General features: G+C 43.5%; 2 protein-coding genes across 4 annotated transcripts; one reads left to right on the top strand and one right to left on the bottom strand.

The window, feature by feature from the left end:
- Positions 1-12,795: 12,795 nt before the first annotated feature.
- PBX2 (PBX homeobox 2) lies at positions 12,796-44,909 on the top strand. Of its 2 annotated transcripts, none has more exons than XM_044419388.1 (9): positions 12,796-13,242; positions 15,947-16,020; positions 35,613-35,857; positions 38,544-38,734; positions 40,260-40,395; positions 40,635-40,779; positions 41,241-41,329; positions 42,605-42,691; positions 44,490-44,909. In XM_044419388.1, exons 1-9 carry the CDS (start codon positions 13,037-13,039, stop codon positions 44,580-44,582), a joined length of 1,266 nt encoding a protein of 421 aa, XP_044275323.1. In that variant the 5' UTR covers positions 12,796-13,036; the 3' UTR covers positions 44,583-44,909. The 2 variants fall into 2 exon arrangements, with proteins under 2 accessions (XP_044275323.1, XP_044275322.1); XM_044419387.1 differs by having other exon boundaries at positions 15,935-16,020.
- Positions 44,910-54,452: 9,543 nt separating this feature from the next.
- On the bottom strand, positions 54,453-70,435 carry RNF5 (ring finger protein 5). 2 transcript variants are annotated; one of them, XM_044419398.1, is made up of 6 exons: positions 70,270-70,435; positions 69,441-69,459; positions 67,886-67,998; positions 58,849-58,903; positions 58,297-58,383; positions 54,453-55,903 (listed from the first exon to the last, which is right to left on the bottom strand). In XM_044419398.1, exons 1-6 carry the CDS (start codon positions 70,407-70,409, stop codon positions 55,781-55,783), a joined length of 537 nt encoding a protein of 178 aa, XP_044275333.1. In that variant the 5' UTR covers positions 70,410-70,435; the 3' UTR covers positions 54,453-55,780. The 2 variants fall into 2 exon arrangements, with proteins under 2 accessions (XP_044275333.1, XP_044275334.1); XM_044419399.1 differs by having other exon boundaries at positions 58,297-58,408; positions 70,270-70,432.
- Between the last annotated feature and the right edge of the window lie 993 nt (positions 70,436-71,428).

The following is a 71,428-nucleotide window of genomic DNA, read 5'->3' as shown; positions in this document are numbered from 1 at the left end:
TGTGAAAGCCAAAGTACTGGTCATTCTATTTATTAGTCCATTGAGTTATATCCTGCCTTTTGCTTCCTCTTGTGAGGTTCACAAAGCAGTTTATATAGTCTGCCACTACTCCATTTTTATCCTCACAACAACCACCCTGTGAGGTAGGTTAGACTGAGAGTCCATGACTGGTCCAAAGTCACCCAGTGAGCTTCATGGCTGAGTGGAGATTACAACCTGCACCTCACAGGTTCCCAGTCCAAAACTCTCACTACGACAACCCATGGGCTCTCTATCTCTCCATATCATCCTTCCTGTCCATTCCATAGGAATAACTGTTGCTTAGACCCCGCCTTTGCCATGTGTGTTGTTATTGCTGTTACAAGCTGTCAAATCGTCTCCAAATGATGGCAACCCCATGCATGAATGCCCTCCAAAGTGTCTTGTCCTAAACAACCCTGCCCATCAATTGTAAACTCAAGGGTGTGGCTTCCTTCATGGGATCAGTCCATCTCATATTTAGTCTTCCTCTTCTTCCTATGCCTTCAATTTTCCCTAGATGATTCTCTTCTCTAGTGAGTCTTGTTGTCCCTTAGTGTGTCCGAATACAACAGTTTCAGTTTTGTTGTTTTTGTTTCTAATCATTCTAACTTGATTTGATCTAGGACACAATTGTTCAACTTTCTGTAGTTCCAGTGCCATGTTTTAAATGCATCCATTTTCTTTCTATCAGTCTCTTTCACTATCCAGGTTTCACACCCACATACAGTGATTGGAAATAAAATAGTATGGATGATCTTGGCCTTGGTCTCCTGGGAAACAACCTTACACTTGAAGATCTTTTCTAGTTCCTTCATTGCTGCCCTTCCTAGTCAGAGTCTTCTTCTAATTTCTGTTTGTTAAAGATTTTACATGCCTTGGCTTAATCATCAATTTCAATTTCTTCATGGTTGACATTAAAGTTATATAATTTCTCCTGTACTCAAGATTTCTGCTTTTAATATTCAGCTGAAGTTCTGCTTTTTCCACTTCTACTTTCATCAGGAGTAGTTTCAATTATCTGCTACTTTCTGGCAGTAATATGGTATCATCTTCCTATCTTAAATTATTGCAGTAACTTCTATCAGTTGACACTCCCGCTTCCACTGATCCAAATCCAGCTTTCCTTATGGAATTTACCACTTGTTTGGGCTGCATTCCCAAGCAACCCAACTCCAAGAAGACCCAGTCCCAGTGCAACAGTAGCCTCTACTGGCTTTACACCATCTGTGAGCACTTCTTAATGGTTTCATGCCCTTCTGAACTCTTCTCTTCAAAATTCTTTTCAATTTTTCTTTATAATTTTCCCTTGTTGACTATCAGCCAGTTGTTAGTCTTAACTGGAGTTAACTTTTCTTTCTGTGTACAGATTGAATGGATAGAGAGATAAAATACACCTTTGTTTGACACCTTTGCCTATGGGAAACCATTCTGTTTCTCCATATTCCTTCCTAACAGTAGTTTCTTGTCCACAATCAAGTGCTGAGGCACACCCATTTCTTTCAGGACCATCCACTGCTTCTGGTGATCCACACAATCAAAGGCTTTGCTGCAGCCTTTAAAACTTAGGCTGATCTTCTGAAATTCTTTGCTGTTTTCCAGAAGCCCACATCTTATAAGATCTTGAATGCCTCTTCCTTTATGGAATCTAGCCTGAACATATAGGGTTAAATTTGTTGTTGCAACACCTCCACTATCAGTTCGCTTGCCTAGGAAATAAGTGCAACGGACCTACAGTCACATCTTTGCCTCTCCTTTCTTGGCTATTGGATGTTTCCAGTGTGTCGGCCATTATTTTGTTTTCCTACTCCAAGAGTCTATGTTCATATCCACACTGTTTATCTGCCAATGTCACACAAACACTGCTTGCTATTTCTGAATAATTAAATGCACAGCCTGTTAACATTAATTTTGGTTACCATAACCTAACAAAAACAAGCAGCTAAAGAGAAGATCAAAGACTACATTTATAGACTCATAGCACAATAGAGTTGGAAGGGGCCATGAAGGCCATTGGCTCCAACCCCCTGCTAGTACAGCCAGTTTCTTTCTGAATGTCTCTAGTGTGCAAGAGCCCACGACCTCTCCAGGCAACTGGTTCCACTGTTGTATTGCTCTGACAGTGTGAAAACTTTTCCAGATATCTAGCCTGAATGTGGGTTGTTGCAACTTGAGTTGGTTATTCCATGTCCTACACTCTGGTATCAGTGAGAAGAGATCTTGAGCTTCCTCCCTGTGACAGCCTTTCAGGTACTTATAGTGGGATATAATGTCCTCCCCCCTCAGTCTTCTCTTCTCAAGGCTGAACATGCCCAGTTCTTCCAGCCTCTCTTCAAAGGGCAGTTGTTTCCAAACCCTGGATCATTTTTGTTGCCCTCCTCTGGACCCTTTTTAATTTTCCTGCTTCTTTCTTAAATCTTAGTGTCCACAGAACTGATCACAGTATTCCAGATGAAGTCTGATTAATGAGGAGTATAGGGGAACTACAACGTCTTGAAAGTACTCATAATACTTCTATTAATGCATCCTGAAATAGCATTTGCCGTTTTGGCGGTTGCATCACATTGTCGTCTCATATTTAGCCTGCTGTCATATTTGGCTCACAGCATTAACATAGTGTCAGATTAGGTCATGATCTGAAGTCTCATGACTGGCAAACCTTGCTGCAGGTCTGGGTTTGGTTAACGTGTGGGTGGCTAATGGACTAGGAACCCTGTAGATGCTGCCTGGGGTTTCCCAGAAGGGGGAAATAGCACACATGGAGTAAGTCTCAAAGGAGCAGCATAAGATGATGCTGCCGTTCACTGGACACATGTGGGAGCTACAAGGGAATGTGCCAGAAAGGAGCCCTTCTCTTTTCAACAACACCGCATTCTGTTCCATTCTGTTCCACCCAACTCATTTCCACCACTCCTAAATGACAGTAGGAGTTTTCTGGCATGCTCCTTTGTTCCCTCCTGTTAGTATTTTTCCCCTATAGATCTTATGCATACTTCAGCCCAAGTACGTTCACCCAAGTCTGCTCAGCCCTACTGGAGTCTACATATGTCTACACATGGATCAAGTCTGAGTTTGTTGATTGTGTAGGTGTGTATAGGGTACTTGAGTCTGACCTTTTAATCTCCAGCTGTTACTGCAAACAGCTCTAGGTTCCAAATATGTCCTGGTCTGATAGCAGATGGAATTCATCCCTGCCCACCCCCAAATACGACATAGATACCTGACAGAAATCTCTAGGAGACACCAAAGCAGAGACATGAATTTATGTACCTAATCATTGAATATATTTATAGCCTGACCTTACAATATAAAAGCAATGTTCAGGGCAACATACACAAGGTTAAAATACATGATGATAAAGCTCCACAGAGCATATCAAATCAGAGACAGATCACAACACATGACACCGGGGTTGCGTGATAAAAGGCTCAGGCACAGAGGTATAGCGCCTCAGCCTGGGGCCTAATCCAGCTCTCTGAATTCCGCAGATGTCTTTTCCCAGCTACCTCCTTTCCCTGCAGTCACCCCGTTTGGTGGTTTCCTGACTTTTGTGCAGTGTCCCCAGTGCACTCCTCTTGAAAAGGTTGAAATGACTCTCCAAAGTCTACTTTGCATTAAGCAAAATATGCAAATATTTTGGCATCTGATTTCTTGTTTGCTCCACCCCCTTTACCATTGGCTCTGCCTACCAATGGAATGTGGTCTATGAGAGCATCTCCAAGGTGGAATCTAGTCTGTGCAATGAAAAAGGTTCTCCGTTCCTGTTTCATCTGATCAACCCTAATGCTCGTCTAAGAGAAACTTCTGATCCTGGCAGAAATATGGGGGCAGGGGGCAGGCTACATGTCCAAGTATGCAGAGGGCAGTCCTCTATTTGAAGGGCCATCCATCTCCAGTTTAAAGATCAAGAACCGTAAGACGGGAGGGAGTACAGCAAGGCCCTGGCTGACCACTGACTATTCACATAGGTCACCTGGTCACAGCCTTCTGCACTATAATGAGACATCCTGTATTTCTATTTAAATTATTGTAATTGAGTTTACTGTTTTAGTTATGCTTCAGTTAGAATATGGACATTGTATTCTAACATGTTTCTCTTTCTTCTACTGTTTAAATGAGGTGGATAGGGATGGTGCCAGGTACTGAAAAAATCCCGGGTTCCAACCAACAGGACAAAAAAAATGCTAATTTACATGTGCTCTAGAATGTGTGTGTGTGTGTGTGTGTGTTTATGTGTGTCTTTAAAGGATCTTGTCTCTTAAGAGTACCTCATATAGATAGATGAGAGAAGGGCATTTGATTTCAGGAAAAAAAACCTCAGAAAGATTCAGATAGTGTGAATCTTTAAGGAGAGACTGTGTGGTGTAGTGGTTAAGAGTGCAGGACTGGGAGTCAGGTGGTGTGGGTTCTAGTCCCTGCTTGGCCATGGAGCCAACTGGGTTACTTTAGGCCAGTCACAGATACACAGCCCAACCTACCTCACAGGGTTGTTGTTTTGGGGATACAGCCAAGAACAGCAGAATGATGTAAGCTGCTTTGAGTTTGTATGAGAAAAAAAGCAAGATATAAATCTAATAAATAAATATAAGCAGGGACAGGTGCACACACATGGATTCTAGAGCATGGGGGCAAAAACCCAGCTCATCCAGGGAGAGCAGAAGCTACAGAGACTATCAGGGCACCCTCGCCTCTATTTCAGCTGTGTCCATGCACAGCAGGGCGGTGGGGCAGATGGCCTCCCAGAGGTTTGGGGCTTCAAATGAATGATTTGAGGCTCCGTTCCTAGTGAGCTGACCACCCCTAGCTTTACTTCTGGATGTAGAGTGGCCACCCCAAGCTAAAAGCCAAATGAGCTTCCCTGTGAAGGGGTTCAGGCCCTTAGAAGTCTCAGCCAGTTATGCTTTGCCACTGAATGGGCACTGTGTAATTTTTCCATATACTAACAGCGACTGTGTTCACAGACCGCTGTTCATTATGAAGCCAGGATGCCAGCATTCATTTCCAAAATGAAGGTATTAGCAGGTTTGAGGGGAACCCAAAGCTTGGAGAAATATACTTTCTAAAGGAGGGGGAATAGAAAACTGGATTTTAGGTGTAATCCCTGTAAACTCCTAGGGATTACACCTTCAGTTCTGAACTGAAATGAAGCATTTCAAACTGTATTTTGGTTTTTTGTTGGTAGGTCTTCCACATATGAATACACATTCACACGTAGTCACTTACTGGATGCTTGGGAGAAGAATGCTCTAGGTTTGTATATTTCCTATACAAGGCTTTATATTTTCAAGGCTTTAAAATACATCATTTCTTTCTAGCAGTCAGGTCCTCCTGCTGCTATGATTTTACATTGTTTTGATAAAATGGATGACTCCCCATTTGATTGTTTTCGCTGAAATCTGTATGAGCTACATTGGGAAGCAGCTGCGTGAACAGTGGGACAGAAAGCCTCTATATAAATAAAAGGGTAGTTTACAATCTTAAATAAACTTCCATACCCAAATCAGTCACACCTTTACAAAGGGATAACATTGTAAAACAACACACAATGCAAAGAGGGGAGAGAATAGGAATAGAGCATTTTGAGGTGGCTCAGCTTTTGGTCAGTTATCTTCCTTCCTTTCTTCATTTCAAATGGAGATCCCACTTCCAACCGAAATACAGTCTCCCAAAATCGCCTTTAAGGTAAAGGTTTCCCCTTGACATTAAGCCCAGTCATGCCTGACTCTAGGGGGCGGTGCTCATCTCCATTTCCTAGCCGAGGGAGCCAGCGTTTGTCCGCAGACAGTCTCCGTGATCATGTGGCCGGCATGGCTAAACACCGAGGTGCACGGAACGCTGTTACCTGCCCACCGAAGGGGTACCTTTTTATCTACTTGCATTTGCATGCTTTCGAACTGCAAGGCTGGCAGGAGCTGGGATGGAGCAACGGGAACTCACCCCGTTGTGCAGATTTGAACCGGCCACCTTTCGATCAACCAACCCAGCAGCACAGCTGTTTAAACCACTGCGCCACCTGCAGTCCCTTACTAATACTAATAATATTATGTCAGGCAATTCATAAGAACTGGTGCCTGAGTTTGCTTTTTCCCTCCTTCCTTCCCCATCCTGATTTTCCCCTTCTGTCTCATTTTTTAGACTGGGCTTTTCTACATGAACCTTTACTGGATGCTTGCATTTCTTCACTCATGGAAATCTGAGGGCCCTTCACACCATCCTGTCATTCTCCCAGGGCCTCCCCATGTTCTTCAGCCATTTCTACAGCTCTTTTAGCTAGCACAGCATTTTCCTGGAAGGCACCATGATTCACTAGAGAAGCCTTCTCCAAAGTCTGAATCCCATCCTATCCCACAGTGCCTCCTTGTCTTGTGCAATGGAACATACAGGAATACAGAAGAAGAAAGGGAAACCCCTGGCAGTGGGGGGTACCTTCATGTAAGATATAAAGCTATTCTTTCTCCCACAAAGAAAATGGAAGAAGCAGCCTAAGCAAGGTACTGGGATAAATGCTTCATGTAGACAAGTCTGACAGCAGTATCTTCCTTCATCCTGGGAACACTGCACTTGCAGGCAGCAGAGTAATTTAGGAAGGCAGAACTGATGGGGGGGCTGCCAACACTCTTTCCTAACATCTGCCACACAAGGCAGTTGCCTAACTAAGCCTAATGTCAGGGCCGGTGCTGTGTTCAAGCAACACCTCTTTGGAAACACAGAAAAGAAGCAAGTCAGAAGGGGCCTCCTGGACCATCTAATGTGACCCCCAGCTCCAGCTCCAGCCAGCTCTGCTCATGTAATCCCCAACATGTGGTTGTCCAGACTTCTTACGGTCAATTGATCTATTGCCTGGGATCAAGACATTAAGCTATGGGACTGTATTACCTCAGGCTACAGTTGTGGGGTTACATGCTTAATATGCCTCAGCAAAAGGCAAAACAGGCCCAGCCTAGAAGAGGTATAGAAGAGCTGGAATTTAACCACATCCTGAGAATCCCCTCAGAGCCAGGTGCTTGTGCCTGGCTAGTTCTCTGTAGTGCCATGCAGGCTATTTTCTCCAGGCCTGCCCGCCTTCTCCGTGTCTTGCACCAAGAGCGTTCTCAACCAGGGCCCAGACCTGGGCGTCTGCTCTGCACTGTTCACCACAGCAAGACATGGGACCAGCAAGACTCTTGGGAGCATCGGCTGGAGGGGGCAGCAGGCCGTCTCGCTGGGTGCAAAGGTTAAAGTGGGCGTTTCACCCTGCTTCATGGGAGGGCTGGCCCTGGAGAGAAGGTCAGTGCATTAGTGCTCTGACAGATTTCTGTTCCGCATCTGGTATCTAGAGGAACCTGTAGTGCCACTGGATTTTCTGTGCAAAGGAAGGCAGCGCTCTGTCTCCTTCACAGACCCAGTTTTAGCACAGACTGGGCTCCTGCCACACGCACCCCTCATTTGCCCCCTCCCCTTGCCTGGCGGTGGGCGGGTGTCATCTCATCGCCAGCTCCCATGGAAACACATCGCCAGCATGTTTCCAGCTATCAGCCGTCCCTTAAGAAGCATTGCCTCAAGCCATCTGCACTCATAGCTTTACCTACTAAAATCTTAACAGTCAAGAAATACGGGGGTCAAAAGGGGTCTTATGTGGTCATCTTGACCAACCAGAGGAGTGCCCTACACATTAAAATGGAGTTACAAAGACTTCACTGCTGGGCTTCAAATGTTTTGGTGCTCAAAACAGAAAACCAGCGTTGGCTCTTGGTTCCCGAGGGCCCTTGGGAGAGACACCCTCAGCAGGCTGCTTCCCAATCACAGCCATCGTCTCCAGCTGTTCTTTTTCCTCTGCCTTGCCTCAAGGCTGTGGCTTCTTTATTTGCTCTTCCTTCTTTGCTACTTCTTCTGCCTTCAACTTTCCCAACCATGATTGCCTTCTGTGAAACACAGAAACAGAGCAAGTCAGAAGGGGCCTCCCGGGCCATCTAGTCTGACCCCCCCCCACACACTCTAGCCAGCTCCACTCACGACATGCCCACCATGGGCATGTCCAGCCTATCTTGAACACCCTCACCGATGGGGCCTCAACCACCTCCTGTGGAAGCCCATTCCATACTCTCGGGGTCCTGACTGTCAGGAAGTATGTCTTGTGAGTCTTGTCTTTTTATGATGTAACCAAAGTACAACAGCTTCAGTTTTGTCATTTTTGTTTCCAAGGAAAGTACTGGATTGATTTGAACTAGGGTCCACTTGTTCATCTTTTTGTCAGTCCATGGTATTTGCAAGTTCTCCTTCAGCACTATGTTTCGAACACATGGATGTTCTTCCTTTATATTGACCAGGAAAATAACAATGAGGATGATCCTGCCTTGGTCCTTAGTGAAACATCCTTACAATTGATGGTATTTTCTAGTTTCTTCATTGCTGCCCTTCCTAGTCTCAGGTTTCCTCTATTCTTGCCTCCTGTCTTGGCTTGATGATTGAGCCACGGTATGCAAAATCTTTCACAATTAGTTGTATAATTCTTCTGTACTCATGATTTCTGTTCTCTTAATGTTCAGCTGCACTCCTACTCTCGCACTTTCTCCTCTCACTTTCATCATATTGATTCATTGCTGTAATATGGCTATCATCTACCTACCTTAAGCTAGTGATGTGCCTTTTGCCTATTTTCACTCATCCTTCCTCTGATCCTAATCCGTATTATTAATTTATTTATTATTAATTAATCCGTATTTGTGTTGTAAGCCGCCCCGAGGCTTCGGCAAGGGGCGGCATAGAAATGTAATAATCATCATCATCATCATCTCCAGGTAGGGAGATAAAATATACCTTTAGTCTGAAACCTTTGCCTATAGGAAATCATTTTCCATATTCTGTCCTAACAGGATCTTCTTCTCAATGATATAGGACACGCATCAGGGCAATGTGGAGGGACCCCTGATTGCTTTCAGAACCATCCATCTCTTCTTGTAATCCACACAGTCAAAGGAGTCTATACAGCAGAAACGGATCTTCTCCTGAAATTCCTTGCTGCACTCAGGTAGCCAATGTATATTTGTAGTATGATTTCGAGCGCCTCTTTCTGTTTGGAACCCAGCTTGAACATCAGGCATTTCTGGCTCCTTATAGGGTAAAATTCTTCATTGCAACACCTTGAGCATCATTTTGCTTGCATGGGCAATTTGTGCCTGCTGCACTCCTCTAAAACTCATTTCTTGGGAACTGGAATTCATGTTGAAATTTTGCAGTCTGTGCGCCTTAGTTTTGTTTTCCATATTTATTGGCATAAACTGGCCAGCAGCTGGACTAGTTCAGTTTCTGCAGCTTGGAATAGTTCTGTTGGTATCCTAACTATTCTGGCTGCTTGATTTCTTCTAAGTGTTTTCAGAGCACCTTTCACTTCACTTTCTAATATTGTATATTCTTCCCCATAGCATTCCTCTTTGATAGAGTCTGTCATCCCTTTTTTCTTCTGTATAGTTTGTCCATATATTGTTTCCACCTTCTCTTTTATCCTAGCTAGATGTTTCCCTATAGGTCTTTTGGCATTCCTAATTAAGGTTTAAAATTTCCTTTCATTTTTCAGGACTTCTGAAAGAGGTCTCTTGTTTTTAAAGTACCATCCTTGTGCAGAGGCAGCTCCATATTCAATCTTGGCATCTCCAGTTAAAAGAATCAAGTAGTAAAGTACAGAGCAAGGCAATAAAAAGATTAGGGGACTGGCAGCTAGGACTGCTCAGCTTAGAAAAAAGGCAAGTAAGGGATAAAGAAGTTTAAAATAATGCATGGAGTGGAGGAAGTAGAGAGGGAGAGAATGTTCGTCTCCCATAACTCTCAAACACGGGGTCATCCCATGAAACCAACTGGTGGGAGGTTTAGGAAGGAATCATTTGTTCACACAGCGTATAGTTAAACTGTGGACTTTGCTGCCATGGGAAGAGGTGATGGCTTTAAAAGGGGATTGGACAGATTCATGGAGGAAGAGGCTATCAGTTGTTAATAACTTTGCTGGCCATGTGCTACCCCCTTCTCCAGAGGTGGCACGCCTGCATACACCGGTTGCTGAGGAGCTTAGGCAGGTAGAGGTTTTGCACTTATCCTGCCTGAGAGATCCTGTGGGAGCTAATCTGCCACCATGTGTACCAGGTGCTGGACTAAATGGACCTTGGGTCTGATCCAGCATAGCTGTTCTTGTATCCTAAATAGTAAGATCCCTGTCTGAGGACAGTTTATTTATTAAAAGCTTTTCTATCCCATCCCCTACAAATGTCTCAAGATAGAAAGCTCCAAATATGGTATGTATTATGCAGTCACCATATTTGTGGGATGTATTTGTTTCCTTTCTATATTGCCCAATAGCTGAAGCTCTCTTGGCAGTTTGCTGGGGTGTGTATGTTCAGCCAACACAAGAGGCTTCTAGACAGAAAGCTACAAACTGTAAGAACCTATGAAAAGCCAAGAGTTCTTTCCACACAGTGGCCACCAGCTGCCCATGGACGGAGCACAAGAGCACCCAACCATGTTCCCCAGCAACTCCATAGTATCCATAGGCATACTGGAAGTAGCGTATACACATCAGGCCTAGTTGCCACTGATAGTCTTACCCTCCATGAATTCGTCCAGACCTCTTTTAAAGCTGTCCAAATTAGTAGCCATCACCACAATTGTGGAAGTGAATTCCATAGTTTAGCTTTGTGAAGAAGCACTTCATTTTTCCTTGTCCTGAATCAATGAGCTGCATGGGATGACCTCTTTGGGTTTTAGTATTTTGAGAGAGGAAGAAAAATGTCTCCCTCTCCACTTTCTCCGTACTGTGCATTATTCAGTACATCTCCAGTATGTCTCCCCTTACTCACTTTTTTCCTGAACCACACAATTCCAGCTGCTAATAACTCTTCCTCATAGGGGAGCTACTTCAGCTCTTTGATCATTTTGCTTTTTAATGATTTTTCTAACTTCACAATATCTGTTTTTAGGGGCAGAGATCAAAACCGTCCATGGAATGAGCAGCTATTCCAGCTTTTCTTCCTTTAGGGTACAATCCTGCGCATGCTTAGACAGAACAAAGGCCTGACTGAGGCATACTGTGAGTTGTTGGCCGTTTTTCTGGCTAAACATGTATAGGATTAGTCTTGTAATCGAGCTAGTGTGGTGTACAGGCTGGAGTGGGACTCCGGAGATCTGGGTGCTAGTCCCCACTTGGCCATGGAGCCAGCTGGGTAGCCTTAGGCCAGTCACAGACTTTCAGCCCAACCTACCTCACAAGGTTGCTGTTGTAAGGATAAGATTAGGAGCAGGAAAAGGGGAATTATGCAAGCCACTCTGAGCTCATTGTATGAAAAAGCAGGCTATAAATTTAATAATAAATAAATACATTCTATTTCCCACTAGGCCACAAAGATTTTTGGCCCATCATGAATGTACCTCATAGGTTTTACTGTGAAAATAAAAAGTGATGGGTGATCATGAATGCCACCTTGAGGAGGAAAAAAGGCAGGATGTAAATTTAATAATTAAATACAGACAGAAGGGGATGCAAGGAAACAGAACCGGTGCAAGATGATGTAGAAATTGTTTCTATCCCACCCCCCATTCAATGTACAATAGAAACAAACACCTGCAGCCTTCCATTTGTAGACCTATGTGTGTTTCACACTGTTATTTATTTATTGTATTTACATCTTGCCTTTTTTATGCTTTTGTTTCTTTCTTTCCCCAAAATAAACCACTAAGCAGGGACACAGAGAAGAGCTAGTTCATAAAAGCCAGACAAGGCTTTTATGGTGTCACTATCCTCCTTCATTCATGGAATTTTATGGGGCCCCGTCATAATTTCCTGCAACTTCTAATTCTCTTGTTTTCCCACCATTACTTCTCTTTCCTCCCCCCCCCCCCCCACACACACACACAAACTGTGGCAAAAAGGATACAAGAGCAGTAATGTTGTTAAGCATTTAAAATATTTGGGGCCTAGATCTGTATAACTCAAATCTCCATATTCTAATTTACCTTTCTCTCTATCTCTATACACTCACACACACACACACACACACATATTTAGACATAATTAATAGGATGTATTTACATTTTGCCACAGGCCAAGCCAGCCAATTAATTTCTTATCCCATCCATCTCAAATAAAATAAAAGAAATTCTTCAGTTAATTTGCACTCCGACCCAAAATATCTAGAACCAATTGGAAAAGTTTTTAATTGCTAAGTGTAATTGCTAAGTAGGGGCGCATTTGTGTGTACGAGGGGTGGCTACGGGCAGGAAGGGGAGACTTAATCTTTCCTTTCCTAGCTGTAATCCCTCTTGAAAGTCCCGACTGCACGGCAATTAAGACGAGGAAAAAATACGGTTAGCACCAATGTATGCTCAGAGCGGTGGGGATTAGCTGCGAACGGCTTGGAAAATACGCCTGGGGCCAAGGCCCCACGGACCCCGGCTTAACAACACCGCCGCATAGCAAGTCCAGACTCGGCCGGGTGGAAACAGTCCCGCGGCGAGCGGGAGCGCGGCGCCGGCGGGCAGGTCCGGCCGGCGTGGGCCGCGGGCTGCGCTCTCGCCTCCCTGCCCACCCCTCCGGTTCCCTCCCATCCATTCTTTCTCTCCCCTCCAGCCAGGAAGCGGCGAGGCTGCTCCTTCGCTGTGCCGCGCTTTTCTTGCAACGCTCCAGCTGAGGGCAGCAAACAGATAGAGTTCGCAATCGCGGGCGTGCACGGAGGCTTCTGAAGGGGAGGCGTTAAAAAGAGAGAAGGTGGGGGAAGAAAAGCGGAGAAGGCGATCTCTTCCCCTCCTTTTTCCTTCTCTTCCCTCCCCCTTTCCAGCTCCTCCTCCTCCCTCCTCCTCCTCCTCCAGCCCTTGTGTGGGACTCCATTTTCCCAGCCCCAAAGTCTCCAAGGAAGGGACCGTGGGAGCGCGCATCCAAGATGGAATAGACCCGAGTTCTTTCTCCAAACGTCGCCCTTGCGCCGCCGCTTGCGAAACCAGGGACAGAGCGCCGGGCTTTTGTGCGGACGCGACTTCTTCGCCTCGGGGCTTGCCCAGAATGGATGAGCAAGGGAGGCTGATCCAAGCCAGGGGGGCTGTGGGGCTCCCGGGTCACCCGCCGGTGCAAGGAGTCCAGACGATGACCCCCCACTCGCTCCACGACCCTCCCTCGGATAACGGAGAGCCGCGGAAACAAGACATCGGCGACATCCTCCAGCAGATCATGACCATCACCGACCAAAGCTTGGACGAAGCGCAGGCAAAGTTGGTTACCTTTCTCCATTCTCGGGCGGCCTGGGCTTTGTGGCGGAGGGTGGAAAGTTGGGTCGGGGGTCTCCTTTGTGCGGCCCACTAGCAGTTGCATGCAAACTGTCGCGAAAACATTGGTTAGTTGCTGGCACTGCAGGGCAGAGGCCTGGGGGTGCGTTCACAGGAGGTCCTCCCGCCCCCAAAAGTCTGGTTTGGCAGTGCGGAGATACTGGGGGTGCCCGTTTGCCAGGTTGGAGTTTGCGGTGGAGACTTTGGAAATTTCAGGGTGAGGATGGAGTTGCTGATGAAAGGCAAAGCTCCAGGGCCCGAGGAGGTCCTTTTATGGCAACCTTCCCCAAGCCGGCGCGCCTCCAGGCGTGTTGGACTGCAGCTCCCATCATCCAACAGCCAGGATAGCTGGTGGGTGATGGGGGCTGTAGTCCAACTCGTTGCGGGGGGCGCGCCGGTTTGGAGAACGACTTTTATGGGCTATCTTAGGGTTCTAGCTTTTGGGGATGAGCTGTTTGCGGGTCGAGATGCCAAATGTGGGTGGAAACTGAAAATTGAATGTTGGAGGGGGTAAGAGGGGGTGCAATCGCCGTGGATAATTTTTTTGGGAAGGCAAAGCAAAGTGGGTTTGGGCTAAGAATGGGAACACTTGTGGCATAACTTCAGTGGCCTCTCAAAGAGATGGAGGCCTGGGGGGTATGGAGCAGGCTTGATTTTATTTCTCGGGTGGATTGTTTAGGAAATGCAGGGCAAGTCACAGTTTGCGGAATGAAAGTGTTGATCAGGTTGGATGCTGCTTCCTCTAGGATTTAGTTCAAAAAGAGGAACTTGGGCAGTTGTGGAAAAAGTGGAGGTATGAATTTGCTTTGTGGCTTATATTCTGGTGTTGGACATAATATATGTACAGAATTAATACAATGATAATCTGATCTGGGAATGAAGATGGGAACTAAAGGGGTGATCAGTATGGAATTAGAATGCATTGGGGAATTGTAATATAGGTTTGGAACAGTATCTACTCTCGCTTTGAATAGACCCATTTAAATCAGTAGAAGTTAGTTTTGATTAACTTAGGGCCTTTTGATTTCACTGAATTTATTTTTAGCAGGACTAAGTAGGAATCCAATCCACAGGGATCAGAGTATCTAAGTTTATTCTGGGTTACCTACCAAATTACTCATTCCTGAGTTCCTCAAGTTTTGCTCAAGCCACTAGACCTCACTTATTTTTCAGTTAATTTAGGAGTCTAACTACCAGGATTATCTCTTTAAGCCACCACATTGCCTTTTGTTCCAGAGGTTTTCCGAAATGCCTAATGATGTGAATTATAGGGTCTCTGTTATGCATTAATATAGGCAATTATTTTTGATGATTTGTCTTTATGTATTAGAAAGAAAGCAAATAGGATGTAACATTATCAATTTGGAGTTAATTCTGATGGGCCTGGTTTTAAGACTCTGTCTGACTTGTGAATATTTGTATGGAGATGGTGATGTTCTAAAGTAAGATTTATTTATTGGTGATCTTTATATTAGAAGGGAAATTTGTGGGATTGTCTTTGTTTTGAGATATGACTGGCAGAGAGTGGTTTCAGATATTGTTTTGAGGCTGTGTTCTGTGTGAAGGAATTGTGGTTTGCATCAAAACGTCTGTTTCAATTCCTAGAAAGTGTTTTCAACTTGGGAGCTTGTCACCATGAGAGAGAATGCAAGAGCTGTGTCTAACTTTTGTGAAGTGGCAGTTTAGAAGGGGAGTAGGGTAGATTTGAAAAGGCAGATTCCTCAAAAGTGTCTCTTTCAGAGACCCGTGTGACTATGTGTTTATAAAAACCAACAGAAAGTGAATGGTAGGTTGGACACCAGGTGGGTACAGAAAAGATGTGTGTCAGATATCTCCGTGGGGTGGACTGTAAACAGAATGGGTCTGTGGGGTGCAAAAGTTGTGTTTTGAGAGGGAGAATTGGGTATGGAAGCTCCATCGTGTAACTGAGTAAAATTTGGGTAATCTCTTCGGGAACCAGAGATTAACTATTTGTGGATGATTTCATTTGAAGATCTGTGTTTGCATGCATCAATTGTTGTCTAGCATTTAGATACTATTCTGTTTCTAGATAGTTTTAATTTGAAAACCTGAACCTTAGTGGTTTGTGAATTGTTTAGAAACATTGTGTAACCAAAATGGAGACTCACATTTTAATAGGTGCATTTATCTACAGAAAGGAAGTGTGCATATTTTAAAAATTGTTTATACTGCATATACTACACAAGGCAAAAGCTGACAATAAAAATATAAAACCAACAAAAATGTTATCTTGGTTGATTTTATTGGTTTATGCTGTTTATTTTAATAAAGTGTAAATGAGGGTTATTCCTTTAAAAAAAACCTACCTTTTGTGTGCCTTCCTTAACTTAAACAAAGTTTGTCTATTTTACAGTACCTGCAGCATCTCCTGATATTTTGATAAACCATTAAACAATTGAAGAACATGTATTTTTTATTGTTGTGACTGTCCCAATGCTGGGATATTACTGGGAATTGCTCAGGGTGGGGTGAGAACTCCATTATATTTGCAAATAAGCAGAGGCTGACTTATTTACAAAGCTGAGGCCTGTAAGCTATTGTGGAACCTGAGATTGTATATATACACCCCCAAACCTCTCTTGTAAGACATTGGCTTTATTTGTTTTCTCTTCCACTGTTTAAACTGCAGGAAACACGCACTGAATTGTCACCGCATGAAGCCGGCCCTGTTCACTGTCCTCTGTGAAATCAAAGAAAAAACAGGTATTGTTTGGGTCAGGGTCTATAAGGGTGGTCTGTTTTTGGTTTTGGTTTTTAATTGAAATATATAGATGAATTTTAATCTGTCAGAGAAGTATTTTGATGTGGAAAGAATAGAAAAGGAGCAACGAAGGCTTCAGGAGAGTTTGGTAGGGCAGAGAGAAAGAACGGGTGTTTTCCCTCAAGAGGTTTTGCCAGAGGCCTGTCGTCTCCGCGCCATCTTGACGCGTCTGGAATTTCTTTTGCTGCCTGCCTGGTTTGCTTTGTAGCCACTTTGCCCCCTTCACCCTCCTCCTCCTCCTCTGTTCCTTACACGGCTGCATTTTCTTCTCTTTGTGTATGTGTGTCTGTGGATAATTTTGCTTGGGGGAGACCAAAAGATGTCTCGGGTAGCACCTGGGCCTTTTGTTCGCACAAGAATAATACACACATGCACCCTCCACTTCCCCTCATGGTTTTGAAATTTTCATTGTTGCCTCTTTTTCCGCCACTTTGTACTTCCAGAATTCCCCTTCGCTTTGGGATGTTTCCCCGGCTGGCTGGCTTAAGTTTCAGGCCTCTCGGCGGGGTGTCCTATGTTCAAGATTATGTGCAAAGTGTGTGTAGCAACTGGTATTTCTTTAGCTCCATCAGTTTGCACCCTGCCTAGATTAAAAAGTGAAACGGCAGCAACCAAGCCATGGGGCCTTAAAAGGATTAGCGTAAAGGAGAGTGAGCGTGTGTCCGGCTTGTCATTAAAAGTTCATCTTGCCTGAGCTGCCAGATTTGGGCCACACATTGCTGAAGTGGTGTGCAGCTGTTTTTAAGGCTGCTATCCTGTACGCATTAAAATGGTTTAAATCCCATTTAGTTAGTGGGAGCGAGGCAGGCTTGCCGTGGACAGCTTGGAGCCAGAATATATAAGATGCCTTCTGGAAATACAGTATCTGGCATGCATGGATGTTGTTGCTTAAATGCGTTAGATAAATGACAAGACTCAAAATGGGTTGCACTCCAACTTAAATTGAGGCACTGCTTTCTTCTTTTAAAAGTTACTGCTTTTTAGTTTGTTTGTTTTTTTCAAAGCAGGTAAAAAGCAGGGAGAAGAGAGCGACAGATACAGACATGGTATAACATTAACAGTGAGGCTTAGTTTGCAGTATAACATTAAAGATGGTCTTGGGTCTGAAAATTCAAACTGTTGGTGTGAATTGTCTGTGTGAATGAGCACCCCTCTTATATGTGTTAATATAATCTGTTTTGCTAATTCATCACCAGTGAATATTTGCTAGAAAAAGTAATTTTGTTTAATGCTGAATATTTATTTATTTAGAATACTCTTATACTGCTAAATATATTAAAATTCCACTGCATTGAAAATATAGTGATTTGCTTATATGAAACAACAGGGCAGAGTATGGGTTGTTGAATTCTGGGTTTCTTTATGTAGAGCATAGAATTATGGGCTGACTATGGATTGGGAAATATAAATAGCCCCAGAAGAGAACCAGTAGCTTGTTGTTGATTTGTGAACTCGGTTACGATAGCTATGAGTTCTTGTTAATGTGGTATTTGTGTGTTGTATGTGAACCCAAAACCATGGGTTGTTTCTCCAGGATGCAAAGGCAGCGGGCAAGAGTGGTAAAAAAACAAGCTGCTCTACATGCTACTGCTATTTATAGCACTGCAAAGTCATTTGGGATACAGGGAAGAGTGGGCAAAGTAGGAGGGAATCAAACAACCCAGAAACTGAAAAAAGCAACTTGCACTTTCATGATTGTCTTACAAACAAATTATGTATAATAGAACAACCTATATTTTGGTTTCTTATTATATGTGAAGAGAGAACAGTATGAGAGAGAAGTAAAATGATAAATATTGAAAAAAGTACAATGCAATAAAAATAGAACAGGGCAGTTACACAATCCATTATAGATCAGGGATAGCTGTGTGAACAAACAGGCTTTCAAGAGGCATTTAAGACCTGCCACCTTTTTTGCATTGAGGAGGTCCATTTATATGCTATTACCTGATGACATTCCATTAGTTTCAGAACAACCAGTAAAGCATCCCCAAAAGATCTCGGAAGTTAAATGGGTACATTGAGGAAGGTAGTCAGCTAGGTTACGTCTTTGAAAGAGGTGGTCCTCCCTCTTTCGCTTTTTATTTCACAACAGCCCTGTGAGGTAGATTGGGCTGGGACCGAGCTTTAAGGTATCCAGTAAGTTTCACAGCTGAGTGAGAATTTGAAACTGGTTCTCCCCAGTCCTAGTTGGACACTCTAAACTCCGAGGTGGCATCCTGCAAGTGTGTCAGAGCACAATTTCTGAATGCTATCTTGGGGAAGTCTGCTCTAAATGAACTGGTTCTCTTCTGAGTTAATTTTATACACACACACACACATTTATATGCAGAAGTCTGAGATATATGAGTTGCTTACTGGCATCTCTTGCATTCTATTGCCTTTTAGCCGCACAGCTTATGTTACCCATTTTTACACATCATTCTATTCTGTCTGTCTATATACATAACTGCCAAACTAGAATAACCTTTTCTGTGTCTGATAGTGTGGTCTACAGCTTGTGAATGCTTATATTGTAATAACTGTCCAATCCTATACAAGCTTACTGAGTAGCCAGTGAGATCAGTGAGGACTGCATACCTTTAAGTAATTGTGCATGCAGTTGCTATCTGAGGCTGCAGGTTTATGCATGCATTCCTGGGAGTAAGCCCTGCTGAAATCTGTGGAATTAAACATGCATAGAATTGGGCTGTTTGTTAGGTTTTTTAAGAGCTTTTGTGATTTCTGAATTGGGAATACACTTTATGTCATTCTGCAACTCCCTGCCAAGAGAGACTAGGTTAGCCCTCTGCTGCTGTTCTCTGGCTAGCTGGCAAATACATTTTTTTTCAAGAAGGCCTTTGGCATGTAAGGGTTGAACAGGGTTTCCACTGGTTAGGGCTGTTTGTTTCTTGTTCTGCTTTTAACTTATTTTTCTGTTACATATTTGTTAAGAATTTGTTTTTAAATCTGGATTTCATTGTTAACTGCCTTGAGCTCCCTCTTTTGGTGGAAAGGCAGGATATATATTAAATTAAAAAATAAACTACAGAAATAGTGTGGAAATTGTGTGGGAGTTTGTGGTTTTAAATACTGCATATTGAATGTGTGTGGTCTTGTTTCTTTGAAAGGCTGTGTGGTTTGGACTGCAAATTGCCATCCTGTAATTGTGTGTATTAGGAATGTAAACAGAAGGCTGGTACTCTACATGTGATGGAAAGGGCCTCCCAGTGTCAGAACAGCCGGGTCATGTGGCATAGTTGCACATATAGACTTTTGGCTCTATTTACATCCAGTGGAAATAGAACAGGGGGTTGTTAGTGTGTTTAATTTAGCAAGTGAGAGGGGATGTAAGCTAAACTATGCAATTAGCTACTGGGACAATATTTTGAACACCACTATCTTAGATGGCTTTACATAGTGAACAGACAGATTTGTAGAGGATAAGAGAGCCAGTGTGGTGTAGTGGTTAGAGTGTTAGGCTGGGGCTCAAGTGATCTGGGTTCTAATAGTCGCTTGCTTGTGAGATTCACTGTCTGACTTTGGGCCAGTCCCTGACACTCGGACTAACCTACCTCCCATGGAGGATAAAATGGAGGAGTGGGAGGGTGGACACAGCCTTTGGCTCCTTGGAGGAAACACTGGACATGGCTATAACAAATAATGAAGGAAGCCCAACAGTGGCTGCGAGTCTTGCAGATGATGTGGGGCCTTCCGACAGTCCAGGGGAAGCTATCGCATTTGGCAGAGGGAAACTGTAGAGTCAGGCTCAGTGGTGGGAAGCCAAATTCTGAGAAGCTCAGTTCCACCAGATTGCCCACTGGCTCAGGAGCTGGGAAGGAATAAGGCATAGAACTACAGTATGGCCCATTTTCCACAATTGGGAGATCTAATCTCAACGGAGCTGCCTGCTTCTCAACAAGGGTTGTCTTCTGTGGGAACACAGCCGCAGCAGGTTGTCTCTGCAGGAATGTGAGCTGCAGAGATGTCTCCTCTGCTGCGTGATGAACTAAAGAGGGTAGATTTCCCAGCCAGGTGCAACAAGCGCCTGAAAGCCCAGTTTCTCTGCCAGGATAAATTACCTTTAACAGCCACTCCCCTGTATTTAAACCAGGATGCGGCTAACTTAGAAAGCACCTTGCTTTCACTGTGAATTTACCAGGATTTAATCTGTGTATTAAAGACAGGGCTACCTGGGTCTTTTGTTGTCATCTCATGAACTGATTCTTGTCAAGGAGCTACGTTGTCACCTGCTAAGTTGGACTGTAAAGGTTGATAGCTAATTACTTGGATTATAGCAGTAATTTGTTTTGCCAAGACCTGTGTCTTGGCTCTGGGATATCAGGTTCCTACAGCAGCTTTCAGAGGGCAAATGCCTCTGAATTGTGCTAGGGAATTGTGACAGGTGAAGGCTGCTACCTTTGTGTCCTGCTTGTGAGCTTTTGCTTGGTCACTAGGCAAAACAATATGGGACTTTGATCTGGTCTAGCAGGCTGCTTCCTCTTATCTTCTTATACCAGCTACAGTACATTAGTATTCCTGTCCATTCAGAAATACGGAATCTACTGCAAAGTGGATGTGTATAAAATGGCAGCTTTAGATAATACCCATGTTGGTGAATGGAGGCATGCTGGGTAGGAAAGCACCAGTGACTGGGATGCCAGAGAAATCTGCAATCCACTTAAATTTGTCTGGATCTCTCAGGGTCTGCCCCATGGGCTCCACAGTGGCCTGGTTTTCCTGGACTGATTTTCTTATTTTGCATATCTTTGCACAAATTTAGCTGCCAAAACGCTGTACAAAAATCACACATAATCCACACATAATGCCTGTTTTATGAAACATCTGTTGGCTACAAGTTATTTTATGAACCAAATACAAGGCATGCATTTTACTGTTAAACCACTAGATGCTTGAGGGCGCATCTTCTGCCGTAAGAACACTTTCTCCTAGGGCCTCGATCCCACCTATGCAGGGATAGCTCCACCTTCTTCCTCAGAAGAAGTGACTTTGCTTTGGCTTAGTGGAATTCCCTGTCTATATTGTTGGCCCATTTATGGCCATACTAAACCAACAGCAATGGGCTCAGTCCCTCAGATCTGGATTGGGCCCCTAAGAAGGGAGTAATAGGGCTTCATCAACTTTGCTCCCTGACATTTTGCTAGTCTAGATCGGGAATTGGCCTGGTACTTGCATGGGTACAAATGAGAGCTTTTCTTCCTGTGTAGACAGCAGCATGCCCCCCTCCAAATCAACCCCTCCAGCTGGCTATTTTCTTTCTGAATGTCATTCTTGCAATTGCTGATTGAGTGAATGCTGCCTTGGCTCTCAGAAGGACAATAAATACTCTTCTATTAAGTCAGACTTTTTTTGCTGCTGGTGCTGATTCAGTTTTGTTTTGTTTTTGTTTTTACTGTTCTGTTGGATATATTTTATATATGTTATGAGTCATGGTTTATAGTATTGTTGATATTGTGGTTTTAATTTTGCTGTAAGCGCTCATAAGTCAGGAAGTGCCATGCAAATTAAAGCTATATATAAAGCGAAGTTATAAATTAAAGTTAAAAAATATATTGCACAAAGAGGCTGTTGCTGTGGTTTCTGCTTGTGCATGCCAAATCATGTCCTTTATTATTCTCCCTCCTCTCCCTCCAGCTGCTGCATGTAGTTGCACATACATTTATTTATTTGTTTGGATGTTTGCCCTGCCCTGTCTGGTATCTTCCAGGATGTTTAGAGTCAGGCCTTACCCACTTTCATACTGCTGAAAGAAAACCTTAATTCTCCATATCCTGGCAACTGTGCCTCCTATCGTGTGCTCAACCTCTATCCCAGAAACTTATTTAGTTATTTGATTTATACCCCAGCCTTTTAGCCAAAATAAAGTTTTCCAGGTGACTTACACAAGCAATTTAACATAGATTAAAATGATTAAATGCATTAAGATACCATTTGAAAATATAATAGAGAATAAATACAGAACCCAATCCATGGACCTGCTTACAGACCAAAGGTGTTCTTCAATAAAATCTGAATTCTGTGCAAGAAATGTCCATAATTTTTGCTTCCCTGGCATAATTCATCAGGATAAAGAATCCAGTATAGGTCAGTTCATCACATAACTCCCAACTTTCCATCCTGAAGCCTGGGAATTTTTAATCATCCAGGGCTGTTGCTTCTGAGCTTTGATTGTGCAATGCCCAGATTCTTCAAGTTATGTACTTAAATACTGGCCTAGCAGCCACAGGTCTGGATGCAGAGCTTCTTTCTGCCTGAGGACTGAATTCCATTTTGGAGAAGCTCTTGGGCTGCACGCCACTGGTGGGTGGAGGCAAAGGGGCAAAGCCCAAAGGACCAGCATGGCAGTTTAAGCGAAAACTCTTACTGCCAGTAAGTGAGCCTTGCAAGAAGCATTTCAGAAGGGGCAGAGGCCTGCACAAAACCCGGGAAACTACCAAATGATTGGTTGTGGGGAAAGGGGCATAGACAATTGAGGAATTTCCTCCAGGCTTGCGGTTCCTTATGTCTCTGCTGGGTAATAGGGATGTAAATGAAAAGCAAATTAGTGGACTGGCAGAGAAAGGGACTCCATGTGCCTTCCCACCTCCTTGCTCAGGACAGAAATGCAACAGGCTGCAGAGACAGCTTTGAAGCAGAAACATAAAAGTGGCAGCCAAAAATGGCAATCTGAGAAGGAGCGTATAAGGGTTTTGTATTTTTAATGGAAATTATTTTGAACTGTGTTACATTTTACGTGCTTTAATAATTTTATGGTGTGACACTTTTACTGTAAGTCACCTTGGGTCTTTTTAAGAGAAGGACTTCTAAGAAGTTCTAAATATTATTATGATGTCCATTATTCTATCATCAGCAGTAGCATGGGGCATGGTAGATGCTTTTCCCTGGTGGGGAAAGCTCTTGCAGGAAAGTTGAGCCCAAGCTGAGGCATCGTATGACGGAATCTGATAGGATTCCTATCCGGATCAAGGTGCTCCTGCATTCTGTGCAGAAAGAAAGATGAAGCTGTTAGCTACATTTTAAAGTAACATGTAGTTTGGCCTAGGCTGTGGTAGGAAACTTAATCTCCCAACGTGTGACAGGGTGAAAAAAATAAATTCCAGGTGAAGTATTAAATATAAACTGCTAGAATTAGGATGCCTTTTTGAAAATAAGAATTTTTGAACACAAGGACATAAGAATAGAATAGCTTTGCTGGATAAAACTAAGGGGGCATTTAATCCAGTGTTCTGTTAATACAGTGGCCAACCAACAGCCCACAAGCAGGACGTGAGTTCAGCAGTACCCTCCAGCCCATATTCCCCAGTAATTGGGGTATATAGGCCTGCTACTTCTGGTACTGGAGGTAACAGGCATCAGGACCAATAGCTATGGAGAGCCTCATCCTCTATGGATTTGGCCAGTCCCCTTTTAAAGCTGTCCAAATGGATGGCCATTGTGCAAGTGAAACCTCCTGTCCTGACTCGCCCACCAATCAGCTTTAGGGGAGGACCCCTTTGGGTTCTAGTAGTATAAGAAAAGGAGAGCATCCACTTCTTCCACACCCGGCAGAATTTGGACATGTCGCCGCTTGCCTTGTTTCTAAGCTAAAAATCATTGTTGTAACCTGTAAAGAAGTAGCTGGAGCCCCTTGATAATTTTAGCTTTTGCCCTTTTCCTCCATTCTACAATAAGCTTTTTTAGATGGAGTGACTGGACTTGCAGGCAGTACTCTAACGGCAGTTGCACCAATATTTGTATAAAGGTAGTACAATATTAGCAGTTTTATTTTTAATGCCTGCCCTAATTACAGCTGCCATGGAGTTTACCTTTTTCATAGCAGCTGCACACTGCTGTCAAACAGCTTTCAGCAAGCTGTGCACCCCAACCCCAAAGATCTCTTTCTTGGCCAGTTACCACTAACTTCATGTGCAAGCACACCCACACACCTCTCCCCCTTTCTTGCTGCACATGTGACCACACCCCCCCTCCCCTTGCATGGGACTCTCACTCTGGAAGGCCTGCCTCCCCTCTACAGTTGGGGACTTTCAGTGCAACACCTGTGCCAGAGATGGAGGTGGCCATGTCCTTCTGGGAAGACTTTCCCGAGGGACTGCATGCGGGCTTCTGCCTGAGAAAGTTTTTTGGCGGGTAACTAGGATGGTGTTTCTCCTGCGGCTGTGGCAGGGGCTTGTTGACAGTCCCAAGGAATGTCAGGGACAAGATGAGAATGAAGCAGAGGGGAGGAGACACAGTGGGAGACAAAGGCATGCCAGAACAAGCACCCGGTTGGTGATGTGCAGACACAGGCTGTGTGCTCCTCTTGTCGGGGCAGCTTTTGCAAGAGGAAAACAGTGGTTGTGTGAGTAGACCACACACTAGGCAGTTTCCTGGGGCTGCCTGAGCAACCTGTAGCAGCCAGACCGGAGTGCCAGGCATGACCACCCCCATGGTCACTGTTGGTGGTGTGGGGTGATGCCTCACTGTTGTTGACATTCTGAAGGTGTAGGTGGACAGCTGCAGCATGCAGAAAAGGGAATAAAGCAGTGCCAGTTAGAGCCCAGTTGGCTGCAAGTCAACAGTTGCTAGGCAGGTCTGGACAGCGATGCACAGGCAGAAGCTTCTGCTGTAGCCATGGATGGTTTTTGCAGAGAACTCTTTGGAAGAAACATGGAAACCACGTGGAACTGCAGTTTCTGGGTTCAGTCATGAAAATGAGCCATAGTGAAGAATGGAAACCATAGAACAAACCATTGTTTCTATGTGTGGTTCCATGGAGAGCATCTTTACTACACTTCACCAGGGTTGCTGGGTTTGGATGTAACAGCAAGCCATGCCACTGTGGCTTGTCATTATGGCTTAGCCCAGCCAGAGAGAAAGCCAGAAAAAGAGAAAAGGGAGATTGCCCTAACATTTTCCGAGTTGTTTCTTAAAACTATATTTCGGAAGGGAAAAGTTGAGGAGAGCTTTATGGAAACCTGGGCTCTATTCGCCACACATTTGGTTACGAAGCAAGTTGCAGAAGCAAGTTGAGACCTTCCTTTAATGTGCTGCATAATGTGTATGATGTAAGTAATTCAAAGCTCAACTTCAGGGATGGGGATGAGGGAGCTCCCAAGATGTTGGATGGCAGCTCCCATCATTCCACATCACTGCCCATGCAGGCTAGGGCTAATGGGAGTTGCAGTCAAATTCTCATCAGGAGGGCTACATGTTTCCCACTGTAATGCTACTTCTTTCCTTCTGCGACTCTTGCTTTTGCTTTTTCATTATGAGATGGCTCTGCCAGCTTTCTTCCAAGGCCAGAACAGCTGGAGGGACAAGAGTTGGTCACCCTTGGCCTGAGTAGATAAGATTGTGGCAGAGTTCAGTTTAGGACATTGGGATGAGGAAGGTCTTTTAGTTCAAGGGTAGAGTTCCATCTTGGAGAAGCTCTCAGGGGCTCATTCCTGTGTTGGCAGGAGGGAAAGGGGGTAGGGTTGAAAATGCACCCTCCCCCAGCATATTGTGGCTTTTAGAGCTCTTAATTGCCTGCAATTAATTGCCTGCAGCTAAGCTTAGTGGAGGCCTTTCTACCTTTTAGATTGTAGGGAAAAAAAACCTTCACAAAACCTGGGAAAATCTTCTAACAGGGAGAGAGGAGGAGAAGCAAGGGAGTGGCGTGGTTTATGGGGACCCCAGGCCTGTAGCACCTTGTAGTATACTATTAGCAGCTGCAGACAGGTTGACAACTTTTTGACTTGTATTTCTGTGCTTTTTTAAAAAAAATCTTCTATATTTTGTCATTCAAAGTTTGTGTGTGTTTAAAAGCGAAGCATATCTGCTTGCTATCGCTGTCATGTGCATGCTTTTAATTAATGCTTATTTACAGTTTCATGCTGCTGTTCCTATTTGGTACATAGAGGATTCTTTCAGGGGGCTGTTTTTAACTAACTGTAGAATTACATTACAATATCATGCTTGTTTGTTTATTTATTTATTTATTTATTTATTAAAACATTTTTTATTTAATAAACATTTATTTATTAAAACATGTTAAAGAATTAGTCTTGCTTTCGGAGTAATTTTTATTAATGTACTCACTGGGATTGCTGGGATATCTTCCTGAACCATTGTTTGATGAGATGAATAGTAGCAAGTCTTGCCACTCCCCTCTGTTCTCCTGGCACTGCTGTGAGTAGGACTCTGAAAGCTTTGATTTATGGGGTTGTTTGCTTAAGTTTTGTTGGTTCAGTTGTTTTTTGTTTGTCTGTTTATTTATTTGTTTTGCTAACCACAGCTTGTCACTTCATACAAATCCCGAACTGTGGTTATCTTTAACTATGTTTTGCCTGAACCAAGGCAATTTCAAACTATGGGTGGTAAAGTGGACTTATTTTCACAAGCTATAGTTGGCATTAACCAGAGTTTAGGGTTTGGATGGAAGACTAAACTGTGGCTAATGGAAAGTGAAGATCAAAACTTCTAAAATTCTCCTTTAACCTGGAGGTACAGATGGTGAGTGGAGTGTGCAAGTCTGTGGCTTACTGCAGCTCATGCTAAACTATGGTTTGACCTGATGTTCAACCACAGTCAATATGTGGCTTTAGGCAAGCCAACTATCAGTGCACAGCACCCTCCACCTGAAGCAGGAGAATGCTAGTATTGAAACATAGGGTCTGTGGCAAGAATTAATAAAACAAGATATCGCTGATAGTACTTGAAAAATCAGCACTTTAAAAAGATAAGGACAAGAATAAGAACAAGCCTGCTGAATCATGTCAAGTATCCACCTAGTCCAGCATTCTGTTCACATGCTGACCAACCAGCTGCCCCTGTGAAACCTATAAGTGGGACATGTAACAATGCCCTCTCACCCATGTCCCCCAGCAACTGGTGTATATTGACATTCTGAATCTGCTACTAAAGGTATCAAATAGCTATCAGAATTAGTAGCCATTCTGCTCCATGAACTCGTTTTATTCCCTTTTAAAGCCAGCCCAGTTTTGGTGGTCAATTTGTGGAAAGGAATTCCATAGCTTAACTTTGCCCTGGGCGAAGAGCCCTTCCTTTTAACTGACCCGATTCTCTTCTTTCATGAATCAGCTTCATGAAATGGGTCCTTTGGGTTCTAGTATGAGAGAGAGGAAAAAATGTGTCTCTGTCTCTCAACTTTCTCCACACCATCCTTAAGTTTGTACACCTGGTTCATATTCCCATCCCTTACTGCCTTTTTTTCCTAAGTGCAAGTTATTTAGATGCAAGGATGCAGAATAACATGTTCTTGGGTAAAAATATGGCATGTATTTTGTCATCTTTAAAAAAAAGTGTATTTGCACTGACAGTTTCCACTCACCGCTGCTGGACATTCCCAGCGTTACTCAATGGCTTACACTTGACAGTAGTTTAGTGTTAATTTATTGCTGGAAAACCCAGGGATCGTTTACACCTGTTTCCCCTAGGATGCTTGAAAAAGTCAGTGTAGAGAGGCTCTGGGCTTTGTCTTCACAGACAGAAAGCAATGGTAATAGATAAAGTATCTTTTTAAAAGGCTTCCACATGGCAATATCTTTATTTATTTATTAGGATAAGCTAAAAAGGTCATACAGCAGTAAGTAGAACAGTAATTTTGCAGGTTTTACTTCTACTGTGAGTAGTTTTGAGTCCTTTTTTAAAGGGCTTTTTTGAAAAAAGGAGTTTTTTAAAAAAAGAAAGGTGTTCAAGAAATTTGATTGTCATCATCACCATCATCTTCAATACTAGTCTTCCCCCAACCTGGTGCCCTCAAAATGTTTTTGAGCAGAACTCACAAGATGTCTCACCATTGTCTGTGCAGGCTGGGCCTGATGAGAGTTGGAAGTCCAAAACATACCCATAACTTTGCAGTCTGAGGCCTTGAGACATGAGATTTTGATTAAGAGGTACTCATATTTTTGCTACCAAAAAGCAGGGAACAGGGAGGTTACCTATTCCTCCTATGTTGATAGCATAGCCATAATTATTGTGAGGTATACCATAGCCAAAGTCAGTGTTCTTAAAATTTGCACTTTTTTTTTTTTTGCCATGTCATCTTAATTCAAGAAGAGTGGGCCTTTCGAACTGCGTTTAATCACCTGCACCAGCCTTCCCCAACTTGATTCTCTCTAGATGTGTTGGACTGCAACTCTTATAATCCCCATGCAGTGCTGGCTGGATGGTCTAGTGAGGATGGCAGAAGTAGTACAATGCCCATGGAGCACCCCGAGTTGTGGCAAGTTCTCATAGATAGATAAACGCACACATCTCTTTTTGCCTCTCCTCAAAATGACTGAAATTTTCAATGCAGTGGAGAACAGCAGCAGATATCCTTTCCACTGCATTGAATGTGAGAATTGCCAAAGTAAAGTATTTTATGGTTGAATTTAAGAACATAAGGAGAACCCTGCTAGAGTAGACCAGTGTCCATTTCATCCAGCATTCTGTTGACACAGTGGCCAACCAACCATACACAGAAAACCGAGGAGGAGAAAATGTGTGCAACAGCATTCTCCTGTCCATGTGACCGCAGCAACTAGTATGTGCAGACATATAACTTCTGCTTCCATAGGTGGCATATAGCCATCAGGACTCATAGCCATTGATCACTTTCTTCTCCATCAGTTTGTCCAGTCTGCTTTTAAAGCTGTCTAAATTAGTGGTCATCACAACATCCAGAGGAAGTGACTTCCATAGGTGTGTGGTTTGTTTCTATTCTATAAGATATATATACTACTCCACTTTCCAGAATGGAGATTGTGCTTGATATTTCACTTAATATAATATGAGCTTAATCATTATTTATTTTATTCTATTTATATTCCATTTGCAAAGAACCCAAGGCAGCTTACATGATCCTCCTCCCCTTTATTTTATTCTCACAGCAATCCTGTGAGGTAGCTTGGGCTAAGAGTTAATGACTGGCCTAAACTCACTCACTGAGCTTCATGGCTGGGTGGGGACTAGAACTTGGAACTCCTGAATCCCAGTTCTGTACTCTTAATTGCTACACCACACAGAGAAGCATTGCTGTTTGGCAAGATAGTCTTAAGAAAATGTAGGATGCTGCCTTCTAATTTTTCATCTTGCCTGGTATTGCCTATCTTAACTGGCAGTGGATCTCTATGGTCTTGGGCCAAAGAGAGCTTTCACGTTGCTGGCTACCTGATTCATTTAGCAGATGCTAGAATTTCAACTGGGTGTATTTCCATTTGTATCTGGAGCTGCTGGGAATTGAACCAGGGACCTTCTGCAAGCAAAGCAGGAGTGTTACCACTGAGCTGTGGTGTGTCTGGGTAACTTGCCTCATCCCCTGAACACTTATCGGTGTGTGGATGTATAATTCTGGAGCTGAATCACATGCTCTTTTTTGGAAAGTTGAAGACAATTTGAAAAATTCTTCATGGTGTGTGTATACTCTCAGCCCACTTCTATAGGGTTTTTGTTCTGCATGGCTTCAGAAACCTGTTGAGCAGAGTGGGGCAAAAGACAGAAGATATCTACAGATGTACTGGAAAAGCAAGGGATGATGGAAACAAATACAAATTTTATTAAGTCAGAGAGGCCAAAATTATCAACTTGTATATTTTTATCATAATCTTCTATTATATTTTGGAAGAATCACAGACAAGCTTATGTTTTTCGAAATGCTTTTGAAGAGGAAAACAAAGTGGCTAGCTTTCTATAAATTCTGTTGAGTTAAACTTGTTGTACTCAGTTGTATATTTCTTTGCAACATACCTCGTAATAGCAGTTAATAATCAAAGAAAACAGAACCTTCACTACACTTTTTTTCCCTTCCCATGGGATGTACCTGGTTTCTCCCTGCCTTTGCCAATGCAGTTGACAGATGTGCTTACTTGGGTTCAGTCGTCTGTCTCCACTTCTCATGCTTCAGATAGACAGTCTGCCTTAACCATTTTTTTCTGTTTAAGATGCTTATTGAAAGCTTATTTAAAGCACGTACACACAGAGGTTTTTAAAAGCTGAAAAGCAGCTGCAACAAGAAGAGCAGAGTGAAGGATTCATGCCTTCATGGTCACCTTGGACTGTCAGCATGCGAAGCATGTGCCCTGTCACTGAGCTGTGGCCCAGCGGTACTCATCTGCACGTCTTGGCAAGCAGAGCCAGTTTCAAAGTCCCGGTAAACCCACAAAATGCACTCCCCTCAGTTTTTACTACTTGAAAATGTGATGGCAAATTTGTGGGTGCCATTTTGTTTCTTAGACGCTAGATTAAGTAACAGATTATGTTTATTATTTTGTGTATCTGTTTAATCTATTTAACATTCAGATCCCAATTTTCAAGACAAAAATGCTGCCTAAGGGGGCTTGCAACAATTTAAAACCAAAACCAGAATTTCCAGTGAAACAGCAACAAGTTAAACAAAATAAGAAACAAATTCAAGAGTAGACTCTAGAGGCCCCCTTGCATGAGCCAAAGGGCTCTTTCTGACTTAATGCAACCTCCTTGCACAAAGTAATTGAAATCCAGGGGCATGCTTCGGTTTGCACAGTGACTTATACAATGTCTCAAGATGTAGGCTAGCCCAAAGCCTTGCACAAGTGATAGATGCTAGTGCAAGGTGTTGCACTAATCAGCAAGGCAGTGGGGTCAAGTTTATACAACGTGCTAACCCAGAATTCTTCTGAATACTAGTGTATCATTCCCCTCAGTTCCTCCTGTAAATATGAGCAGTTAAACTAAGCAGGAACTTATCAGGGTAGAAAACCTCAGTGTTGTGTCTCTGCTGGGATGGAAGCCACAGTTCAGAACCAGGGTTTGAAGCTGACTGCTGGATCCAGGCTGGTTAGTAGAGCAGTGCTTCAGTCATAATATTAAACTTTTCTGCCTGGGTGAATTCCTGTTGGTTTAGCTGTTCTTGCTTACAGGGGGAACTAAGCAGGAACTGCTGGGCAGCAAGAATCAGCATGCTTGCTCACAAAATAGACCAGGATTTTGAGGAATTCTGGGTTAGGATTTTGTGTTAATGTGGCAGTGTTGTCCACTACTCCAGGGGGAGGCCGCCTGGTGCCCTCCAGATATTTTGGACTGCAACCTCATAATCTGACTATGCTTTCTCCTAGTCCTTGTACAACTGTTTATGGAACAAAACTGCTGCCAAAATTTATTCTCCTTCAGTGTACTTGGATCTATCCCAAAATCTTGGTAACCTTCAATTGAAGAGCTTGTTAAAGAACAGAAATACTGTTGATGGGGTAACAGCTTTGCTGGGGCTAACCCATGTACATTGGCAAGTCCAAACTCTATCCCTAAATGTGGCTATTTGAAACAATTCACAGTTATTCATTGATCTTAAAGGCCAGTGATTTGTAAACTTTATTTTGGAACTTTCTCTAGAGACTTGCAAAACCTTTTCTTTCTTAGCTTGTCATTCTGTTGGGTTGACTTTTATCAAAGGGCACTAAGGGTATTCTGTAACTGATTTTTAATAAATTCCAGGTTTGGAATCTAATGGAAGTAAGAGGTATCAGATGTATTGAACTTGACAAAGTCAAAGCTCTGTTTGATGGGGTTTGCATTTGGTTAAATTAATCTTAAGTGGAAACATCTGTACAGTTGAATCTGAAAATGCAAATGCTCAACCTCTTTCACCCTTTAATGTTAGATCTCCATGCAGAGAAGCTTGTCTCAGTGATGAGCACACAAGGTGGCTTTAGGCAAACCACCATCTCTCATTTCTCCTTTTCCCCATGTATGATGGGAATAATAATATCAGCCTACCTTACAAGGATGTTGTATGGCTTTTTGTAATAATGTAAAGGAAGTTCTTTGGCCCTTTGAGATAAGTGCTCTATAGGCAGTGACCTAGGTGGGAAATCTGCAGCTTTCCAGATTATCATCTTAAGTGAAAACATCATATATTACAACTGAATGTTATTTTGTCTAGAGCTTCATGACTGGACCCACCGGGGATATTTCTAGTTGTATCTGGAGTTGCTGAGAACTGAACCAGGGACCTTCTGCATGCAAAGCAGAGTTGTTACCACTCTTTGAGATTCAGAATTGCCTCTCAAAAGAACCAACTGGATTTGTGTACAAATACTATGTTTGTTTGTTTGTTTTCTATGCCACCGAACAGCCAAAGCTGTCTGTGTGGGTCATAAAGCACATTAAAAAAAAAAAAAAGATACATCATATTAAAACACATTAAAGCATCATTAAATGTTTACAGTACAAAATTTAAAACCAAATTTTAAACAGATTAATAACTTGAAGCAAAGAAAGAAAAAAGAAGAGAGAGAGCAAAAGAGAAGACCTGGTTTATTCATATTTCTCAATTTACAAGTGACTTGAATAGGCATTGCTGCACTACATCTGGGTATAGGGTTTTTAAAAAAAACACATGCTATATTCCTCTAAAACAGAAATGAGTATTTGAAAAAAATGAAAAAAAAACCCAGAAGGGATGGGATAAAATTGTGTATTGGATATAATTGACATGATGGATATGGTCCCAAAAATGCAATCAAGAACAGGGATTATTTAAATGTGGATAGTGAAATCCTAGAATATTTTTTGCAAGAAGATCTCTGGATTCTGTATTTTATGGTGCTCCTCAGTAGAACAGCTAAGTAGGGATAGGACATATTGGAGGGATGTCATTCACAGTATTGCCATAAGTCAGAGATAACCTGATGATGATGTTTCTTTCCCACCATATACTGTTTAAACCAGCGGATGCTCTCAGGTGCTGGTAGATAAAATACCAGTGGAAGTGGAATACTTAGATATATGAGGGCTGTCTTAAGACAAGAAGTCTCACTCTCACTTAGGAACCCCTGGGTCTTCCCGGTACTCTGAAACTCAGACATATTTGTGCCAACTGTGCAGTACTACTTGGTAGTATTTCTAGAGCTTTTAATTAAAGCTCCCTGATAATTTTTGGCAAATTTTGTATCTTACGCGCTAGGCCCTCTGTGAGCATGCAGGCTCACAGGTGGGGAGAGAAAGACAGCCCAGGAGAGGGTAAGTGATCGTGCAGAGAAGGAGAATGCAACAGGGAAGAGGTGGCTGGAGGAACAATGAAGGCATCTTGTCCGGGCATGTACACCCCAATCTGCTGGTGTTACTTTGGAAAACAGTTTAAATTTCTAGCTTACACACAGCATAGCAGCTGAAGAGAAAGCTTTTTAAATACTGTAAGCCCAGGCAGTATACAAGGTGCAAAACATTTTTTAATTAAGAGAATTTAAAGTTGACATGATCAGCAAAATTTCAGAATTATTTTTTAATTCTCAGGAAATTTCACTGTTGAAGTTTGACACTGAGGGATTCTTTGTTGAGGAATTTAAAGGACACACAAAACTTGAATGGACAATTGAATTCTATAGCTCCTCCTGCCCCAAAAGCCATAAATACAACAGTTCATCTGAACATTATGGAAACATTGAAGAAGTAAATCTCCAGATACAACAAAAATATTATTTCTAGAGAGTTTACATTAGAGTGTTCTAGAGTGTTTAGATTAGCCAGTGACTGTGTATAATACAGTTAAACAAACGCAGGCTCTTTATCAGGCTTGAAATGTAAAATAAAAGACAAATGTCAGAACCTGCCTGTGGTAAGCTAATGCTACAGAGTTGTTTATCATTCTCTCTCCCAATTTTTTTTAATCACAATGAAATGTAATCATTGTGGATGAAAACCCATCTTTGGCCCACTCTAAATTATTTCAGGATAATTGAGATTGAAATATAGGAGTAGTTAGAACCACCTAACCTGATCCGGTGCCTTCCATTCCCGGCAAGGCCAGAGGATGCTGGGCAACGCTGTCCAACACTTCTCGAAGGGACCAGGCTGAGGAGTCTCAACAGGAGCATTAGGAAAGTTTGGAAGACTCCATACTTAGAATGAAAGTACATGTGTATGTAGACATACCTGTGTTTTATCTGCTTGAAAGTGAGTGTGTAGGGCCCCCCTACTGGATTGAGGGCAGTGCACAGAGGAAAGGGGGATTTAAGTCTTAGCTTCTGACTACTTCCCTCCTCAGAACTCTTCCATGCACCCACACAGTTTCAAAAAGGAGAGGAGACAATAGTGGTATTAATGGAGGTTGCATTTTTCAACACTGGTGGTAGGATGGGGTAAGAGGGATGTTGGATCGGGGCTGTGTGAAGTCACTGTCAAATAAAAGCAGATACTGCAGGGGTTGCTATGCAATTAATGCGATGTGTCGGTTGACCTCCCTCCCTCTTGCTGGAGGTGGCAGCTTTTCAATGGATTAGGTCTCGTGCTTGAATTTCAGGGGCATGGTGGGTTTGGGTTCACTGTCTGTGTCTGTACTCCTGGCTTCTGTTTTTGGGAAGTCTCTGGGGAACATGATTTAGTATAAATGGGTGCCAAGGGTGGGGCTAAAGGGAGTGGATTTTATTAAAACCCCCCCTCCCCCCACAATAATTCAGTAGATGGGTGCTAGTCCTGAGGGTTGTCTGCTGCATCCTGCATCAGAGGCTGGTTGCCTACGTTCTTCAGTTGCTGGGGAACATGGGTGGGAGGTGCTGTGCGTTCCTGTCCTGCTTGTGGGCCTCCCATGCTGAACTGGGCAGACCTTTGGTCTGATCCAGCAAGGCTCTTCTGGTGTTCTTACAATTGCACAGATTGTGAGCTACCTGCACCACTCCGTGTGCATGTGAGGGTGAAGACCTGTCGTTCCCCCTGTTCTTCTATGTTGCTTGCTGGAGATTTTGGGCCTAACAGGGTGGAGGCTATTTTCTTTGGCTCCAGGCCTCTTTTGCCTCCTGACTTGGAAGAGGAGCCTCTGGGAGATGTGACAGAACCGGTATGGTTGCTCTCACAGCTTTGCTCCCTAAGTCTCTCACCACCAACCTGCCTCATCCAGCCAGTTTGCTCCTTGGTTGCTTTTGCATTTGTTTAGGGCGGTTTTGTGGAGGTGAGTTTACCACTTTTGGAGCTGTCAACTTTTGAACCAGCCTCTGCCACTGCCTCTTTAACCAGGAGATCTTGTTTCACTCCATGCAGTCGCACCAGCTGGTTTCTACATAGTGAATCTCTCTTAAAGGGACAGGAGTAGTTTATGCCAGGTTGTGCCCCCCCCCACCCCATATATGTGTGTCTAGCTGTGGTTAAAAGGAAAATGGCAGGGTGAAGTTTTTTTAAAAGTAAGTTTAGTACTCGAGATGGTAGAAAGGACAAGGAACTGCACCCTCCCCCCTTTTTGCTACTGGCTTTCGCTACGCCTGAGATTGCTTCTTTGGCTTCACTTTTCTTGGGACCACCAAGCTTCTTCTCCACTCTTCACTTCTTCTCCCCCCCCCCAACAACATATTTCTATGTCTGCCAAAAAATTTCTACCCCTTTTCTGGGCCTGCCATTGCCATAGCAACGACCTAGCAGTGACCTCATCTCCTGCCAAGTGACAGAAAAGGAAGGAGGCACCAGGAGGGGAGGGAGGGGAAGCCCACCAAGGAAGGACAAGAAGAAGAGGGGGGCAGGCTGGAGGGGGGGGGTCCATGCACTGTGCACACATACACTGATGCAGCTAAGCCGTTAACCCGTTCATTTCCCCATTTCTGCATTTCAGGACTCAGCATCCGAAGCTCACAGGAGGAGGAACCCGTTGACCCACAGCTGATGCGCCTGGATAATATGCTCCTAGCTGAGGGGGTAGCAGGACCTGAGAAAGGGGGGGGCTCTGCCGCTGCTGCAGCCGCTGCTGCAGCGGCAGGGGGCGTGTCCCCGGATAACTCCATTGAGCATTCCGACTATCGCAACAAGCTTTCCCAGATCCGCCAGATCTACCACTCGGAGCTCGAGAAGTATGAACAGGTAAGGGTGTTGAATATACCTGGCAGGGAAGCCATTTAAGAATCTGAGGGAGGGAGGAAACGCATCACTAAAAAGGGCAGTGGTTTGCATAACATTTGCATATGTTGATATGTAGATATATACATAAATTTAGAAATAATTGCTGTAATGTGAAGAAATACAGTAAATCTTACCATAGTGGGGAAGATTGTGGCTAGGCAACCTGCATGCCTGCCTTGCCCAGGTGTTAACAATGGATGGGCAATTGTTTGCAAGGTTCACTAACTTTAAACTGGAACAGGACAGGACAGCCATACAAATAGAGGTTGCCTTCAAATAGAGAGAGTTTCCTGGTAGCCCTTCAGATAGAGGACTGTCCTCTGTCAAATAGGACACCTGGCCAATTTATATCTGCCTTATTATGCAAGTGCTTTTAACCTTATGTTCTTGGTCTGTGTTTGATTGTTCTTGAATTTTGGATTCAGGAGCATGGGCAGTGCCAACTCATTCCTTGCTGCTGCCCCCTCTGTATGCTAAAGCTGCAACTCTGAGAGGCCCTGTCCTTTTCCATAGGTATTTTGAATCCTGATTTTAACAACTTGCCTGCAAGATTTTGTTCTACTTCCAGCAATTAGAAATTGTAATGTTCAATTCAGTTGTAATTGTATCTTGCGTGCCACTTAGAGAACCCTGTTGGATTACTCAGCAGACTATAAATTTAAAAATAAATACATTCAATAAATTGGTTTATCTAGATTTGGGCTGTTCCCTCTGGGAAAACACTGGTCCCACAACTCCCACTGGGAAGGAAGCCAAATAATTGCTGGACTGTAATGGTGCCTGTGTAGAATGGATAGCTGGATCACACCACTGACTCCTTTCCGACATTGTGCAGCTCCCTGCCCCTCACCTTGAAAAGAACCTACACACATGCTCTCTCTTCATGAAGCCTGGAACCGTGTATGATTGGGATATATATGATATAGGAAATAATTGCTTCATTTCTAAATTGATTGCTATGTAAGAATTAAAAATTATAAATCAGAATGAATTATTATAAAATTAGCTGAAGGAATTATGAAACAACAGAGCTGCTTAGGTTAAACAATTTTAATACTAAACTTTACAAGAACAATAATGCAAATTCTTGGCAGATCCACCACCATCTAACCATAACCAGAACTGCTTCCATTTATCACCCAGTTGCCTTTCTTTTTCAAAGCTTGAAAATGTGACAGCTTTTTTCTCTCACTCACTATACAAAGAGCTAAATAATACAAGCAAATGTACAATGTCCACTGTAGACCATAATACCTTCCAGTATAAGATACACTGTCCTCTAAAGTTTCTAAATGGCTCTTTAAAACTTTCAGGAGGTTTTTGCCTCAAAAGGACTGTTCCCCACTTTGATTTCTCTTCCTTTGGTCTTTGCCATTTCTGAGCTGGGGAATTTGGGCTCCAGACACACAGAAGCTGGCATGAGTTTGCTTATCCTTTTAGGAACCCAGAAGGCTGCTGTAGAGTGAGTCAGATCATGGCTCCATCTTGCCCGATATTGTGAACAGGTTTTTTTCGCGCCCTAGTGGGAGATGCTAAGGATTGAACCAGGACTTTCTGCATACAAAACAGTGCTCTACCATAGAGCTCTGATCATTTCCCATAGTCAGCCATCCATGTGCAACATGTGGGCACTGAGTGCCAGGGACCTGCTGAACACTTGGATGTGCAGCCAGTGCTTGAGTGCTGCTACTCCTTTTATGCAGAAACTTTCCTCTTCCCCATGGATAATGCTTGAAAAAGGACAAAGTCCTTTAATACTTTATCAAGCCTGAATGTGATGAAGAAAATGTGCTTAGGGTCTGTCCCACAAGACACCTTTGATCTATGAAAGCTGAATTTTTAAATCGGTGTCTTGCTGTGATACCACTGGGTGATCTGGTCATGTCAGCCCTATGACCTAATGATTTAAAAAAGCAAAGGGAGGGTGATTCCACATCTATGCAGAGTGACTTTATCACTGGGGAACCACTTCCAGTAGGTACTCTGGGGAAGCTTTTATTGTGCAATTGCTCTGCCACATGCATGGAATTTTTCCAGATGACATCTTTCACTCATATCTCTTCCATACTTCCCCACCATGTCTTCCATCTTTTCTTTCCTCAAAATTCAGTTAAGAGGATATGGCTGCACACTGTCTTTCTCTTGGAGGTGGTAGGAGGAGGGGTGAAACTGAACCAACCTGGATCAGACACAGGTGGCACCTCATTCCACACTAGCTACACAGAAAAATGCACATGTATGACTTGTCTTTTTTAGCACACAGCAAATTGATCTGGGAATGGAATGACTTATTGTGGAAGCATGACAAATTGTTTCAACATGAACTTGACAGCTTCGCCTGACCCTGCCCTTTGTTTGGAAGCATCCTGGTTCTTTGACCAGGGGTATCTCTGCTAGCCCTGGAGGCTTTTTTTTTTAAGCTGCTATCTTCTGCACACTCGCTTAGGAACAAGGTGTTTTGAAATCAGTCCGGCTTACTTCTAAATTACTGTGCTGCTGTAATGGAGTGTGAGGGATTAATCCATGTACTACAATGCCATGTACTATAATGCCTGTTAGGGCTAGAGGAAGGCTGCATTGCATCGGGGCTGTGGGTTCAAGTTCATATGTTCAGCTCACCTTGTGCCTCTTCCCTCCTTCCCCTCAGGCCTGCAATGAGTTCACAACCCATGTGATGAACCTGCTTCGAGAGCAGAGCCGCACACGCCCCGTGTCGCCCAAGGAGATTGAGCGCATGGTCAGCATCATCCACCGGAAGTTCAGCTCTATCCAGATGCAGCTGAAACAGAGCACATGCGAGGCTGTCATGATTCTGCGCTCCCGCTTCCTCGATGCCAGGTTGTGCGGGGAGGGCGGCTGCTCACGAGTCTACAGCGTTTGGCTGGCCTTGCTGGTGAAGCCCAAGGCCGGGCTTGCCGGGGTGTACACCCTCAGCTGGGTTGATGGAGGCCCAGCAGTAGAGGATCCTCCCCGTGCCCCCTTTCCTCTGGGAAAGGCAGGCAAGGAGCATCCTGGCCTCAGCTGATGCTTGGCAAAAGTGCTCAGGGTCCGTTTGCCCACCAACAGCTGAAAAATCCTCCCACCATGCTTTTTTCTGTGGGAGAGGCAGAGAGCACGCGGACTTTAGCCACTGCTCAGTAGTAAGCCCCGCTGGCATCTAACAGCAGTTGAACACACGCACATACACACATACACAAATCATATGCACAGATACTTCTTTGCAGGAAAGAGAGGCAGGGAATGTCCTGGCTTTGGCTGTTCCTTTCTTGTTTTGGAGCAGAAGGGGTGGGTGTCTTGCCTTTTTGATGCTGCACTGCCACACAGGTGTCAAACCAGGGCTGAGCCCTAGCTGAATGGTGCAGCTTCTGCTTTGCATACAAAAGCCATTTTGGGCATATCGGTGATACGGAAATTAAATAACAGAAGGTCCTTGGTTCATTCCCCAGGTCAGGGCAAGGAAAGAATCGTGTCTGAAACTGGAAGGTGGCTGCCAATAATGGTCAACAAGCTGCCTAACGTAGCTTCTGATGTTCCTAACTGGCTCCACTCTTCCTCTCACCCTTGGAGCTTGGAACAATCTTCCCCCAGCTCTGTAGTTTCAAGGCTGAGAGGGAGGCTCATCACTCACCACAGTCCCTAGACAGTAGTACCCTGCTCACAAAGGTGAGTGTAATTGTTGAGCTTGAATTTGATTTTTTTTTACATTTATGCACCACCTTTCAGTAAGTCAAATAGTAGGCACCAGGCAAGGCTTCTTGGGGAGAGAATTCCATAGGTGTCAGTGAATTCTGGATTGTAAATGTATGCAAATTGAACAAATGTTTGCATATTTTTTGCAGTGTTTTGGTGTAATTTATTTTGTGTTTGCTTGGGAAAGGACCAAGAATCTAGAGACAGCCCTGAATTCCTGTTTCCACTGAATGGAATTTTTATCCAGCCATTTCTCAGACTTCTAAGGTTTCAGCAGACACTACTAACATGTTTTAAAGAAACTTTGCAGTCATAAGAGGTAGAAATGAAATTTCTTCCTGGAAAAGTTCTGAGAATCTCCAGAAGCTGAATTCTGCACCAAGACTCCACTGGGCACCATTTCAGCATTTTGTGTACACAGGGCCCTGCTTTTTAGCTGACACGCTTGTTTCTATGTGGACTGAGTCTATGCGGTATATATGCTGTATGCTTTCTCAGAACATATGACTCCACTCTAATGCTCCTTGCCTCCTGTACCTTTTTTCCTCTTCTCAATCCCATATATTCCTCCCTTCACTCCAATCTGCTTCCTTTCTCTTCTTAAATTACTACTATTTCCCCCTTCTCTGCCCCTCGGATATACTTTCCTCCCTTTCTTCCCTTTTGCCTGTAGACGGAAGCGACGCAATTTCAGCAAACAGGCCACCGAGGTGCTCAATGAGTATTTCTACTCACACCTGAGCAACCCATACCCCAGTGAGGAGGCCAAGGAGGAGCTTGCCAAGAAATGTGGCATCACAGTCTCACAGGTATTGGGATGTGGGGGCAGGCTGAAGGCTGTGCTAGACAGGCCCTACAGATATCCCCTGGAGCAGGAGGAGCAACTTGGGATGGAGGGTGGTGGGGTATGGAGAAGTTTCTTTGCTGGGCTGTGTTGTCAGCACCTGATCCCCTCCTCCTCTTCCCCCTACCCACTTTTTCCATCATTCTCATTCCACTTCCCCTCCATTTTCATCTTTCCTCTCCCCTCCTCCCTCTCTTTTTTTAGGTCTCCAACTGGTTCGGGAACAAGCGCATCCGCTATAAGAAGAACATCGGCAAGTTCCAAGAGGAAGCCAATATTTACGCCGTGAAAACGGCTGTCAGCGCCGCACAGAGTGGGGGCGACTCCCCCAACACCCCCTCCTCCGCGGGTAACTCCCCTACCCCACAAAACTCCACTACACCCCATGTTGGTGCAGGAGTCCTCACTGGGTTTGGAGAAGCATGGAGTTCTCTCCTCCAACAAGCACTGGAGTTCCTAAGGAGATCCTTCTGTGACTATCACTCCCATCCCAATCTCAAAAGACAGTGCCCCCTACTGGGTGCAGAAGAACTACCCCCCCCCCCAACATATTAGCAAGCATATGAGTTCCCTTGTTAACCCTGGACTGCCCAGGGTTTCTTCCTCAGACAGATTCTCTTGGCTTGCTACTCCAGCTAATGAGCTTTGCATTTATTTATTTATTTGGGTTCATTTCTGCACTGCCCTGTAGTCAAAGCTCTCTGGACAACTGTATCATTTATTTATTTATTTTGCTAAAGGCAGCTGCATTTTCAGCCCCATTCACCATATGGCTGTGTTCCCCCTACCCCTTCCTCTGTTTTCTGGTAGGCTCTGGCGGTTCCTTCAATCTCTCCAGTTCTGGGGATATGTTTATGGGCCTTCAGGGCCTAAATGGAGATTCCTATCCTACATCACAGGTCAGTACCTTTCCTCCCATGCAAAATGAGGCCTCTGTTCCATGACTGAGTAAAAAAGATCCCCTCTTGATACATACTGTTGTGAGAATAGTGGTCAGGAGATGTGATATGTAAAGTCTAAAATGGCAGCTGTCAGGCTTGGTGATGGCATATCCCTGCATATCCCTGGGAGGGCATAACCTCAGCATGCAGGTATGCCAAAAGAACTTCCTTGTCTCATCCTTCCCTAAGCCCTAATCCAGTTTTCCCCAACTTGGGGCCTTCTAGATGTGTTGGACTCCAATTCCCACCATCCCCAGACCAGAGATGATGGGATTTGAAGTCCAACACATCTGGAAGGCACCAGGTTGAGGGAAGCTGCCTTAATCAACATTTTCAAAACAATAGAGGGCTGCAAGCTTTCAGGTAAATACACTAATGAACAGATACTTTAGTTAATTAGTGGTTGGAGCCTATTTTAATAGGTAGGAACAATCAGCAATTGGCAGGGCAGAGAGTTAAAGGTATGCTTTACTTTGGAAAGCTATTTTTTCATTTTGGTGTGTTGGTATAATAATGAGTAAAAAAATGAAAATATTCAAGATGGCCTTTTCTTCTGACAAAAAATAGTAGCTTTGGTTTGCCACAATTGCTTTTCAATAACTGACTGAAAATAGAAATTAAAAATTGAGATTCCACACAATACAGTACTTAATATAGCACTGTATGTAATGCCCTTCCTCATGACAAAGATCATTATATTATGTTTACTCCCAAGTAAGTGTTGGTCAGCAAAAGTCCTTTCCAGTGTTAATTAGAAGTGTCCTGTTGCATGTCTAGTCGATTATATTTCTTGCGACAGTGGCAGGGGAATTAATTATGAATAGCTTATTAATTGTTGTCTGAATAAATTGCTCTGGTGTTAATTTCTTTTGTGTGGGGAGGGGCTTTAATTAACGGAAAAGGCTTTAATTGATTATTGTTTCTTTTGCATTATGTTTTCACTTTTTTGCTTTATCCTGAAAGTGTTACTCTGTTATAAAAATTAAATGATACAAAATTAGGGAAATCTGCTATTTAAAAATTTACCTACTGTCTGAGAGAAAAAGGATGAGAGAGATAATAGGGAAAATAGATGGCAAGCATGCTCTGAAAAAACATGTTGCTGGATCTTCTATGTACCATTCAGTCTTCATGGCAGCCCCCACAAAACAAAATGGCATTTCTTGACTCAGTCACTTATCCTCCTGAACCTGCTGTCACTTTGCTCTTTCTCTATTTCTCCTTTATAACTAGGTGGAATCAATGCGTCACTCTATGGGACCCAGTGGCTATGGGGACAGTATGGGTGCTAGCCAGATGTACAGCCCACGGGAAATGAGGGTGAGTGTGTGTCAGTAAACTGATAACGTTTGTGTCTGGAGTGGTAATTTTCTGTCAGGCTGTACTACCTCAGACTGCATGAGAAGGCTTACAGGAAGAGATAAGGAGAGCCCTGCAGGACCAGAACAAAGACCCACCTGTTCCCACTTCAGTTTGCCTGACAATGGGCAACTTCTGGGAAACCCACAAGCAGACCAAGAAAATAGTAGCCCTCCTCTTGGTATTGTTCAGTAGCAATACTGAGTTCATTCAGGAAGTGTTTCTTTAGTCATCTGTTGTCCAAACTGGATATCCTGGCTTCTTGCTGCTTTTCTAAGCCAGAGTAATAAAATAGGTTTGTTCTTGGTTTGTAATTCCTGGTTTGTTCTAGAGCAAAAAGGCAGAATCTCCAGTTTGAACAACATGGTAAAGAAACCATTCTTGTTTAGGAACAAAATGGGAACTAATCAGCTGCATATGGCAGCATGCACTGTATTTAATTAATCTCTGGACTCAGCATTATGTGCAAATTCAGTTATGGTCACTGAACATGGAGGTTTAACTATCATGACTTGCAGGCATTGATAGACCTATTCCCATGTGACTTTTTCTAATTTCCCTTTAAAAAACATCTGAACTGCTGGTAGCCATGACATCTCTAAACCATCCAGAGAGCCATGTGGCTATTGTGACGGTCTATAAAAGTGTGACATAAATAGTGTGTCCAGTGTCCCTGTTCAGTGACTCCTAGAATAAATGAACCCTGTCCAATGACTCCAAGGAGTCTAGCAGTTTGTGAAAGCAAAAAAGCCTTCTCTGGGTTCTCTACCCTGTACACTATTTTATAAATTCCTATCATGTCAGCCTCTAGAGATTATCTTTGTATGGTCCTCCATATACCAAGATTTTAAAAATCCCCTGTACAGAAAACTGGATATCAAGAAGACAGGTTCTAGTAAAACCCTGGCCATGTTTTCCGAATGCAGGGAACTGTTTTGCATGGAGGAGCATTTGATTGTGCATCCTCCACCTGCAGTCTGAAGAGGTACAGCCAAGGCAAGTTTACCATCACAAAGGAAGTAGACCTCAGATCCTGGTTCTCTCCCCATCCTAGATCTGGATGGTGAGAGAAACTAGACACAAGATTCTTTGAGTTATAAGTGGGGTTTACTGTGCTACATTGAAGAAGTATGGCTAGAAACCAGGATTCCTGAGGTCAAGAGATGACTTGAGAGCATGCTCAAATAGTTTTGGGGCATGCTGACCAATTACTTGGAGAAAATCTGCTGCTGGAACTCCTGGTGACCAATTTTTTCACTTCAAAGCTGCCTTTCCAAGATGGCAAAGCTACATAATGCCTGGGCTAGCACATGGTTTATTTAACCAACAGACTGTTAACTTCAGGTTTATCAAGCTGTGTGAACTCAATCATTGTAGTAAAGCATCACTTGCTAACCAGGAATAACCTAGAAAGATATTCCTTGGTTTGCTGTTGGGTCGGGAACTATTGCATTGTTTCAGTGAAGGGTGGTTGTTATGTCTAAACCCAGAACATAAGTTGTTCACGGGTCGTTTCCCTAAGTTGCAGAGATGGTGGGCAAAAACTGTTTGCCCCTCTACATGCTGGTACCTCAGTGCCATAAAAGCATTTGTGTTAGGGGGAAGGAGGGTGAAAGGAGAGAGAAACAATAACAGGTAGAGATAATAAACCATGATTTGTTCAGTTATCTGCCAGACAGACTCTGTGCCAGTATTATATATGAATCAGATCACTGTTTGGGAGGCTGAGCTGACTGCAGTTGTTTCTCCCTTTCACTAGGCCAATGGTGGCTGGCAGGAAGCAGCCACCCCATCTTCTGTGACCTCCCCAACAGAAGGTCCTGGCAGCGTTCACTCCGACACCTCCAACTGATCCTCCTGGGCCGTGCCCCCTCCCCACTTTCTCACTCCTTCTGGCTCCAGGGAAGAGAAAAATGCCAGTGCTGAACTAGGCTGGGCAGGGAAAGAACTCTTTTCACTGCCAGAGGATTGCTGCATCACGGTGCCGGGGAAGGGAGGGGGAGGGGATCTAGTACAGCACCTCTTGGGATTCAAGGTGGCAGTGCTCCATGGGGAAGACAATTCAAGATGTCCCTGGTGTGATCCAAGCTGGTAATCTTTCCATGATCCTGATCCACACACCTCTTAGTAACCATGCTGCAACTCTAGCAATGAAGGGGACCCAATATGGTGACACAGGTGGGAGGTGGGTGGGGAGGGAGGGAGGGAGGGAGGGGAGGGAACATCCCAAATGGCTTATCTACTTGGAGGGGTTGTGGGGAGTGAGCTAATGTGGCACCCGCAACCTGTATCATCTGCTGGATCAGCCTCTTAGATAACACCTGCCTGGGAGGACCCAAGATGGCATCTTACTGCTGAATGTGGGATGCCATCAAGAAAGCAGCACGAATGGGTTTCTTGGTGGTAGGATGAGCAAAGACGTTTGCCAAGCAAGGCTTAAGTTGGCATCTCTCCATGATGGGATGATTCCAAGATGGCAAATTGTGACATCTTCTTATCAAGATGAAACATGACACATAAAAAAGGAGAAACAATCAGAGACATGGATTCTATCCAGACCCAAGATGGTATCTCCTCCAGTGGTGTGGTAATCAAGGACAACAGCATCCCTTATGGAATCTTTCTACAGAGAATGAACATGCGCATTGGTGCTTTGCTCCAGTCTTGACATGAGATTGTGCGAATTCAAGGTGATAGCCCCTCCCTGGGGTAAACAATCGAATATACCTCTCTATATGAATAGTTTCCCTGGGTATGAAGATCTAAGATGGCTACCATCTGAATCTGAAAGGGGAGGTTTTCTCTGGGTCTTAGTCCTAAAGAGAAGCTGTTGGGGCCCAAGCAGTTGCTAACTGTTGCCCCCTCCATTAGGCAAAGAGACTGGATATAAGATGGTACCTTTATTGAAAAAGAAGGTGAGGAGTCTCCAAGATGATAGTTCAAGGTACTTAGGGGAAGGGAAGCATTAATAAGCACAGGCTTTTGATCTCTTGTGCATAACTGGATGCTTCAGAGTTAAGTTGAGTGGGGCAGCCATAGGTCTAAGGAAGCCCAGCTCACTGTAAATAACACCAGTGACACTATAGCTGCTTTGTGAGTGGTGGGAGCCCATTTTTCTTTTGTCAGTTTTTTGCTTTCTTTCTGTCACTCACTTTGTATTTTAGTTTATCGTGTTCTGAACATTTTTTATTGCCTGACAGTTTCCCTATCAGTTTCCTCTGCTGTTTCTCATTCTGGATAATCACCCCCCACAACTTCTTTTCCCTTCTTTTGCCATATCACTAAGCTAAGGCTTTTCTTCCCAGTCCAGCAAAGTATGATCAGCAAATTTCCTGTACTGCACATTCTCGAAGTGACATTTGTTCAAGCCTTAATCTTGTGCAGAAGAGAGAAGCAACATTTACTATTTCACAAACAGGCTAAACAAAGGAAAATTACAAAATGGTGCAGAAACAGACTGAGCACAGTTGCCATGAATTGGTTCAGACTATCCTATAGGTGCCAGTTCGATAGGAGCAAATGGGCTGTGAGGGCCAAATCACACGTTACTTTAAATGCATTATTGCATTTAAAATTGTGTTTTAAAACAAAAATAGCAGGTATGCAGCCTCAAAGCAGAAACACAGTGGAGGGAGAACTTATCCTCTCTCTATGTCTGAGTGTGGTACTGATGGAAACCATCCCATGTGGAACTGCTATGTGCATTCTCTGGAAAAGCTCATTAATAAATGATTTTGGGAGGGAGGAAATTTTTGTTGGGATTGAAAGGTTGGGAAAGAAAGGTTAAACTCATTCTGCCTGCCTCAATTCTGATTTTCCCCCCTGCCTGCTATTTTTGTTTTTGCATCATATTAAATCACTAATACACTACATGCAGTTTTAAACTGTTTCTCGGGGACCTGTGAGGTTCCTTGGATAATTCTGCTGTATTATCAGTATTGATAGACAAATAGCCTTGAAAGACAGTTTGCCAAAGAGGGCCCAACCTCCTTGCAAAATGTCGTCACGAGAGTAACAAGGTGTGCATGTTCACAGAACAGGAAATAATGTACATGGACTGTAGAGTTCTGGAGTGGCTTGTTAACCACAGCAATGAGCTACCCTTGATGGGTGTGCATAACGGCAAGCACATGCCAACGAGGTAATTATGCAGATCCCCTGGCATGCAACTGGCATATGCAGTGCAGTCATGTGACAATGCCTAGTGTGTGGTGATAGCAGGGGTGATTTAGGGCACACCAGCTGTTTCTACAGCATGAGGAGGAAGTTTCATAGGTGAGGTTAGTGCCCAGTGTGAACTGAGTGGATGTTGTAGAACACTTGCCAGAATCCTCTGCAAGGTGTAGGAGCCCTGGGACAGATGTGAAAGGGTTCCCTGAAGATAAAAAGCATGGTCACCACTACAGTGTCTGATGGTGAAATTGCATTTCTCCAAGAACAGCATATTGTTTGAATGTTCTGAGTGATCCCTTTGCAACAGAAATACAGCCATGAGAGAAAGCCCATGGGCAAGGTACAAAATTAGTTGCAAACGTTATATACTGTACAAAGGGGTGGGGGAGCCCAAACCCTGGTTGTGCAGAAGAGCTCTTAGGGGGCCCATTCTAATTTGTGCTCATTTTTAATTTTTCTTTTAATTCGGTAAGGGGACCATCTTGGAGAAAGGGTTTTGAACAAACTAGAAATGTTCCTTATCATAGCTCCATTTTCAGTGTTTTTCTTCTCTTCCCCCACCTTTGCCCCTATGATTCCCAGCACAAAGGGGACATAATTTCTTATAGGGAAGCAAATCACATGGCTCGATCCCAGTAGAGCTTAGCTGAGATATTCCCCACTAGGATGGAGAAATAGTATGATTGTGTAAATATTCTGATGCAGAGAGTGAATGACCTGAATGAGAGACAGAAGTAAGCAAAGAGATGAAAAAATCTAGTTGGTTAAAAAAAACAAAAACAATGATAATGGATCCTAATGCAGAAGGAACAGATGGTGAGAGATATGAACTGGAGGACTCTATCAAGGATAGATAATTGAAAGTAATGAGAACTGAGGAATAAAATATGGGTGGAAGCAAAGATGATGGAAAAATAAACCATCTAAAAACAGATGAAAGGTCATTATTAACTAAAGACTAAGTAAACCTGAGGGCAGGAATATTAACTAGAAGAGTAAAAACTGATGAGTTTAGGGGCTGGAAAGGGGGAAATTAGAACAGTAGTGCAAAGGAATATAGAGAGTGTAGAAAAGATCCAATAGAAATAACTGATGGAAAAACAAAATTAATAGCACCTCTTCACAAGAGGAAAAGAATATTTGATTTGAAGAAAGCTGTTGGTAGGCATGAGAAGATACCAGAATAAGATTCAAAGGAGGAATGTGGATAAAGGCAATTGATCATGAGGGGAAAAAAAGGAAAATGGTTTGAAGGAATGGAGAAAAGGCCTGATTGTGAAAGGTGCCAACACCGAAGGGATTCACACCAAGCGTGAATGTCCAAGTCTGACGTGCACAAGAGTTCTGATGGTGTAAGAGATCTACTAGGAGCGGCACAAACCCACAAAACGTCCGGCGGGCTCTCCCCCTTGCTCACAGGAGGGCTCCATGCTAGTCAGTCCAATAGCTTTATTACCTCATGGCGTGAGAAACCAATAGAGACTTGGGACAGAGACCTTTTGAACCTGCTACCTCTGTGTGCCCTGGGGGGAGACTGTGCTGCGAGACCCCCCAAACTGCCCCATTCCCCTTCACAGAGGGAGGTGGGGCTCATTGCGTGACTGACCATTTGACTTGTTCTGGGGTTTTGTTTTTTTGGCTCTAGATTTCCTTTGCTTTTATTATCACGGTTCTTCTATAAAACTGAGGACATGTTTTGCCCTGGAATTCATTTGGGAAAGGAAGAAAGTAAGTGGGAAGAAAAGTCTGCCTCTCTTAACTGTTGCTGCATATTTATACAATTCATGTCTACAAAAAGACTTAACCACACTATGTGTTACTCGGTTGTGTGGAAGATCTCTCAGACTTGATAAATACAATCAGTTTGTAGTATGGGGAGAAAGAACAGAAACTGTATGGAAGTAGCCCTACAATGGCAAAACATTTGTGTGATGCAGCTGTGTGTGTGTGTGTGGGGGGGGGGGGGTCAATCTGTTTTCATCATGCCAGTAATAAACTGGGGTAGGAGAAGTATTCTATGTGGTGAAAATACCAAAGCATGTAAGAAACTGCTTCACACAACTTGCCATAGGAAACTCCTTCTGTACCACTTTTTCAAGAAGCTCCCATTTGTAAATTGCAGCTGAATGCTTGTCCTCAGATGCTGAGGGAAGCCATTTTGTTTGTTAGGCCGGAGAAAGGGTTGCCATTTTACCAAATTATGACAGATGTGCCTTTTTCGGGACAGAATCCAGGCCCTATTCCTTAAGGTTTTAATGTTATTTTTACGTGGTAACCCTAGAACAATTTTCAGTTTAGTACCACTGTAAAGGAGGACAAAGTTGACACAGTTTCCTCAAACACATTCAAACTGTGTCTGCTTGAGCAAACCAAATAGGACAAAACTAGATGTGCTGTGGGAGGTTTGTTATCCACATCTCACAAGTTTGGTTTTTTAAAAGGCTGAGGTGGGTGGTTTTTAACAATTCCAATGTACTCTTCCTGATTAAAATAACTCCTCCCCCATTGAATATATATTTTGCCTATTGAAGGCAGAAGAAGAAAAGGAAGACCAAACGAGATGGATTGACTCCATAAAGGAAGGTGCAGCCTTGAATTTCCAAGAACTGAGCAGCATGGATAGGACATTTTGGGAGGGCTTCCACTCAGGGTTGCCATAAGTTGGAGATGATGGCAGATAACAACCTATTTTACCCAGTGAGGTAAATAGGAAGGTGATGGGGAACATTTTAATTGGGAAACCAGTGCAGAAAGAAGGCATTATTTCTGTCGCAGATACACACTAATGCAGTGCTGTCATTTGGATTGATTTGCACCCTTCCTGTGTGGCTGTTAACTTTAAAATAAAACTGCAGGAAAGTCCAGGTGGTGGATCTCCTGCATTGTATGTACGTTGGTCATGAAATAAGGAAGGCCTTGAATTGTACAATTCTGAGCATGATGGCTGAACCAGATACCCAGTTGTGTGTGTGGTGTGGGGAAGTTTTCCCCCTACCAGGCATTTATTCAAGGGGTCCAGAGCTGTTAGTTTTCCAGAAACATTCCTGAACCTTTAATACAGGGGCAGGTGACCGGTGGTCCTCTAGATCCTTAGGCAAGAACGAGAAACGCCACACCTGTTGAAGTCTATACTTCTGTGTCACACAATCACTTCAATATTAAAAGTATAAAAGTACTGCTCTCTGGTCAAGTTATTGCAGGGTGGGCAATTTGTGAGTTGCCAAATGTTTTGACTCACAACCTCCATGATCCCTCATTGCTGGCTGAAGGGAGTTGTGGGCCAAAAGCAAGTTATTTACTCCTGCTGTAGCATGTAAGTGCCTCATCCTATGGACAATATATTGGGAAGACCATGCAGGTCTAGGGGCTAACAGCTTTAATGGGCACAGCTGTGTGGCTTATGTGTTGAATTTGGTGAAATTTAGTGTTTATTGGTCTTTTTGTAGCTTGGTGGTACCGGTTTAGTAACTCTTACATAGTACCAAATACCTGACAAAATATACAGTGGTTGGCACCTCTACCTAATTCACATATCATTTGTGACAGAGATTTTTGGACTGAGGCGCTCTGTGCCAAATTAAAATCACAGGTTGTTTTCTTTAACATTATGCTCCTACGGTAGAAATCACCCTGTTGACTTCTTGCCTTTTGTGTAACTGTTAAAAACAAAGATGCTCTGATCTAAAACAATTTAAACCATGGCATGCTTGGTGCTGCATGGGAATTGGTAAAGAAAGCTCTGGTTTTCTGACAACAAAAAGGCTTTAACATTGGAAGAATTAGGTTTTAGGGTGCTTTCAGGCAGGCAGCTCTTAGAACTAGCCGTCAGAAGACATTGTACAGCTGTTTTAGTGAATTTTCTGCATCCAAAGGGAGCAGTGAAGAAATGAAAGGGTTATGCACGTAAGATTTAACATGTAGACACCTCCATTCCCTTAAACCTCAGTGAATGAGACATGGCAATGGTGCAGTAAAAGCCTAAACTGGAAGCATCCTTGGCTTTAGATAAGAATGAAGCCGTTTGACTGGAGTCACACTAAAATGTGCAGGCCTGTTGCAAGAGTTGTGGAAACTGATAGCAGGCCTGCCAGCAGCAGCCATACAAAGTTCGGCCCCTCTCCTGTTGGTGCCTTGATGCCTTTGCAGGTGCCACTGATCTGAAGTCAAAACAGTCTGGACAGGGTCAATTCAGGGCCCTGTGAAAGCAGTCCATGATCCACATGGAAGTACATGCAAGCTAGAAAACACCAGATGCATTTAAGATATGTGTAAAAAGGCTATTAGAGGAAAAAATAATGGGGTTAGGAGAGATTTTGCAGGATTCTGGATTGCTTTAAAATCAGTCACTTGGGGGCACTACAAGAAAATCCTTAAGTTGCTGGAAAAGCTTGCTTATTTTGGGAGCAAATGAATGTGGGAGTCTGTTACACCCACTCTCACAGAACTACAAGTGTGTGTGTGGGAGCGGAATGGCACCCTCACAGCTGAATTCCAGGGCACCCAGAGGGTTTATGGGGCAGATAAAAATTTTGGGGCCTTACCACAGCTGTCTACAAGGACAAAGGGGTGATAATACATACAGGTGTTGAGGTAGGGTTTCCCCGTGCTTTCTGGGGCAAGTTGCCCCATCTGTGGGGAGCAATGTTGAATCCTATTGATGCTTACTGATAAACAAATCTCATTTATTTTAATAGCTGTTACTCTCAAATAAGTTTTATAGGACTATAGCCTTTGGATACTTTGTTGGTGGGGGAGTTAGAGTTCAATGGAGGCATACTTCTGAAAAAGGGGGTGGGGTAGTAAACCAAGAGGAAGTTTCAGGGTATGTATTAAATTTTCATCTTAATTGACATTTACTCTAATACTGTGCATACAAGGAGGATGGATAATTTGGTTAAGAAGTGGTTCCATTCTTTTCAATTAGCATTTATAGACAAAGTGGGTATTTTAACTCTTGCATGTACAGCATCAGAAGTTGGCAGCGAGTAATCCCTAATTAAATCTAATTAAAAACAAATTATTCTGTGTATGCACCAGAGGGTTATTAGATCCCATGATAAGTATAGCACCTTTTAACTCTTCTATATAAGGGGTTTAAATTTCAGTTATTTTTTCTTCAGGAACAGCTGATGGAGTTTCAAAGGGCCAAGGGGTCACAACACAATCCTATACATGTCTACACAGAAGTAAGTCCCACTGAGTTTAATGGGGCTTACTCCTAGGTAAGTAAGTATAGAATTGCAGCCATACAAGTTACACACCTACCTGCAATCTCTCTATTCCTTACACTTAAAAGTAGCAAAATGGTTTATTTACTTATTTTGAAGCTAGAACACAGCTTTTTTTAGTTGCTTGCAAGCTGGTGGTTTTAAACACCTTCATGATCTGCATGTGCCCCAACTCCTCTTTGTTTTTAAGTCACCCCTCCCAGATTTGACAACACTTAACCCTTTATCCACCTCACCTAGGTACTCAGCTATACAAAGCTCTCTTTACTGTTGAACACCTTTCTAGTATCCAAAGATCAAAGCAGCCTGGGTCAAGTAGCCTTCTAAGTAACACCAGGGATGCTTCCAGGTGTTAAGCTCCTAGTGTCACCAATCAGAAGGCATGGTGCATGATTCCAGCTTTCTCTCCTTAGCAGATTGTGTTAAGAATTACGGAAAAGTGGTGGGAAAAATAGGTTACTTGTGGAAGAGGACTCCTTAAGACAAAGTTGGATCAGTGTCCTTTCTGGCTGGACAAAGGAGCTTAACTGGGAGGGGTGGCATGGCTGCCTCTTCTCTGGCAGTGTTTTTCTCATGCCTGGAAATGGCATTGATGCAGGAAAAGGTTTCATTGGTTGAATTTTTGTTATTAGAGGCCCAGTCACCACCCCCAAAGTAGGCTTCTGTGATGTGGGGAAGGGGCGTGATCTCACAGTTGTGAATTAAAGTAAGTCAATCCTCACATTAACTGGAAAACTTTGGTGGTAGGAGGTCTGAATGGTAGGTTCACAGAGGGAAGGATTAGAATTCAAATCTCAAAGAGTTTTTTTCAAATCTCTGGGGATGCCCCCTTCCCTACCCCTTCCCTCATTTTCTTGTACAGTTTTGCCTAAACAATAAAATATATTTTTTCCACTGGTGGTTTTCCATTATTTCTTTGCAGAAGTATTTAAATTCTCATCAGTTTCCCAAGTAAAACTTGAGTCATGGGAAGATGTGTACCCAGTATGAATCTTTAACTGATTAATAGAAGAGGAACCAGAGTTTTTAGAAAAAGTGCAGCTACTACAAGGAGAAATGGACCCCTGTGGAGTCTCCACTGTATACATATTGGGGCTGCTGTTATTTAGCATAGTCATAAATAATCTAGAATACTGTTCCCCAACTTGTTGCTCTCCAGATGTTGACTCTAATACTCATCATCCCCAGCCAGCTGGGTTAAAGGCTTTCATGCAGAAAAGCTCTCTAAGTGATTTTGAACCATGGTAATTAAATGCTGTGTTCAAAGGCAGTCTGTTACTTAATATCAGTTGCAGGGGAGCAATAGTGGGTGAGTTAATTTAGCCTTGCCCTAGTTATGGAGATCCCATAGGCAATTTACTGGCCATTATAAGAAACAGGATGCTGGCCTAGATAGGCCTTTGAATGATACATCAGAGCTCTCCTGTTCTAAATATTTCCTTAAGGTAACCCTAGCCAACAATGAGCTTCAGAGTTCTTTTCCTGTCATGGAGCTTGGATCATTTGCTAGATCTCTTGTTCTGCTATTTACATTGGTATAGGTTTAATGCCCAGTATGTGGTCTAGATTACACAGAGATATGAAATCTTAACCTGAAGATCACAAGACAGTCTTTTCTCAGTCTATCCACAATAAAAAGCGTTCTTCAACTGGGTCTCCTCCAGATGTTTTGGACTAACTCCTATTGGCCCCAGTTAACATGGCCAGAGATCATAGGAATTGTAGTTCAAAGCATGTGAAGGAGACTAGCTTGGAGAAAGCCATTATGAAGCACCATGGAGAGTGATAGGGTTACCTGCCTATAGCTTACAGAGATAGTAGGAAAGTCAGGGCAGCCTCCAATACAGATTGGTTAACTGCTCTTGTAAGGACCAAGAAATGTGAGCTTAAGTGGACTCCAGGGGATGGTGGAGGACAGGAAGGCCTGGAGGAATGTTGTCCATGGGGTCGCGATGGGCTGGACACAGCTTCGCAACTAATAACAACAAAGGGCAGAAAAGGAGAATAGATGCCTATCCAAGAACCCTAAAGGAAGAAGGAGCTTAAGAGAAAACAGGAACTGCTGTGGTGAAGTTTCCTATAGCTACAGAGAGAGGTTTGGGAATGCATGTGTTACAGCACTTGATGCAATACAAGAAGATTGGAGAAGGATGGATTTCAAGAAATCAAGCAGTAGGCATTTATCTGCTATGGACAGGACTCTGCCCTTCCACATGAGTTGGCAAAATAAATTGCACAAATTATATATAAACACACACACATTTATACACCTGCTCATTTTTCTTATTGCCTAGCAAAGAGACTCAATTCCTGCAACTGGATATGAATCATAGGTTAATTTAATTACAGCATTGGTTAATTTACATTTCTCTCCTCTGGTCACATGTTCACAGAGACTTTTGGGCCATCAAATACTGTTCAAGAATAACTCCTCAGCCAACTGCAACCTAAATAGGAGCATCCCTTTTCCAGCCCTAATCCATTTCTAGCATCCTCAGCAGACTGGGAGGCATGGAAGAGAAAAATACAACCAGTTGACCTGCAATTCCCATCTCTACCGTTTACTTATTTCCCCTTTCAAAAGAGTGACAAAGGGCAAATACCCTTCCCACAAAACAAGATGGGGAACCTTGTGGCCACTTACAAGTCTCATATTAAGACATCGGAAGCCCATCCCACTTCTTGGAGTTGTCCATGGGAATGGGTTGTGGGGCCAAATAACCCACTGAAGCTGAGGACATGTTCCTCCAATGCTCCTTGCCCTCTACTGTTTGTACACCTCAGATTTTGATGAACGCTTCACATGCCGTTCTTACCTTTGCTGCCTCCTCCCATACTATGGCAGATGGTGTGGGTGAGCTGCATTCCTTTCCCCTCCTGCCTCTTCCCTGCAAGTGGGGGAAAGGAGACCCTCCCAGCCCCTCCTCCTGAATTCCCTTCCCCTTACATGTGATAGATGCAGTGATAAATCACAGGGTAGAGCCACGGCCTGCCTCTCTCCATTTTTGTATGATGCCTAGTAGGTGGATAATTGCAACATAAGACACTGGAGATGCAGCTGTGACAAAACAGAAGAGAACTGGAGAGGAGAGTGCACAAGATCAGCCTCATTGCTGGAAGTGACAGGAAACCACACACTTCCTCCTGCATCCTCCTCCCCTTTACTCCACAGATGTACATAAAGGTGGTACACAAGTGGAACAGCCTTGATGGATCAGTAGAAAGCCCTCCAACAGCTAAATGTAGTTCTCAGGCTGATTGCTACCCTCTTCTAACAGGCAACAGGCTTCCGACGCAAATCCCACTCCAAGCTCTGGAAATTTTAAATTGAGGAGGGAGATGGAAACAACTCCGCCATAGGATATTTGACTCCTCTCCCACTCAATACATGCGATTACATGAGGAGATACGCATGTGCCCCATTTTGCATGACCACCCAAGAAGTAGCTCTGTTATAGTTTAATTCTGTGGTGGGATTAAGGAAAAGGTTGAAGAAGACTTTCCATGTCTGAGTAATATCCTGCATCTGCAGTTTTAAATGACCCCCATCTTGTCCAGTTTGTGCAGCCAGCAAGCAATGTCACCCTCCACCCCAAAACTGCCCTTCCCCCTAATATATCACAGCCCTTCTATTCAGTTCCAATAGTCTTTAGTATATGGCTAGTCCTGTGGGGTCCAGCCAGTCAGACACTGAGCAGCCAAAAGAAAAAGAAGATTGCAATGAAGAGAAATAGTGAATCCTGCCAGCTTGACGGCCGAGCGGCATCTGCATCTATGCAAAATAGAGACAGAGAAACATTCAAAATTAGAAGAAAGTAATGGAGCCCTTCCAGGTCAACATTAATGAAATGCTACCCATTGCCTGCCATTCATCTGGTCACCTGTGTCCAGTGTGCATAATCTCTAGGTGACCTTAGAGGGAAGCTTTCCCCAGCAGGATCTTAGGCAGTGGGAGCTGTACTCTCCAGGATGAGTGTAGTTCTTGCCTCCCCTTCTCTTTGTGCACTTGCATCCTGACACATACCTGCCTGGTACCTTAACTTGCCCAATTCCACCATGTCTGCTGCTCCTCAGAAGGTTCCATCCTTTCTCCCTTTTTGACCCTCATACTAAATCTGTCCCTTTGAAGTCTCTATGGTGTAACCTCTCAGCCAGCAGGACAATTCAACACACCAAGAGGGCTTCAGGTTGGAAAAGGCTGTTGAAAAACTTTATGTAGGACTTACATTTCTAAATTGCTCCTCCCTCAACCGCCTCATGTCCAGCATGTGAACTTCCCAGTAGTATCCTGCTGGCCACTGGTTGAAACAGCATGCCAGACTATGTAGACCTCTGTTTGTTAAATTTATATCATGCTTTTTTTTTCTTAATCAAGGCAACTTATATCATTCTCCTGTTGCTCTCAATCTTATCCCCACAACAACAACCCTGTGAAGTAGGTTGGACTGAGACTCTTTGGCCCAAAGTCACCCAGTTGGCCCCATGGATGAGTGGGGACTAGAACAAAGATCACATGAGTCCCAGTCCCATGCTCTTAATCACTATACCACTATACCATTACATTTTACATGTTTGCATAAACGGATATTGTTATATAAATGATTATACAGAACAACTCCCAGCAAGGGTAAAAATAGCATGTCAGTGACAAGGCCTGCTTTCCAGCATTAGTGAGTTTGAATGATCCTTTTGTCTTGTTTTGTTTGTTTAAATACAGTGGTACCTTGGCTCACAAACTTAATCCGTTCCAGGACTCTGGTTGTGACCCAAATTGAGCCAAGTTAAATTTCCCCAAAAGGTTAGTCCGTTCTGTAACTATTTTTTTAATCAGAAAAATGTGAAGCAAAGTGACAAAGAACAACAAAGATCGTGGCCATCTCCCCCCACCACCCCGAGCACGAGCGCAGCCATCCCCACCCTCCCCAGCACGATCACGGGCGCCACCCAATGCAGAGTTCTCAACCTGAGTCAAACATTTTATGACATTTTAGTTCATGACCCGATTTGGTCGCAAACTGAGGCGTTTGTGAGCTGAGGTACCACTGTATTCCCTGAAACTAGAAACCCAGCAAAGCAGGCGAAGAGCCTCGAATAGAAACTGCAGATTTTCTACTTGCATAGAGTTCTTTGTTTTGGAGTGGTATGGTTAATTCTGCCATCTCAGGGCTCTGGTGCCTCCTTCTGCTCATGTCAAAACCTGGGCCTGATTCTTACAGGAGTATGGACTTTCCTATTGATGTGTGTGCCATGTCATGCCAAAGAGCCCTGACCACAGGCAAACTAGCCCATTTGTGTGTTAATGTCAGCAGTGCACCTGCTTTAGTCATTCAGCACGGCTGCATTAACAAGCAAAAGGACTCGTGCATGTGGCACGGATACTTAAACATGACCAATAGCACACAGAAAGCACAGATGATGATGAGCTTTCCCAGCGGCCCATGTCATTAGGCTGCGATCAGCTACTGAGGCATCATGGAATATTTATGAACATTCCCATCACTCCAATATTTAAATGTATGCTGTCAGCATGAAAGACTAAAGCAAAGACTAAAGTAGTAGCAGCAGCAAATTAAAATATGTCCTATACAAGCCCAGCCATAAACAATGCACTCAATCTTGAGTGGGTTAGCACAGATATGACACCATGCCAAGAAAGGAAAACCAACATTGGAACTTTGTCAAAGAGGGGTAAGTACGGCTGAACCCCAGAAAAGGGTTGCATCTGAACGCAGAGGTGAATCCCAAGGTTGCTGGAGAGGATGAAGAGCACAGGTGCCTAGCAGAACAGCCCTTAAGGCAGGGGTGATGAGCTTCTTTCCGCCTAAGATCCAAATTTGACTTTGGATATGCTCTCAGGGGACACATTCTAGGGATTGTCATGACGGAAGGAAAATAGAAGAGGCCAAGAATACCAGCATATTTTAGGCTAAATCTCTTACTGCCAGGTAACAAAACCCTTGGAGAGGGATTGCAACCTTTTAACATGGTAAAAATACTGCACAAAAGCCAGGAAACCACAAAATGATAAGTGCTTGGGAGGAAAGGGGTGTTTGGACTGGAATTTAGGTGAGTAGAAGTTGGACCAGGGGCCCTAGGATCCTGCATCCCTGTCCTCAAGGGCCAATTTACATTTCAAGCTTAAAAGAGCCAAAAGTAATGCATTACCTGCTCTTTCTCCTGGGGCACTGTAGCCTGTGGCGAAAAACCCAAAGGGGAAAGCACCAATGCCGAATGCCATGTGAAAACCTGTGGCTGCATCAGGGAAGCCACCCATGCCCTGCATGACAGCAGGGAGAGAAGAGAGAAAAGTGGGTTATTTGTTTATTGTTGTTACACAGTATTTACATCCTACCTTTCTTCCTCTTGGAAGGAAGCCAAGGAAGGTTATAAGGTTCTCCTCTGCATTTTATCCTCACAACAATGACCCTCTCAGTTAGATTGTTGAGAGTCTGTGACTGGCTCAAAGTCACCCAGTGAGTTTCAGGTTTGATCAGGGACTAGAACCTGCATCTCGATTGTTCTAGTCCAACACTCTAAGCACTTCACCATGCTGGATCTCCAGACAAATAGTAAACATTGATTGTTTAATATTATGATACACCACCCTACAAACCAAAGGTTCCCAGGATGGCCCATGCAATGAACCAGTAAGTTCAATAATTAACACTAAAGGAAAGGTGCAAAAAATGGAGCTGATCTGGGAAAGGATTTTCTTACCCCTCGAGATTCTGGCTCTGGGCGCTGCCCTCGTGGTCGAGGGGGTGTCTTCAACCTGTTAGATGGAGGAAAAAAATATCTATCTCATTAATATGTCAACAGAATGGTCCAATGACCCCTAGGCATCATCTGGAGGCCACAGAATGCTTTGGATTCCCTAAATGTGAGGTTGGAACGAGGCTCCTGCCTTGGAGCTGGGAATTCATTCTCCAATCCGCTTCCTCCACAGCATGGAAAGAACCATGCAGGGTGTTCCTCTGAGGTCAGGAGCATAATGCTGTTTAGAAGCAAGCAATGAAGTGGACAGTTTTGCTGATGGCACCAGACTACTTAGAGAGGAGCGCCAAAGGGACATCTCCAAGCTGAGAGAATAGGAATCAAAATGGAAAATGCAATTCACTGTGAGCAAGCATAAAAGTAATGCATGTTGGGGCAAGCTTCAAGTGTAAGTTGATGGAATCTGGGCTAGCAGTAACGTAGCAAAAGGGATCTTGGGATAGCGGTGAACGGCTCAATGAAAATGTCATCCCAGTATTGCAGCTGCTGTGAAAAAAGGCAAACTCCACGTTAGGCATAATTAGGAGCAGGGTAGAAAATAAAGCTGCCAAGCTCTTATTACCCTTATACAACTCTTTGGTATGACCACACCTGAATTGTGTGTTCAGTTCTGGCCACCCTACCTGAAAAAGGATATTACAGAGTTGGGAAAAGTGCAGAGAAGGGCAGCTAAAATTATCAAGGGGCTGGGGCAACTCCTTTATGAGAAACAGCTACAACTGGGACTGTTAGCTTGGCAGGGGGGCGGGGAAGTAATCAGAGATACTATAGAAAAGTTTAAAGTACTGCATGGTGTCAAGAAAATGGGGAGAAACACATTTTTCCCCTTGCCATAACACTCAAACCTGGGGTCATCCCATGAAGCTGACTACTGGGAGATTTAGGATAGATAAAAGGAAGTACTTCTTCACACAGTGTATAGTAAAACTATGGAATTCACTGCCGTGGGAAGTGGTGATGGTCACCAGTTTGGACTGGTTTAAAAGGGGCTTGGGCAGATTTCATGGAGGAGGGTGCCTACAAGCCTTACTGACTGTGTGCTACCTTGAGTCACTGGGGAGCTTGGGCAGGCAGAGGTCTTGCACCCATTCCGCCTGAGGGACCTTGTGGACGGCTGTGTGCATTGAGTGCTGGACTAGATGGACCGTGATCCAGCAGGACTCTTCTTATCTACTTCAGCATAGAGAGGGAGTAAAAGAGGCATTCCAGTGGGCAGGGAAGAGAGCAGGCCAGCACTGCTCCTTTGCAGTGCCTAATCTTCCCTATCACGGAAGGGAAAGGGAACAGTAAGGCACACAATGATTGCAAGGCCTTCTTTTTAATTTATCAATGCCATTTTATATGTGAGGAGGTTTATAGAGAAGATGCCCCTTTCCAGAGGGTTTCCATTCCCAGCCCTAAGGGGTGCCAGAGGAAGAGCAAGGGAAGAAGCAGCAGGAATAAACAGGAAAGAACATGCATTTATTCTGATTCTGCACTACCCCAAAACCATACAACTAAGATAAAGATAATACCATGTAAATTTACTTGTATTACATAAACCAGCCATGTTGAAGCTTTTGCAGCCTGTTCCATTTCTCAGGGACTTGCATTCAAAAGCTGGCGGGGCGGCGGGGGCGGGGGGGGGGGCACACAGAGGGGAAGCATACCGGCATATTTTACCTGAAACCCCTTACGCCCATTAACAATCCCTAAAGAATGGATTTTAAATTTTTAAGAAAGTGGGGGGGGGGGGCATTCACAAAAGGCAGAAAACCACCAAATAATGATCTGTGGTCAAAGAATGGGGCATGGCCACCTGGGAATCTGGATTTGGCCCATGGGTCAAGATTCAACAAGCCCGACACAGCGGATGCAGCACGAACTATTTCTTCCTGTTGGTTCTCCTGGCAAGGAGCTTCCTGGTGCCCCAAGGCCCTGAGCGCTGGAATTCTTATCCAGCAAACCCTCTTAGCATCTCAGATTTCAACAGGCACCAGCGTTGTGCAGATTTTCAAGCACTCTTCCATAGCCATATGGGCTACATAAACATGAAAAGAAAAGAGAAGGCTGACATTCTGAGGAAGTCACCTTTTACACAATGGCATTTGGCTCAATCTCGGTACATTAAACAAATGAAGCACACTTTCAGGTTGCCTTGCCTGATCTCTTCAGCTGCTGCTGCTGCTGCTAGACAAAGTGATAGGGAGGCACAAGCCTGTGCAGTTTGCTTTCTCCCAGCTTTGCTTTTTACATGGCTCTTTGCATCCTGAATATGAAGACATTTCTGGATTTTGATGGATACCTATCAACACAGAACTGAAATGAAAAAATGCACACCCCTCCCTAGGAAAAGAGAAGTGGGGTGTGCCCCAACAGGGGGCAGCCTGCCTGTCCTGTGACTGCCGGTTCCACTGGGGGGGCGCTAGTGCTTGCGCACCCTGCACATGCTGCTTGTGGACAGATCCCTGCCCAGAGCAGCCTCCAGTCTGTAGCAATCTTCCTGAAGTTCATGCCTCCAGCTGTTTGGGAGCATACACCCATCAACCCTCACTACTGGCCAAGCTGGCTGGGGCTGATGGGAGCTACGGTCCTAATCTGGAGGCATGTGCATTGTTAGACCTGGGCCTGTGGGGCCTCAACCTCAACTCTGTTTCCCAGGAACCTGGATCTACACCACAGAGCCAACTGGCGCCAGTGGAAGGGCTTTGCCTCAGTTGCCATGGGGGGGGGGGGGTCCATTTTGAAGTGTTGCAGCTGGGGAGGGAACGGTTAATACTTTCCTTCCACTTGCTACAGCCACCCCGCACAACTTCCCTTGAATGGCAAGTATGAGGAGCAGAAAATGTTTAGAAGGATTTGAATCAGGATGCAAATTAACTGATTTTATTTTATTTGAGATGATTTGGATTACATGTTGGCTTGCTTTGCCTCCTGTGAAATAAATCCTGGTAATTGTTTCTAAATTTGCATATAAAGATATACATCAGCAGAGGCAGATCTTACACACATTTGTATTCTGTGGGCTGAGCTCAGATTCTTTTAAGTATTGCCCTTGTCTGGGGGGTTCCATTATTAGTGAAGGCTGGCCTATAGTTCATTTCAATTATATATGCAAGATATCACTAGGGACAATACTATTTTATTTCTCTACCTCTTAATACCCACATTTATCTAGGCAGTGTACAAGGAATGATAAAATACAATATAAAATACCAAAAACAGTAAAAATAGAATAGAATTTCACTAAAGATTTTAAACCAGATTCTACCAACAAGCAAACTTTGACATCTTTATTTCACATTTCTTTCCCCACAAGAACACCCACTCCCTTGCCAGGTGAACTACCTATTATTTTTCATTTTCACACCACTTTATTTGATTTGTAAAATGCTTTTAAGTCTTTGCCTTATTCATCTTCAAAGAACTCAGAATGGGGGCACACCAGTTTCAACAAGCCTCATTACATTAAGTGTAATGCTGGTTAAAACAGAACCATTCCCTTTACTGAGGAGATAATCTGCTCCTCAGAATTTCTCAAGAAATGCTTCTGACTGGAGATATCCAGTCTGCTCATCAACAAAATCTCCTTTCATCATCATCACTAACCCACCTTGATGGGCATTTTCCCCTGGGCATCCAAGTCAAACATCCTTCTAGTTGGCAACAGGGGTGCTCATTTAAACACAGGAAGGTTCCATTCAAAAGTAAACAAAGTGTAGGGTTGTGTCATCTGGCTCCCCACTGCAGCCACAGTCACGGGGTCGGCTAATTAATTGAAGGTTTGCATGCTGTGACTGGGAACCTGGGTTCTAATACCCACTCAGCCATTACATCACTGGGTGGCTTTGGGCCAGACATTCAGCCGCAGCCTAACCTACCTCACAAGGATGTTGCTAGAATAAAATGGAGCTAAGCAAGCTGCCTTGTGTTCTTCACAAAGGAGAAAAATGCAAGCTGTAAATGCAATGTAATCACAACAGCTTGGATTCTGGGAATTTATTTGTAGGTCAAATAGAACAAAAGTCATTTGGGCTGTTTACAGGCACACCCAAAGTGCATGGGTTCGCATGTCATGCAACAACCACTTGCATAAACAATATCTGATCAGGGGTTGTTGCATGACAACAACATACTATCTGTGTGTCCTATTTTTACACTGAATAGAAGAAGCTGCCTTTATTGAAGTCATACCAAGGCTCCAGTACTGTCAACACTGATAGCCAGTGGCTTTCCAGGTCTCAGGCAGGATTCTAAAGGAAGCACCATTGCCTATATGTTTTGCATTTTGTTTATCTCTGACTTCCCTGACTTACAATTCTCTCTATAAGGGTGTTCAGATGCACTTCATGCATCTGATGATACATACTCTGGTCCCTGAAAAGTTATGCTGCAATGAATCGGTAAGTCTTTAACATAGCACAAGGCCAGTTATTGTTTCAGTTTGTTGTTTCTGCTGCAATTCAGACACCTCCTCCCAACAGCCTGACCATCTGGCTGGCCGGAACAGTGGCAGATACTATCTAATGATATCTGGAGAGTCAAGGTTGGATGAGACTGGATTAAGTGCTGCACATAAAGCCAGTGCAAGACAATTGTTAGTGTTGGGCTGGGACTTGAGAGACCCAGGTTCTAATCCCACTCTGCCATGAAGCCCACTGATTGATTTTAGGCTAGTCACTGACTCTTAGTCTAACCTACCTCACAGGGCTGTTATGAGGATAAAATGGTAAAGAGGATTATGTAAGCCACCTTGTGTTCCATGCAAGGTAAAGGCAGGATATAATTCTAATCCATAAATAATATGCAAAATAAGCCCAGAAGCCCTTCTTGCAACAGCAGTGAAGGGAGAAAGCAGCTTTTTAGAAATGAGTGGTAGCATACAACCCTTCAAACCTTTTTATTTAAATGGTATTTTAAAAATTAGTATTTTAAAGGTTTTTAACAGTCGCTTTTGATTTGTTTGATTTGATTTATTTTTATTGATTATTGTACTATGTATTGTTTATTGATTGTTTTATTGAGATTTGTATTACCTTATTGTTATTTATATTGATGTTTTTGCAAGCCATCCTGAGGCTGCGGCAAAGGGCAGCATATAAATGTTTTCATAAAAATAAAAGCCAGTTAAGAACCACTGCCCTGTCCCAGCTCCACAAAGAGCGAACACAAGTTCATGTTCAGTTATCCCAGAAGCTCTCACAAATATTTTCCTGCTCCAAACTTGCGGAATTATTTTCTACCCCAGGTTGCTCCTAAAGGGAAGAAATAAACTGAATGTTTTGAGTCTATTTCCAATCCAGCCCCTTCTCCGATATAGCCTCCTATAGTTACAGCTGTCAGACATGTGCAGCATATGATGTAGCTTCAACTACATAGAGGTATGTGAGGGGATGTCACACGGAGGTGGGTAGAGACCTGTTCTCCCCTGCAGAGGAAGGCAGGACGCGCTCCAACGGAGCAAAGCTCAGGGAACCAAGGCTCAATTTAGATGCCAGGAAGCACTTCCTGACAGTCAGGACCCCGAGGGTGTGGAATGGGCTTCCACGAGAGGTGGTTGAGGCCCCGTCGGTGCGGGTGTTCAAGGATAGGCTGGATATGCACATGGTGGGCATGTCGTGAGCGGAGCCGGCTGGTGCCGGAGGTCAGACTACATGGCCCGGGAGACCCCTTCTGACTTGCTCAGTTTCTATGTTTCTAACTACATCTGGATCAACTTCCTCATGTTAAAAGGATAGGGAATCCATGTTTAAAAATCATAAGAAAATATTTCTGTGGCAGACAAAGACAGATAAGCTAAGATTTTTGGCCTTTGATCAACTGGTGGGGGGCAGTGAGTGTTAATTCTTTATTCTATAAGTTAAATATGATTAGTCAACTGCATCTGAATGGAAATACTTGCAATTTCAGTATTTGTTCATGTCTATTTGTTCATTTGGCCCTGCCGTTTTTACAGCATCAACATTTCTCTCACTCTTGCAATAACTTATTGAGGCTGATCAGGCAAATCTTTGTTCAGCAATAGTTGTTATTGGTGAATACCTATGCTATACAAAGTCTTCAGCAGAAATGGAATTATTCCATGGCCTAATCAATGGTCCATCACCTTGTTATCTATATCTGAAGCATCTACTGATCTCAAGTTGAAATGTATTCAGCAAAAACTCTTGTTTCATAGCTGTTGGATGCTACAAACCCTTTAACAAGTCAGCTTATTGCTGGAGGCACAACACAGCTAATGCTTGATATAATTATAATTATTATTTACATTTCTATACCACCTGTAGCAGAAGCTCTCTGGGCAGTTTACAAAAGGTGTTAGACTAAGCTTCTTTTAAGTAAACATTCTGGTCATGCCGAATACTTTTTGTTCTGGGGAAGAAGTCATTATACAGATACATTTTGTATTGGACACTCCTTAATATTTACTGATGTATATGCTCTTTTAGATGATCTACCTACTTCCAGGAACTTAATGTACGGTGAGTGAAAATGGACTCTCTGTGCCATTCCGACCACTAAAGGACTGACATTACCACATTGGCAGGTTAAATTCACCTCCTGTAATGCAGTGGTTTGAAGAGCCTACAACAGTTTCAACATTTGAATGGGTGGCACATATAGAAGCTTATTTGGATATTTGGTCTGTTTTTGTCAACTATGTATAGTTTTTAGAAACCTGGATACACATGTAGACATACAATTCATATGTATGCATTTAAACTGACACATTCAAATCTATGTAGTCATCTTTTTCTTTTGTTGCCATTGCAATCTTACTATAAAAATGTTTCAAAAAACCTGGAAGACACATTTATGCCAGTTTAAGTAGACTTAAAAACTATTAGCCGCCACTCCTGAATATTTGCGTGTGTGTGTGTTTTAAAGTGTTATGAGTGTGCTCCTTTAAATGTTGCTAAGTTTCAGGGGAGAAAAGGGGGGTGAGTAAGCGAGTGTGTTGGCAGAACTTGGAAGTGTGCTGGAGAGAGAAATAGATACTATTGGTCTGTCATCAGTTAACAGGCAGAGTTGTGGTCAGCCAACAGGTTGCAGAATCCAAAGAGGAATCCTTTTCATTGGATTCCCTTTAGGGATCTCTTTAGAGATCCAAAAGGAAAGGGAAGGAAGTAGAATTCTCAGAGGAGAGATTAGCCATCAGGGAAAGTCAAAAGCCAATATTGTCAAGCATTTTAAGAGTGTGAGAGAAACCTGAGTTCAGAAGGGAAAGCTTAAACTGAGATAAATAAAATACCTTCAGTTGAGAAAGGAGGATCTGTGTGTGATAAGTGTTCATCAAGGGAAAAAGTTTAATACCTCAGTCAGAAGTTATTAATGTACACTGATGATGTTTTATTCACTAAGGAAATAGGTTACTGAATATCTTGAAACCAACACACGTCTTGTGCAAATAAAGTTTTATTTTGTTTATTGTTAACTCAGAGTCCTAGGCTGTTTGAATACCAGCATCTCATCCTCAGGACCACATAGTCCAATGAAGGGGCCTTACAGCTTAGGTACAATATCAAAGAAAAGGTTAATTAATAAGTTGGAATTTAACTCCTAGTGGCAGCATAACATACTGGGAGAAAAAGAGTGAAATATCAAGAAAGTAAAGACACATAACTAAACAACTTATAGCCGTGTACTCACGACAGTGCATTTAGTTCCTATTTTCATACTATTCTAAGCCATCTTGTGAGAGAAGTGTGCTCAGAAAGGTAGGTTAAAGGTCTTATAACATTATGTAGTTTTATTAATCACTAACTTCTTTAAAACAAAACGGACACTGAATGTTACCACTGTATTCCAATAAAATTGTATTTTATTACATTTATACCCCAATTTTCTTCCAATCACATTAAATATCCCCTCAGAAAAACCCTGTGAGATAGATTGGACTGACCTAGCCCTAACCTGTTTCTTTTATATTAACACCTCTTACATGCAAGCACATGCATGTCCTTGCACACACAGACTCTCAGGCTGTCGTCTGCAGCACAAACCTTGCAAACGTGGCAAATCACATGGTTATAGACTGATAAGGCTGCCGTGGCAACATTGCTGCAGAGTGTCCTTCAAAGAGCAAACTGCAAATTTCACGTGTTTCATGAATTAGATCCGTTCTTCCCATTTGCATTAACTCTTTATGTTCCTTTATTTTTCCTCTCACTTTTGAAAAATGTCCCTTTAATTATTCTTGGGCTTTGCCTCTACATCTCCACCCTAAAAGCACTCTTGCTCATCTTCCTCCAAGCCATTCCCAGGATCAACACCTCAGCCTTGCCTGTGTGTTGCAGATCGTGAGCTGAACTGAAGGCATCGCCTCCTCCTGCTCCACTCAGGGCTTTCAGATGTGAGAGAGGTCGGCATAGTCTCTGACCTTACGCAAGACCTTTGAGGCCACCATGGGGCTCGGCCACAGCACGGCTGCCTAGCAACGGTCTTGCTGACTGGCAAAAGCATTCGTGATCCGGCTGTGGCTTTTTCCGGCCCACCAGTCACCAGTGGGCTGGATTGCTGGACTGAAATCTGCATCTTACTGGTGAGAGGCAAGCGGGTAACTCCAACTTGTAACTACAAATGTTTCTATTGCTGGAATGCCTACCTGCCTCCCCAGGGGATGAAAAGCAAAGCACGGTCATTGCACCAGCCTTGCTGAAAATCTACCTTTTTCCTCTTTTCTTGCCCCATCTCCTTTTCCATGAGGGCCATGCTTTTTTAGATTGCAAACCTGCAAGCAAGAACTGTTTACTAACCATAAACTGCTCCAAAGGTCTTTGTTTGTTTGTTTAAGGAAGAACACCAAAAATATTTTAAAGATACCTCTTTGCAGGCTTTCCTGCCAGAGATAATACAAGCAGCCTGGGTGGGTTAGTGAAAGAGACCAGTCTGGAGGAAGGGGATATGGCTAGAAGTGAAGGCCACTCTAGCCCATAATTCTACTCCTTGGAGGATGACCATAATTGCAGGAAAGAAGGAAGCTGCACTGGGAAAGTATTACCTGGGGTCCTGCTGCGTAGAGCTGCCACGTCCATAAAGAGGAATGACTTTGTCGCGGCTGATTCCGGCCTTGCACACAGGGCATTCTTGACGCTCCGGCCGTGTTTCTAGCCACTAGAGACAGGGGAGATAGGCAGCAGTGAATAAGAAGGAATCTTTGCCTCCCCCCACAAAAAATATGCAAATCAAGAGACAGCCCGATTCTCTGCTCCATGGCAGTCCAGAACCACATCTAATACAAGCATCAGATGGCAGATTATGGGATTGTCAGGCAGTCCCTGAGCACATCAGTATATAGACAGTCCTCCCAAACTTGGTGCCTTTCGAATTACAGCTCCAGCCAAGCTGAGTGAGGCTGATGGGAGTTATAGTTCAACACATCAGGAAGGCACCAGGTTGGAGAGGACTGGTATCCAAAGATATTCAGTTGAGCAGGTACCATAAGGGTCTCTGGCAACCATTAATGGCAAAGTTAATTAAGTATGAACTCATTAAGTATGAGTTCAGAAACAGAAGCCACAGGGAAAATAAAGGACACTACAAGAGTTTAATTTCAGGTCTATGAAATTAAATATTCACAAATATTCAAAGTGACTCCAACCAGGTGTGAAGTTCCTTTCCTTCCCCCCAAGTAAGCACAGTTGGTTTCTACATTAACTGGGATTTAAGAGGAAGTTTAGTTTCCAGACAGTTCTGAAATTCAATAATTTTCAGAAACAGACATGCTTCAAGAAAGGTTTATGGATAAAAGAAGAAAGAAAATATTAGGTTAATATACAAATTATTAGCATTAAAATGCAAAAAGGTGTCCAACTTAAAGTTATAATCAGTATAACTGAGAAAATATTACATATTGAAATAAAAACATCAGTTATGTAAAACTGCATTCAGGAAATGTTGTCACTCTTGCAACAGAACTGGGAATTTTAAATATAAATAATCAGAACTGTACCATTCTAATTTTATCCCCTCTTTTCAGTTCTTATTACGGAACAACATGCACATATGGTTTGTACATTTCGAAGTGTGGGATTGTTGTTGCTTTAATTATTTTTACCCTACAGTAATTTCTGAAGTTATTTTTAGAAATTAAATACAGCCAGAGATTAATGCAGCTGCAGAAGAACTCACTTTATTGAGCAGCTCTCCTAAGAAATACTTTACTAGATGAGACCAAAGGTTAATCTAGCTTGGTATTCTGTCCACAAGAGAAATCAGGCAGATGTGTGCTAAGGTGGTATACTAAGCAGAACTGAAACAGGCCCCCTTGATGGTTGCTATCAGGCAGAGGTACACTGTTTGGGTAACATTTTCTCATGTTAGCACGTTGAACAGCCCCTGAGAGATCCTTCAAGAATTCTTCAAAGGCACACATGCATTAAGATCTCCCGTAAAAGCCTGCTGCTTAAGCTGAGGCAGGCAAGGCACACACAATTTCTATCAGCAAAGGGCACATTTCCCAGCAGGCTCCTTCAGCCACAGATCACAAACACCCAACAGTGCTGACCTACACATTAGCATCTGCGTAAGAATATGTAAACCCAAGAGAGACTCACCTGGTGAAGACAAGGCCAGCTGGGGGAAAAAAAAGAGAGAAAACAAGAGCATAACTTTTTCTTCTAAAGAATCATCTGACTTTACATAAATCAGTAGAGAAATTCTGCAATAAAGCAGGACCACATAGAGATGTTCCACGTGACTGGGCCTGTACGTTTCCAAGTGTCAGAGCACAGTCTTAAGGGGAATGAGGCAACCACCTTGCTAAAGCTAAGCAGGGATGAGTCTGGTCCATGCTTGGAAGGGATTTGCCAACTGGAATTCTACACCAACAGAGTTTTGTGGTTGACAAAAGGCGAGATCTAAATATAATAGTATGTTTACTTCCTCTGAATACCTGCCAGATACAAGAGGATGTGATTGGCCCCAGATCACTCCATGTTCCTTATGAAAGCTCAGTCTTTCTGGTTCTAGTCAAACACTCTATAACTGCTAAACCATACTACCTACCCTTTCATGTTGTTCATTACCCCCTCTTAGATTTTAATTAAGAAGGGCTTCAGCTAGCGGGCAGAGCAATACAGAAATAAATAAAATAACCTAAGGATTAGCACTTTAAAATAACTTTGGTGCTACATCCGTGCCTTTACCTGACAATCGCAAATTCAACGGGTAAAGACTTTCACTAGCATGGACAGAAAGCCAGAAAGGAAACACTTCACCTGGTGCAAGTCTACCTGTCAAGCTGCTCCTAAAGTCAGGGGCATTCAGAAGAGCGGCAGCCCTCACTGCCAACCACCCTGCTCGGCACGTCTTCGTAGCAGCCCCTCATCCACCCAACTCCGCGGCGACACACCCCTTTCTGCTTCGCCCGCTCCCCCACCTCACCAGTACAGGTGGCCGCAGAGTCCGATGACGGCTTCCCTTGCAGGCTCCAGACAGATGTTACATTCGAAAGCGCTGCGATCGCGATTTGACCCCTCGGCTTCCCCGTCCGGAACTCCCGCACCCATCCCAGCCGCCGCCATCTTCCGCCCTCACTTAAACAGAAGGAGGGGGCTAGAACCGCCTTCTCCTTAGCCATTGGTTCTTCTGGCCGTCTTTCATACCTTGTCGACACTTCATTGGGCGCAGTCAAGTGTAGTACCTTGCAAAACCGATTGTACACGTTGGGTTAGTCCCGCCTACATTTCTGTGTGGGCGGCTCAAAGCTTTTTTTTTACGGGCTACATTTGTTGGGTGTCAAAACTTGAGGACATGTTATTGGTTGGCGTGTCTTGTTCTCCCGCCCTCTTGGATAGAACAAACTAAGGTGTCATGCTACTGGGGTGGGGGGGGGAGAGGCGTAGCCTGATTGACAGAAACTGAAACCTCTTAAAAGTCCAAGTAACCACTTTGAGGGCGGGAACTCGGGGAAGACGTTTTAATTCTTATTGAAGCGCACAAGAGCAAGCTCACGCCTTCGAAAAAGTCTAGCAGGTCGTGATTGGTTGTAGATTTGGGATCAAGAACTGGGAGAAGCCTTAATCTTGAGTGACGTGCAGCTTGGCTAATGAAATTTCAGGAAATTTCGATCAAAATGATTGGCATATTTGCGAAGGTTTATCGCGTATTGAGCTGTACCAAGATGATCCTTTTATGAGAGGCAGAGTCTTGGAAGGTCAAAGGTTACTTCCTTTCTGGGGCCTCAACTTCTAGTAAAATCTAAGCTAGCGTCAATAACTATGTTACCACGGCAACTGTAAAAGTGACCCTCCCTCCCTCCCTCCCCATCGTGCTGGGTGTCTGTGGCGACAGGCAGTCTACAGCCCTTCACTATGGTAAGCAGTCTCCACACGATATATAGTCATTAACTACTTGGTACAGGTTTAACTAAAAAAAAAAAAAAAGCAAAGTGTTACCATAGCAACCAAACAAGAGCTTAACAGTGATGCTCTTGCCTAGCAACCTTTCTATCCCATCCCATGCATTGCATCCCATGCCAGCAAGCCAAGCCAAGCCAAGCCAAGCCAAAACACAACAAATTGCAACAATTTCTCGGGCACAC

Source organism: Varanus komodoensis, unplaced genomic scaffold (genome assembly GCF_004798865.1).
Source record: "Varanus komodoensis strain SLA01 unplaced genomic scaffold, ASM479886v1 scaffold102, whole genome shotgun sequence".
Taxonomy (NCBI): domain Eukaryota; kingdom Metazoa; phylum Chordata; class Lepidosauria; order Squamata; family Varanidae; genus Varanus; species Varanus komodoensis.
The sequence above is the reverse complement of the archived record's forward strand: the minus strand, read 5'-3'. Positions and strand labels throughout refer to the sequence as shown.

Excerpts from the sequence above, each read along its gene's own strand:
- PBX2 (XM_044419387.1), top strand. The coding sequence starts at position 13,037 with ATGGATGAGCAAGGGAGGCTGATCCAAGCCAGGGGGGCTGTGGGGCTC. Across the intron at positions 40,396-40,634 it reads GTGGCATCACAGTCTCACAG|GTCTCCAACTGGTTCGGGAA; the intron begins GTATTGGGATGT and ends CTCTTTTTTTAG. Across the intron at positions 42,692-44,489 it reads ACAGCCCACGGGAAATGAGG|GCCAATGGTGGCTGGCAGGA; the intron begins GTGAGTGTGTGT and ends CCCTTTCACTAG.
- RNF5 (XM_044419398.1), bottom strand. The coding sequence starts at position 70,409 with ATGGCGGCGGCTGGGATGGGTGCGGGAGTTCCGGACGGGGAAGCCGAG. Across the intron at positions 58,904-67,885 it reads TCTACGCAGCAGGACCCCAG|GTTGAAGACACCCCCTCGAC; the intron begins GTAATACTTTCC and ends TCCATCTAACAG. Across the intron at positions 58,384-58,848 it reads CAGAGCCAGAATCTCGAGGG|CCACAGGTTTTCACATGGCA; the intron begins GTAAGAAAATCC and ends TCCCTGATGCAG.